The sequence below is a fragment of the Cnephaeus nilssonii genome, assembly GCF_951640355.1.
Source record: "Cnephaeus nilssonii genome assembly, chromosome: 6".
NCBI classification, from domain to species: domain Eukaryota; kingdom Metazoa; phylum Chordata; class Mammalia; order Chiroptera; family Vespertilionidae; genus Cnephaeus; species Cnephaeus nilssonii.
The window spans coordinates 37462604-37534692 of record NC_137077.1 but is presented as its reverse complement, the minus strand read 5'-3'; the positions used below and the strand labels follow the sequence as shown (position 1 = coordinate 37534692).

At 40.8% G+C, this 72089-nt stretch overlaps 1 protein-coding gene across 3 annotated transcripts; it reads right to left on the bottom strand.

The window, feature by feature from the left end:
• Positions 1-18524: 18524 nt before the first annotated feature.
• RESF1 (retroelement silencing factor 1) lies at positions 18525-52679 on the bottom strand. Of its 3 annotated transcripts, XM_079774989.1 has the most exons (7): positions 52613-52679; positions 50573-50660; positions 48059-48118; positions 34675-34736; positions 25804-30789; positions 24649-24732; positions 18525-24520 (listed from the first exon to the last, which is right to left on the bottom strand). In XM_079774989.1, the coding sequence occupies exons 5-7, from the start codon at positions 30725-30727 to the stop codon at positions 21822-21824; spliced, it is 7707 nt and encodes a 2568-aa protein (XP_079631115.1). In that variant the 5' UTR covers positions 30728-30789; positions 34675-34736; positions 48059-48118; positions 50573-50660; positions 52613-52679; the 3' UTR covers positions 18525-21821. The 3 variants fall into 3 exon arrangements, with proteins under 3 accessions (XP_079631115.1, XP_079631116.1, XP_079631117.1); XM_079774990.1 differs by lacking the exon at positions 48059-48118; XM_079774991.1 differs by lacking the exons at positions 48059-48118; positions 50573-50660 and having other exon boundaries at positions 52613-52638.
• Positions 52680-72089: the final 19410 nt, after the last annotated feature.

Below are 72089 nucleotides of genomic sequence, written 5' to 3'. Positions count from 1 at the left end.
AAATGAGCAATTGAGGTAAGATACAAAGCCCCTGCCCACCAAAAACGTAAGCAGACAGATTTTAAAATTAAAAGTTAATTTCCCAATGGTATTTTTCACAGAAATAGAACAAACAATTCTAAATTTGTATGGAACCACAAAAGACCCCCAAATAGCCAAAACAGTTGAGAAAAATGGAAAAAAGCTAGCGGCATCATGCTCCCTGGTGTCAAAGTATATTACAAAGCTGCAATAATCAAAACAACATGGTAATAACATAAAAACACACGTATCAATGGAACAGAATTGAGAGCCCAGAAATAAATCCATGAATTTGACCAAAACCTACAACCAAACAAAAGCTTTACTTGGGAGCCTTTTTAGGTATTGCAAATCTGGAAGACACAGATATAGGTAGAAACCCAACTTTATTCTGAGGGAGAATGAAAGGATCAGAGTTTATAGAGATAGAAAAAAAGGGGTTCCCAGAGGGGGTGCACAAGTTGCTTTGAAAGAGCTATGATCGGTGCTGGCAAACCAACTTACATTATGGTATAAATGACTAACTGCTAGGTATGTCTATTGCTAGGTTAAAAAAAAGGGTTTTTTTTTAACAGAGTTCAGTGACTCAGAGCCAGTTCCAGAAACTGTATTCCCAGCTGGTGTGGACATTGGTTGAACACTGACCTATGAACTAGGAGGCCACAATTTGATTCCCGGTCAAAGTACATGCTCAGGTTGCCAGCTCGATCCCCAGTGGAGGGCGTGCAGTAGGCAGCCAATCCATGATTCTCTCTCATCATTGATGTTTCTCTCTCTCTTTCCCTCTCCCTTCCTCTCTGAAAACAATAAAAATATATTTAAAAAAGAAACTGCATCATAATGTATTGTTGGTTTTAGCCCAGTTTAAAAGTTCAGTTTCACTTGGAAGGAGTGGGTTAACTCAGCTTCCTGAATGCCACCCATTTTAAATTGCTCTCTGGATAATACCAATTCTATTTTGCTGTTTTTCTTTCACATGGTCAATTAATTTATGACGAAAGAGCCAAAATTATACAATGGGGAAAGGACAATCTATTCATAATGGTGCTGGGAAAACCTGACAGCCACATGCAAAAGAATGAAACTGACACTCTATCTTACACCATACACAAGAATTGACACTAAATGGATTAAAGACATGGATATAGCCCTAACCGATTTGGCTCAGTGGATGGAGCATTGGCATGCAGACTGAAGGGTCCAGGTTCGATTCCGGTCAAGGGCATGTACCTTGGTTGCAAGCACATCCCCAGTGGGGAGTGTGCAGGAGGCAGCTGATCGATGTTTCTCATCGATGTTTCTAACTCTCTATCCCTATCCCTTCCTCTCTGTAAAAATCAATAAAATATATATTTTTTTAAATGGATATAAAATATAGACATGGATATAAAACCCAAAACCATAAAACTCCTAGAAGAAAACATAGGAGGTAAGTTCCTGACATCATTCTTCAAGATGAGTTTTTAGATGTGACACCAAAAAATAAAGACAACAAAAACAAATGAAACTACATCACATTAAAAAGCTTCTGCAGCTTAGCTAGTGTGGCTCAGTGGTTGAATGTTGACCTGTGAACCAGGAGGTCACAGTTGGATTCCGATCAGGGCCCCATGCTCAGAGTTGCAGGCTTGATCCCCAGTAGGAGGCATGCAGGAGGCAGCCGATCAATGAGGCCCCAGGAGTGGAGGACCCCACACCCAAGATCCAGGACCCAGAAAGGCTGCCAGGAGTGGAGGGCCTGATGCCCAGAGGCCCAGCTGTGGCTCGCCCTGCAGCAGGATGGACAACTGGAACCCAGACTTCAGAAGGACTGTTCCTTCCAGCATCGCTCTCAGGTGCGAGCACTTTCATGGGGAGGCTGGCAGCAGCAGATCTGAGGTGCAGTGGCCAGGAAAATGACCAGCTGCCTCCACCCAGACAGACCCTTCATGGAATGATCCTCTAGGACAAATGTTCTTACAATAACACTTCTCAGCTGAATAGTCATGTAAGACATTGGTCTTCATAGACATTTGTAAATTTTTCTTTTTGTTACCTAATACATTATGCAAAAATTCCAACATCTTTCTCCTGTGTGTCCCTCCTTTGGTGGCTAGGGAAGGACTAAGTGAGAGTCCCCATAAGTCGCCTGACTTTGGGCACTGGTAAGGCAGTCAGGGGACATAGAGGGTCATCAAACTAGGACCCGCGTTTGGGGCCTCCAAGAGTCCAGCAGAGAGGGCAGCCAGCAGCCCCAGGAACTTAGCCCAGAACCACTTCAGCTCCCTGGCCCCGCCCCTTACCTCTGCGCCCAGATTCTGGACTGGCATGCCAGTTTCCAATCCCCACTCCAAATGAGTGACTTACCAAGGCTCATTCTTATAGCTGATAAAGAACCAAAATTCAACAGAGTAAATTTAAAGATTTAATTGGCTTTATTAAAAGACTCACAAATCAGCCCAGCCTGTGTGGCTCAGTGGTTGAGCATGGATTTATGAACCAGGAGGTCACAGTTAGATTCCTGGTCAGGGCATATGCCCAGGGTGTGGGCTTAATCCCCAGTGTGGGGCATGCAGGGAGCAGCCAATTGATGATTCTCTCTTATTGTTGGTGTTTCTCTTTCTCTCCCTCTCCCCTCCTCTCTGAAATCAATAAAGGCATCTTAAAAATAAAGATTCATGAATCAGGCAGCATCCCGTCTAGCAACTAAAATGGCACTCCCAGGGGTTGCACAAAATGAAAGTTTTTTTTTATAGGGAGAGGCTATGTCAGATGCGAAAGAAAGGATTATTTTTACCCAGACCATCTTCTTTGGAGGAGGAAGAACGGCACGGGTTTTCCTATGCAGATTGTATCTGGGGAGATGAGAGAGATGGAGAGGGTCCATGTGACAGATTACCTACCTGGTGCTTGACTGGAAAAATCCAGTCTGGTTGATTGATACTACATTTCTGGGAGAGACTAAAATTACAGTTAAATCGGGTATAAAATCTAGGTTTGGTATCATGGGCTTTTAGCGGGAGTGGTGCCATTTGGGGCCTATGGTGTTCTCTTTCACATTACCAAATAGAGTAGAGCTATTGTATCTAGCATATCTGGGATTTAAACCAGGCACTGACTTAAACAATGCCCAATAAAATGTAAATGCTCAATAAATGTCAACTATAATTATTCTTATAACCAGAGGCCCAGTGCACAAATTCATGCACAGGTGGGGTCTGGCCAGCCTGCCCCATAGGAGCCAATCGGGACCTGGCTGGCCAGGGGGAGGGGACATGGAAGGTTGGCCAGCCAGCCCCGCCCTTCAGTAGAACTCCTGGTCAAGGGGACAATTTGCATATTAGGCTTTTATTATCTAGGACAGGGGTCCTCAAACTTTTTAAACAGGGGGCCAGTTCACTGTCCCTCAGACCGTTGGAGGGCCGGACTATAGTTTTAAAAAAACTATGAACAAATTCCTATGCATACTGCACATATCTTATTTTGAAGTAAAAAAACAAAACGGCAAAAACACCCGCATGTGGCCCGCGGGCCGTAGTTTGAGGACGCCTGATCTAGGAGGATTGTTCAACTGTGATTTCTCTGGGATCAAAGTAATTCACTGGGATTGAACTCACAGGAGTCTCAACATGTAGACTTTCTCCCTCAGGGGCTATTCCTGTAACCCCTTCACCTGACCTCACTAGTTTCTGGCATCCCACCCTTTCCCAGCTTCCCTTTAGGATTCTATGTGTCACCTTCAGTCCGCAGGACAACACTCCACCCCCTGAGCATCCCAGCTAGGGCTGTGTCTGCTTCACATTTAATCATATTCAAGAATTTGTTCATAAAAAGGCTGTGGGATGTTGCAGTATAAGAAAACCAAAGGCTATTTAAAAGTTATTCTCATTTGTTTCTAATGGCAGGACATAATCAGGTTGGCTACAAGAATTCTTTTTTTATTGGATACATATACCACAAGTGCCTCTGATATTAATTTTTAAAATAACTCCACTTTTAAGCATTTCCTGACAGATATTTAGTTATTCAACAACTGCTCCACATAGTGATACATAATGAATCTTTTATTTCTTAGGGCTTTATATACTTACTAATGTGCCACGTAGGAATAACATTAATGGTTCTTTCATCCATCCATAGAGGAGGCATATCAGGAGAGTGAGGAGCCCAGGAGTCACAGAGCTGGGTCTGAATCCTGGCTCGGTCACTCACTTTAGACAAACAATTTAACCTTTTTAAAACCAAATGTTCACTCAATAGTCTTAAATTTATTCATAAGATAAATATTTATTAAGACAGTCAGCCAGGCCCAGCCAGCATGGCTCAGTGGTTGAACGTCAATCTATGAACCAGGTTGGTCACAGTTCGATTCCAGGTCAGGGAACATGCCTGGGTTGTGGGCGCAATACCCAGTGTGGAATGTACTGGAGGCAGCCAATCAATAATTCTCTCTCACTATTGATGTTTCTATGTCTCTCTCTCCCTTCCTCTCTAAAATCAATAAAAATATGTATTAAAAAAGTCAGCCAGGAATTGGATATACAATGGTGAAGAAAATATATAGTTTAACACTGGAGATAATGATAGTTGCATCTTCAGGTTAAATGTATATTAAATTAGATAATATATACCACGTGTCAGGCAATATATTTATTGGCAGAGCACTTGACAAAATTCTCAAAAAATGAGTAGTACTGACAGATACTTGAGAGTAGCTTTTTAAAAAATTACCCTCTGCTGTTCAATTCAGTAGCCAGGAGCCACATATGGCTATTGAGAATCTGAAATGTTCATCTGAATTAGGATGTCCTGTACAGAACATGTAAAATATACACAGAATTCTGAATCTCAGTATAAAAAAAAAGGGGGGGGGAGTAAATTATCTCACTAATAATTTCTATAAACATATTCACAATATACTTTAAATACCGTATTTTCCGGCGTATAAGATTTTCCTGGGTTAAAAAGTCGTTTTATATGCCGGAAAATACTGTAGTCCAATATATCTAATCCATTATATCTATCCCATCAATATAGTCCAATATACCGTATTTTCCAGCGTATAAAACGACTTTTTAACCCAGGAAAATCTCATACGCCCAGTCGTCTTATACGCCGGAAAGTACGGTATATTGGATTAGATAAAATGTATTATTGAAATTAATTTCACCAGTTTCTTTTTACTCTTCGTAATGTAATTACTAGAAAATTAAAATCACATATTTGCTCACATATCATTTCTGTTACACAGCACTATGCTAGACAACAGGTACTCTGAACACAAATATAACTAAGGCAGGGTCTCGGCACTCAAAAAGCTCCTAATTTATCTGGGAAATGAGGTTAATTGCAATATAACATGACAAGTACTTACAGCAGTATAAAACGTCAGCAAAATCTTAGAAGCAGAGTCACACTTTATGACACCTGAAGAATTTTGGACCACTGGGTATATCAGATAGGAAAACCTGAGCAACTGTTCTGCCCACAGATCTCACGAAGGAACATTTTGGGTACCATCTGAAACATTTTGGGATCTGCTGGATCCAGATGTGTTACACATGTCAATTCCTGTGTTTAGGAAAACATTGAAATGTCTGCTATAACAGCTTCAATTGTTGTTAAGATAATTTCCTACCTTGTTAGTGACACTGACCCATTTACACAAGGAAAAGCATGAGAAGCAGTCAGAAAGGTCCAAGTTTGATTTGTTCATGAAGTTCCCCAGGGGCACAACTATCTTGTAGGATCTGATTTACAGTAGTCTACAGGACTATGATCCTCAATTACTTTAACCACAACCTCTCCAAACCTTTCTGCATAAAATTCCACCAACCTGTGATATATATCTCTGCACATTTGGTTATTTCAGGATCCTTGTAAACAAATTCCTGTTTATCCAAATCCAAACTTCGTTCCATAATTACCAAAAAGAAAACAGCTGTCAAATATCTGCCAATGAACAATCTTGCTGAATGCTTCTTGAAGCTGATTTGGGGTATTATCACAAATGAAGAAAAGGGAGGCAATAAGGGAAAATCATGCTGACCCAGAGAGGAAAAGTTAGAAAATAAATGACAAAGCCATTTGAAATTTTAAGTGCAACGCCAAATACAGGTGGGAGCTAAGGGACATTGTGTGAGTACTGTGTTGGAATGCCTTAGGAGGCATATTTTGGCCAATTTCTAGTCATGGAGAAAGGACAAGTATTGACATTCATCATGTCATGGAAATGTTCCCTGGTAAGAAATGGGCTGTAATTGCACATTTTAGTGCTTGAATCTAACTAGAAATAGTATAATAATTATATTAATTCTTAGGTGTACATTTGTTTAAAAGCTGTTTGAATTCTTTTTCTGTTTATGAGTGTTCTCAGTTATATTGCAAGGGCAATATAACTGCCTGGTTTATTGTGAACAATCACTAATGAGAGATGAATAAGGCTAATTAATAAAGGATGCAATTGAATCTAAGCACAAAAATATAACTATCCATGAACTTTAGCTTCCCATGAGATTCTTTGAGGCACCTAAAAGAAACTGAGTTAAGGTAATTCTCCCCATGCATAACAACTTGATATTATCCTCAGCCCATGTAGCCTTAAGTGTTGGATTCATTTTCTGGTATTTTGATTTCTTAAAAATAAATAAGGAGTTTGGCACTCAGGAATTTATATCACAAGATAGGATCCAGGTTTTGTTATTTTAATTGAATTTATTGGGATGCCATTAGTAAATTGTTTCAAGTGTGCAACTCTATAATGCATCTGTATATTATATTTTGTGTTTACCATCCAAAGTCAAGTCTCCTATCACCATTTGTCCCCACTTTACACTCTTCTGCCTGCCCCATTTCTCTTTCCCTCTGGTAATCACCATACTGTTGTCTGTGCCTATGAGGTGTGGTTTTTTTTTTGTTTTGCTTTTTTTTTTTCTTAATCCCTTCACCTTTTACCCAGCCTCCCAGCACCCTTCCCCTCTGACAGCTGTCAGAGTTTGTTTCTATTTCTTTTTTTCACTAGATTCCACATATAAGTAAAATCATATATCTGTTTTTCTTGGACTGGCTTATTTCACTTAGCATATTCTCCAGGTCCATCCATGCTGTCTCAAAGGTAAGATTTCCTTCATTTTAACTTTGTGTAAATGTACCACAGAATTTTTACCCACTCATCTACTGATGGGCATTTGGGTTGCTTCCAAATCCTGGCTACCATAAATAGCACTGTAATGAACATAAGGGTGCATATACTCTTAAAAAAATTTGAGTTTGAGAGACACAGAGACATCAATTTGTTGGTCCATTTATTTATTTATTTATTTATTTTTTACTTTTTATTTTTTATTTTTTTTCTTTCCAATTTTTTTATTAAGGTATTATATGTGTACATATCTTACCATTGCCCCCCCCACCCCACTCCCATATATGCCCTCACCCCCCAGAGTTTTGCGTCCATTGGTTATGCTTATATGCATGCATACAAGTCCTTTGATTGATCTCTTATCTCCCCCATCTCTCCCTAACCTTCCCCCTGTAATTTGACAGTCTGTTTGATGCTTTACTGTCTCTGTATCTATCTTTTTGTTCAATTTTATAATGTTCTTTATTATCCATAAATGAGTGAGATCATGTGGTATTTTTCTTTCATTGACTGACTTATTTCACTTAACATAATGTTCTCCAATTCCATGTTGGTCCATTTATTAATGTATCATTGACTGTTTCCTTTATGTGCCGCGATTGGAGATCACACACCCAATGTCAGGATATCACTAGTGTTTCGGGTTTCTTCGGCAATAGTCCCAGAAGTCATAATGCAGTTTCATTAACTCCATACTGTTTTCCACAGTGACTGCACCAATCTGCATTCCCTCCAACAGTGCATGAGTGTTTCCTTTTCTACACTTCCTCACCAAGATTTATTGATTTATTGATGATAGCCACATTAACAGATGAGGTGATATCTCATTGTGGTTTTAACTTGAATTTCTCTGATAATTAGTAAAGTTGAGCATCTTTTCATTAGGCCTATTGGCTATCTGTATGTCTATGGAGAAGTTATTAAGAACCTTAGATCATTTTTTAATTGGACTTTTTTTGGAGTTACGTAACTTTTAAAAATAAATTTTGGATTTTAACCACTTATCAAATGTATCATTGGTGAATATGTTTTCACATTTAATGTGTTGTCTTTTTGGAGATGGTTTCCTTTGCTGTGCAAAAACATTTTGGTTTGATGTAGTCACATTTCTTTCGTTTCCCTTGCCTGAGGAGATATACCAGAAAAACATTGCTATGAGAGTCTTTAATTCCTTTTAAGTTTATTCTTGTGTATAAGGTAGTCTTTTTTGCACATATCTGTTCAATTTTCCCAACACGATTTATTGAATAAACTCTTCACCCATTTTGTTACCTTGTTAAATATTAATTTCCCATAAGGGCATGGTTTTATGAGTTCTAAATAATTCAGTTTTTATGCCAGTATTATGCAGTTTTGAGTACTACGGCCTTGTAGTATAGTCTGATATCAGGTAGTATGATTCCTCCAACGTTGTTCTTCTTTTTTAAGATTCTTGTGGCTATTTGGGGTCTTTTGTGGTGCCATATAAAATTTTGGAATATTTTAGTTCTGTGAAATATGCCATTGATATCTTGATAGCAATTGCATTAAATCTATAGAATGCTTTGGTTACTATAAACATTTTAATGATGTTAATTCTATCAATGAACATGGTATGTACTTCCATTTATTGTTTCTTCTGCAATTTCTTCAGTGTTTTATAATTTTCTGAGTATAGGTCTTTTACATCCTTAGTTAAAATTATTGCCAGGTATTGTTTTCTTTTAAATATATATTTTTTATTTTTTACCGAGAGGGAGAGGGAGAGTCAGAAACATCGATGACAGAGAAACATCAATCAGTTGCCCCCTGCACACCCCCCACTGGGGACATGCCCGCAACCAAGGTACATGCCCTTGACCAGACGCGAACCTGGGACCCTTGAGTCCGCAGGCCAACGCCCTATCCACAGAGCCAAACCAGCCAGGGCATTGCCAGGTATTGTTAATACGGAATCCAACCACGACCTCCTGGTTCATATGTGGACACTCAACAAATAAGCCACGCAGGCTGGGCTAAAAAATATAAATATATATATATGTAGATATATTTTAATATATTTATATTGATTTCAGAGAGAAAGGGAGAGGGAAGACATAGAAACATCAATGATGAGAGAGAATCACTGATCAGCGTGCAGCGGGCATGTGCCCTTGACCGGAATCGAACCTGGGATCTTCGTCCACAGGCCAATGCTCTATCCACTAAGGAAACCAGCTAGGGTTAAATAATATATTTTTTTAAATATTAACTATTAAACAATCAAAGAATAATGATAACAGCCAAATCAACATTAAGTACTTCAAAGCAACTCTAAATGGTTATAAAATTTAAGTATTTGAAAGTTAATGTTGACTTTTTGGCAACCATGGAAGACTAATCATATCCATTTAATTACGTTTATTCCTGAAACACCACTTAACCACTCTTAAAAAAAGAGATTTTTTTTTAACAATCTTATCAATTGAATAATTTCCAGAGATATTTATTTCATGAGAGCCCTAGCCCAGTTTGGCTCAGTGTTTAGATTGTCACCCACAGACAGAAGGGTCTTGGGTTCAATTCCTGGTCAAGGACATGTACCTCAGTTACAGGTTCATTCTCTGGCCCAGTCAGAGCTTGTGTGAGAGGGAACCAAGAGATGTGTCTCTCTCACATTAATGTCTCTTCTCTTTCTCTCTCACCCTCCCTTAAAAAAAAAAATCAATGGAAAAATACTGATATCCTTGGGTGAGGATTTATTTTATTTTTTTATTGTTTGAAGTATTACAAATAGTAGTACATATGTCTCCTTTTTTCCCCCCCATTGACCTCCCCCCGGCCTCCCCTACCCCCCAATACATGCCCTCACCTGCCCCCGCCCCGTGTCTTGTATACATTGGTTATGCTTATATGCATGCGTACAAGTCCTTCAGTTGATCTCTTACAGCCCCCCCACAACCTCCCCTGCCCCCAACTGTAGTTTGACAGACTGTTCAATGCTTCTTTGCCTCTGTATCTATTTTTTCCCATTTCTTTCCTTTAAAAAATCTTGCCTCTGCAGACGAGAAATAAACATATAATAACAAAAAATGTTTGAGTCCCAATTTCAATGTCCAATAGTTCCTTATGTGTACATGTCAGCAATGATATCTGGATGATGGACAGATAATGGCAATGCAGGTCCGACCCTCTCTGGTTTGGTCCTAGGCAACCTGCAGCAATGCACAGATGCTGACTGCTAGCATGGCAAGGCATTGTCAGCATCTTCCATCTCTGGAAATAGGCTAATTGAAATAAGTGAATATTCAAGAAAATTTAATTGTACTGGACAAAAAGCTGTTCCTAAAGTAGTAACTAAAATTTCTATTGGTAGTTCATCTCATGGTAAAATTCCTGAACATGCAATGAACCTAAAGCTGTCATATTTTTGTGCAAAAAATTAAAATTTAAAGTTACCAAGACTGCATTATGAAATTTACAAAAGCCTCCATTAACCAAAAAAGGGGGGGATAAGGAAAAATATCCCTTAAGTAAATTATATCTAGAAAATTTTTACTTTACAAAATTAGTTTTCAATTGTAATGCTAACAGCAAGACAACCATGAAAAACACATATGGTGTCTAAATAAGACAAAGGAAAAATAAAAAGGAACCCAAATCAATTATATAGAAAAGATTCCTTTATTAACTTTTGGTTGAGAATATGTTTGTATATTTTCAGAAAACAACTCCAAGACCATGTGGATTCCTGCAACAGAGAGGAATGAATAGGGCTGCTCCAACCACGAAGACAAGAGGAGAAACAGTCCAGAGATGGGTGAGAATTTAAAAATGTACTGAAATGAAGAGAAGGATCCTTCAAAAAAAAAAAACATATTTTACAAACTTCTACCCAGACACACTAAGAAAAAAAGAGGAAACTCAAATGAGTAAGAAATGAAAGTTACAATGAGCACCACAAAAACAGAGAAGAGTATATAACAATACTATGAAAAGCTATATGCCATCTAAATTGGACAACCTAGAAGAAATGGATAAATCTTAGAAGAATACAACCATCCTAAACTAAATCATTAAGAAATGGAAAACCCAAGTTAACCAATCACTAGTTGGGAAATAGAAGCAATAATAAAAATTTAAAAATCTCCCAAAATAACCAAAGTCCAGGGCCAAATGGCTTCACTGGTAAATTATAGCTAACAATCAAAGATATTATACCTAGCCTTTTCATACACTTCTAGAAAACTGAAGAAGAAGGAATAGTTTGCAACTCATTTTACAGGGCCAACAGTACTTTGATATCAACCAAGAAAGTACATCACAAAATAAAACTATAGGCAGGTATCTATAATGACCATAGATGTAAAAATCCTCATCAAAATAGTACCATTATCAAATACAACATTACAATAAAATGATCATACACCAAAATAAATCGAGGAATGTAAGAATGGTTCAATATCTATAAATCATTATGATACAACCCATTTAAAAAGATAAACAGTATAAAATCATCTCTACAGATGAACAAAAAGCATTGACAAAATACAAGATTTATGGGGGGGGGGCCTCAATAAACTGGGTATAAAAGTACCTTTACATAGTAAAGGCTATATATGACAAACTTTCAGCTAACATCATATTCAACAGTAAGAAACTGAAAACTTTGCTTCTAAGAATAGGCTGTGCACTCTAGCTGCTAGCATTCAACACAGTACAGAAGTCCTAGCCAAAACAATTAGGTATAAATAAATAAATTGGCATCCAAATTGCAAGGAAAAAGTAAAATTGCTGCTATTTGCAGATGACCTGATTTTATATATAAAATAATCCTAAAGACTCCCATCTAATAACTAAAATAAACAAATACTGTAAATGTTCAAAGATACAGGATGAATATACAAAATTCTGTTCCATTTCTATTATACTAAGAACAAAATAACCTAAAGAGAAATGAAAAGCTCATTTACAAGTACAACCAACACAATAAAATACCTAGGAGTAAGCTTAACAAAAGACTAAAGAGACACAGGACAGGAAACCATCACTAAATGAAGCACCCACTACTGAATGAGAGAATATATTTGCCAATGATACAGCTGATAATGGGTTAATAGCCAAAAAATTTTTTAAATATTGATTTTTAGAGAAAGAGTAAGGGAGAAACATGGACTTGATGTGCTTTGACTGAAGATCAAACCAGTAATGTTGGCATATTCAGATGATGCTAACCAAGAGTTACCTGGCCAGAGCAATATCCAAAATTTATAAAAATCTCATTCAACTCAACACTAACAAAAACAATCCAGATGCTCAATGTTACTAATAATCAGAGAAATGCAAATTAAAACCATGAGATATTATCTCACCTGTCAGAGTGGCTATCACCAATGAATCCACAAATCACAAGGATGTAAAGAAAAGGGAAGCCTTGCCCAATGTTGGTAGGAATGTAGATGGTGCAGCCATGGTGGAAAACAGCATGAACTTTCCTCAAAAATTTCATTGCAGTACTAATTACAATTGCCAACATTGGGAAGTAGCCCAAATGCCCACCAGTAGATGAGTGGATGAAAAAGCTGTGGTGCCTTGACTGGTGTAGATCAGTGGGTTGGGTAACATTCATTGTGCCAAAATGGTTCAATTCCTGGTAGGATGTGTAGAGAAGGCAGAGGACCCATGTTCCTTTCTCACATCCATGTTTCTCTTTCTCTCTCCCTCGCCTCTAAAAAAATCAATATAAATGGAAAAAACAAAAGGTTATGGCACATTTGCACAATATAATACTACGCTGCTATAAAAAAAGAAGAAAATCTGTCCTTTCGCAACAGCATAGATGGACCTAGAAGTTATCCCAAGTGAAATAAGCCAGTCAGAAAAACACAAATACCATATGATTTCACTTATATCTAGAATCTAACAACGTATACAAACAAAATAGAAACAGACTCATAGATATAGAGAACAGACTGACAATTGTCATGGAGGATGGAGGGGGTTTGAGGGGCTGGGTGAAAAAGGTGAAAAAACTAAGTATAAAGAAAAAAAAAAAAAACCACCAGGCTGGTGTTGGGCACATGCCTGGGTTCTGCTATTGATGCCCAGTAGGGGGCATCCATGAAGCAGCTTATCAATGTTTCTCTTATCCTTGATGTTTCTATCTCTCTGTCCCTTTGTTTCTAAAATCAATAAAAATATTTTTTAAAAAACAGACACAAAAAACAATATGGTGATTACCTGAGGGAAATGGGGGTGGGACCAGGTAGAATAGGGTATATACAGGATAAATGGTGATGGAAGAATACACATAGGATGGTAAACACACAAAACAATTCACAGATGATGTATTATAGAATTTTACACTTGGAACCTATATAATTTTATTAACCAATATAGCCCTAATAAATTCAATTTTTAAAAAGGAAGTAAAGAACCTATACACTGGCCCTAACTGGTTTGGCTCAGTGAATAGAGTGTCAGCCTGCTAACTGAAGGGTCCCAGATTCAATTTTGGTTAAGGGCAGGTATCTTGGTTGTGGGCACAGAGTGTGCAGGAGGCAGCTAATTGACGTTTCTCTCATCAGTGTTTCTAACTCTCTATCCCTCTCCCTTCCTCTCTGTAAAAAAATCGATAATATATTTTTTAAAAATCCAGTACACCGAAAACTATAGGTATTGTTAAAAGTTGAAGACCCACAAAAAAATAAAAAGATATTCTATGCTAATGGATTAGAACAATAAGTATTGTTAAAATATCTATATTAACCATAGTCACCTACAAATTCAATAAAATCTCTATCAATATCGCAATGGCAGTTTTCACTGAAATAGAACGAAAAAATCCTCCAATTTGTACCGAACCACAAAATTCCCTGAATAACCAGTGCAATTCTGAGGAAAAGAAAGCCCTAGGTATCCCACTCCCAGACTTCAATCTCAAACTATATACTACTACCTGCCCTAGCTGGTTTGGCTCAGTGGATAGACTATTGGTCGACTGACTGAAGGGTCCTGAATTTGATCCCTGACAAGGACACATACCTGGGTTGTAGGCTTAATCCCCAGCTGTCATGGTGCATTCGGGAGGCAACCAATCGGTGTGTTTCATTCACATTGATGTTTCTCTGTCTCTGATCCACTCTTCTACTCTAAAAATCAATTGAAGCCTAGCTGGAGTGGCTCACCAGTTGAAAAACAACCCTAGAACCAGGCGGTCACAGGTTCAATTCCTGACAGGCCACTTGCTCAGGTTGCTGGCTCAATCCCCAGTGGGGATGCGTAGAGAAGGCAGCCAATCAATGACGTTCCTCTCTCATCAATGTTTCTATCTCTCTATCCCTCTCTCCCTTCCTCTCTCTGTAAAAATCAATAAAAATGTATTTTTTAAAAAAAATATCAATTGAGCCCTAGCTGGTCTGGCTCAGTGGATAAAGCATTGGTCTGTGGACCAAAGGGTCCCAGGTTCAACTCAGGTCAAGGGCAAATGCCCGGGGGTTGTGGGCTCATTCCTCAGTAGAAGGTGTGCAGAAGGCAGCCAATCAATAATTGTCTCTCATCAATGTTTCTATCTCTCTCCCTCTCCCTTCCTCTCTGAGATCAATAAAAATATATTTTTTAAAAATCAATTGAAAAATATTCTCAGATGAGGGTTAACCAATAATAATAATAATACTATACTACAAAGCTCTAGTAATCAAAATGGTAGGAATGGGCAGAAAAACACACACAGAAGAATGGAAGAGAATTAAGGGACCAGAAATAAACAAATATACATGGAAAACTAATTTTCAATGAAGAAACCAAGAATATAACATGGAGAATACAAAGTCTCGTGAATAATTTGTTGGGAACCTGAAGAGCTACATGCAAACCAATAACACTAACTACCTTAAACTATACACAAAAAAATAACTCAAAGTGAATTAAAGATTTGAATTTAAGACCTGAAACAGTAAAATACATACAAGAGAACATAGACATTGAGCTTATGGGCTCTGGTCTAAGAAGTCCTTTTGTGAACTTAATATACGAAGGCAAATAAAACAAAACAAAAATCGTCTACATAAAAGTATCTGCACAGCAAGAGAAAACAACAAAAAAGGCAACCTAATAACTTGGGAGAAGATGATCTGTAACGGATATTTCCAGGAAGAGACTAAAATCCAAAATATATAAATAACTCATACAACTCCACAACCAAAAACACGTTAAGGCATTTTTTTTAAAGACATACACATGGCTAAAAGACATGGGGAAAGATGTTCACTATCACTTATTAGAGTAATGAGATAACACCTCAAATCTCTTAGAATGGTTATCAAAAAGTCAAGAAATAAGTGTTGGAGAAGATGTAGAGGAAATGTATCCTCATACACTGATGGTGGGAATGGAAATACGGAAAACAGTACAGAGGTTCTTCTAATATCTAACAATAGAACTACCATATGATCCAGCAATTCTTCCTTTGGGTATTTACCTAATATAAAAACACTAATTCATCAAGACATATGAACTCCTATGTTCACTGTAGCATTATTTACAACTAGTAGCCCTGCACAAGAATCAGTGTTCCAGTAGTTCTCTGCAGGGCCTGGTGGCTCCTCGACTGCTGCCCAGAGGCCCATCCGTGGCCAGGCACAGAACGCTTACCTCGTCACCATGGTGAAGAAGCAAGCTTTCTGACAGGCCTTTCATGCTGCTTGCTCTAAGCAGCTGCCCCCTCCCCTCCCGGGACTGGGGGACTCCAGCAGGGCTGAGAGGAGTGGGCTCCAACATCTTTGTAACAGAGTGACAGTTACCTTTGCATAATTACCCTCCTATTAGGATATTTAAGACATAAAATACAACTCATGTATTCATGGATTGGGAAAAAGTGACATGATGTGTGTATACACACAAACACACACACACCAGGTGTACCAGTTACTGTGGATTTTTATTTCAATAGATGGAGTTACACATATGTTGACAGATATGCCATTTCATTTGTATGCTAGTTTGTTGTATTGACAGCAAGCTTCAAAACTTCATGTCAAATTTTCTGAAGGGGTTAACCCCGTAAGATACTTTGATGCTTCAAAATGTCGAATTAAGTGCCAAAAGAGCATTTGCAGGAAGTTTTAATTCATTACTTCATTTTGAAGTGTTGCTGAAAGTTACCATATACTTCGAAAAGCTTATGGTGAACATGCTCCATCTCAAGATACTCGGGAACACTGGTTTAAACACTTTAAAAGTGATGATTTCGATGTGAAAGACAAAGAACGTCCAGGTCAACGGAAAAAGTTTGAAAACCAACAATTACAAGCATTATTGAATGAAGATGTGTGCCAAACTAAAAAACAACTTGCAGAAAGATTAATTGCACTCGTTTGCTTTTTTCTCAGTTCCTTTATTCTACTAAGGATTTAATGCTAACCATGTCGAGTCACACTCGACATCCGAGTGCAAAAGGTTAAACGTTGATCAGCCAACAATTTACAATCATTTTGCAAACAATGGGAAAGATTTTAAAGGAAGGAAAATGGGTTCCACATCTACTGAAGGAAAGACAAGTGGAAAAAGTCATCAGTAAAATGTTGCTTCAAAGCACGAACGTCTTTTTTGCATTTAATTGTGATTGGCAATGAAAAGTGGATTTTGAGAATCCCAAATGCACAAAAAATCATGGGTTGATCCAGGTCAACCAACATCGACTGCAAGGCCAAATCGCTTCAGAAAGAAGACAACGCTCTGCTTTTAGTGGGATCAGGAAGGTGTGGTGAAACCGATAATACTGATCACTACCAATAACAAATAATCAATTTGAACCACGCTTTGATCGTCAAACGACCAGAATGTGCTAAAAGACTCGGCAAAGTAATTTTCATCATCACACACTTCAAAACCAGTTGAAGACCCATTAAAAGATCTTGCCTGGGAAGTATTAAACCACCCGCCATATTCACCAGACCTTGCTCCTTCAGATTACCACTTGTTCCAATCGACGGAACACACATTTTCTGAGCAGCACTTCAAAACGTACGAAGAAAAGGAAAATTGGGTCTCTGAATGGTTTGCCAAAAAACAATAAGTTTATTCAGGTTTTTTAATTTATCCACAAATTACCTAAAAGATGGGGGAAATGTGTAGCTAGCGATGGACATTACTTTAAGTACTTTTGATGTTTCTCTTGTTTTCTTTGTTTGCAAAATCCACATTACTGGTACACCTGGTATATACATGATGGACTACTCAGTCATAATTTTGACAACACGGATGGGTCTTGAGTATTGTTATTTGCCCTAGCCGGTTTTGGCTTAGTGCAGTGATGGGCAACCTTTTGAGCTTGATGTGTCCAACTTCGCAAAAAAACTGAGCATAACTCGGGTAGTGTGTCACTTTGAGGAAAAAACTAACTCCAAGACTCTAGTCGCAAATGTTTCATCCTCAGGAGCAGCAAATGTTTCATCCTCGGCATGCGGCCGCGTGTCATCAGAAATGGCTACGCGTGTCAGTGATGACACGCGTCATAGGTTCGCCATCATTGGCTTAGTGGATAGTTGTCTGAAGGGTCCCAGGTTCAATTCCAGTTAAGGACACATGTCTGGGTTGCGGGCTTGGTCCACAGTTGAGGGCATGCAGGAGGCAGACGATCAGTGATTCTCTCTCATCACTGATGTTTCCATCGCTCTCTCTCCCTCTTCCTCCCTCTCTGAAACCAATGTTTTTGAAAAAGAAACTATGAAATTTACATTAGTAAGCACTGTTACTTTCATAAATTAAAGTTAAAAAAATAAAACACCTTCCTAAAATTTGTCCTATCCCAAAGGTAGGAAATCAAACACAAATCACTCCATTTTGATTTCAATTGTTTTTTAAAAGTTTATTTCAAGTATAAAAAGTAATATTTCAATATTATCAAAAATTCTGTCAGTTTACTAAGTATAAAAGACTTCTGACAATAAAAGTTAACAATTAGGTATAAAATACTTAGGAATATACTGACATTCAGAGAGCACTTTTGAAAACTAAATTCTGCAAGTTTTAGAAACAAAAATATATTTAAAGTCTCAGCTAAAATCACCAAGTCCTTAACTGAAGACTATTTCGCCCTCAGAAAAGGTAAGTTAGCATTTCAAAATAAGATTTGTATAACTCCTTTTAAAGTAATGGTATACTTGGCTCAATAACTTTTAAATTCAATGCCTTATGGTTTCCCTGAAAATAGCATTTACTTTTGTCTGTTACCCACAAATAAGGTTCTCAATGACATATATAACAAGTCGTAACCAACTCTGACTGAGGCATTTTATCACAGCAATTATGTATATTTACAACAAAATATTCTGAACAGGAAATAATAAAAATTTTCTAATGCCAGTTACAAAAGTGTAAGAATTAAAGTCTCAGAATTCTTTTAAAGGACTGCTACCAAGGCTTTTGCTTCTCTTCTCCAGATACATCTTCTTGTAGGTTTGAAATATTGCTTTTGAATCCTTTACTGGGTTTTTTAGGGTCTCAAGTCCATCTGCACTGAAGGTTCTGTTGATGTTTCTTGAATTAGCCAAGACATTGTCATCTACAGAAACAGAAATTTCATTTTACTTTATTATTCTCTTAAAGTTAGTGAGCAAAACAGAGAAATCACAGAATCTTCTCTGGTATAAAAAATTAGGACAAGGAATTAAAAGCTTGATGAACTATGGCTTTTCTCAACTAATCAAATTAAACACAGAACTTCTTTCTTGCCTGTCCTTTGGGTTGTTTTCTACTCTCATTCCTTCTCTCCTGCCTAAGGTAAAGCCGTTCCGCTTTTTCCCTTGCTCAATAAAAATCTCACTTGACATTTGAACACAATTGCATGATCTTCTTAATTGCTATTTAAATGAACAAACACCAGCCAATTCGTTTTAAAATTCTGGCTTAGGCATTCTAAAACATGCTTATACTTTTACTTCAAACAGCTTCAGTGCTGTATTAGCCTCACTACTCCTTTAAATCATGGGGCCAGCGTTTCATGTGCACTTCTTGATGTGCCTCTTTATTTCACTGACGGTTCCCCAGATGCAGAATTCCAATACTTTTCATTCCTGTTCCAGCCATCCCTTTCCACATGAGGTAGGTTTTACATACTGCCTGGGTGGATCTGTCCTCTTATTCTTCTCCACCCTCATTCTTCTCATGAGGACAGTAATGCCTTAGAGGTGTCTGTTGCTTTCCATTAGTCAGTTACTTCCTCTTCTACAATAACCTGGACTAAAAAGTTTTATAAGTTGTTCCAACCACACACAAAACATTGATATCAAAATTAGGTATATAATCCTTTAAAAAGGTTATAGTTCTTTAGGAGTCGTAGCATTTCTCGTCTCACATCACATAGGTTCACAATGTCCAGTTGATCTCTCTCCTCTCACGAAGTATCATCAGAATTGGACAGAGCTCTACAACTTGTATAACTGGGCCTTCCATCATCATTAAAATAGATCACTGCTCCACTCTCCACATACAACGGAGAAATTAGGAGAGCATGTTTCCAACCATTCATTTGTACAGCTATAGATATTCACCGAGCTTCTTCTCTGGTTTGTTTTAGGTGTGTTTTTCCTCCAACATGATTCTAGGTAGCGGTGTTTCAGTTTATTGCTCATCCTGTTTGTGGTTGTTTTTATCCCTGTCATTTACCACCTGTCTGAACATCAATGGTCAACCCGTGCATGTATTCATCTTATGAATATTTTCTTGTTCAGATTTCAAGTATGGCTCTCTCCTTCTCTTTAGAATAATACCAATGTCTGCTCTTTCTATGGCCCTTTCTTGCTTTCATTTACATGCTCATTTCTTTCACTGTTATTTTTGAATTCCAGTGTTCCAATTAAAAAAAAATTTTTTTTTTAAATATCGGGTGCTCTTTTCTGGTTGTTTTCCTGTTCTGATTAATAAGAGTTCACTTCTCCTTTGATTCAATTTGAGCATTTTTCCTATTTGCACATTCAATGTGTATGACTCAATTTCACTGAGTATTTGTGCTTTAAACTGTTTTCTCAACTTATTCCTCTTTTATGAAAATGTGCTCTCCTTTCTTGTTGCTTTCTGGTGAAACTGTTTTTCTGTTTTCAACGGACTACTGTCTTGACATTCAATTAATCTAAACCAAAATAAAACTCCAGAACCCAAGTTTCTAGTTCTTAATGCAAAACCCTAAAAGTCAACTAGATTCATTCAACCAATTAAACTGAATGTTAAAAGCAATGGTTGGTCCTCAGCTCAAATACCTCCCCAGATATAAAAATCAGCATAGTCTCATTATGAAAATAACTCAATTCCACACTTAGGAAAGAGATCACTGCTTCCCTCCCCATATCTACTACTGATAAACACAAACACCGAAATTTTTTTTTTTTCTTCAGGATACAGAGTTTATTCAAAGTTCAGCACAGACTGGCCAAACTGCCTTCAACAACATGAACAGAAAGCCTGGGGAATAGACAAAGCTGTTATAAAATAACTTTAATTCAGTTCTTTCCACATTACAAGTCGTCAGGTAGGCAGTGGAATGTGCCATATTCCCTCCACATTAACAATACTGACCCTGTAAATAGCTGGTATCAAAATACACATCTGTGTCACTATAAAAAACATGATGAACCTCATTTCTGCCATGTATAAAAAATTAACCTTGTTGCCACCCATACATGTAAGCTCAGGGTTCCAGGCATTAAAAAGAGAAGTCTGGTCTGTGCAGAGGGAAGCCCCTAGGACTCATGAATGCAGAACTTCACAAGGTAAAAGACACAGCTGAGACTTGAGGGCTATTGTCCCACCTTAAGAGGCAGACCAAAAAAAACAACAACAACAAAAAACTTTAGTCCAAATTTGCATGAAAAAAAGAAATCATGCAAGTATGAAGAACCCTTGTCCTCCTAGAGGACAGATTAGGTGTAAGGCATCTGTACCCAGAGGTCTCAAGTCTGGGGCTTTCTATAAAGAACCCAGGCTTCTCAGTGACCCACACTGTGTCTCGCTGGAAACTAGATTCTGCCTTGCAACTTAACTCCAAGGAATAAAATAAAAGGTACAGTACAAAAGGTCATATAAGGAGAAAATTTAGATTATACACATACCATTTTTATCAGCTTGCTATATAAAGTTATTCCTTATTTCTTTTATATATAGGTGAAGACTAGAATATTTGGTCAACTGGAAATATTGCTAGGAGCAGAGGTCTACAACTGCATCAAAGGACAATTCAGAAATTTATGATGAAACAAAGCTCCATGCTAAAGCAGCACCATGAACACACCTTCAGGTGTCTCATCACAGGAGGGGCATCTAAGCCAGGGGTGGGGAGAATGACACACTTTATGAAACGGAAGTTTGAAATGTGGAGACATCCTATAGCTGGCAGCCTCTTGCCATATCAGGTACATGATCCCTGAGGGAGGCAGTCCCCAAACCCCTGTGCATTAACACCACCAAGAAAGCTCTGCCTGAGCGGTGCATTTTAAAGCACAAAAAGGCAGAGTGGAGGTTTGGGAACACCCACTGCACAGGCAGCAGAAGGCACAGGAAAGGGGCACCAGGGAGGAGGAGGTATCCTGTGCACCTGGCACCAAAAACCTGAGACTGGCACCCCATCCCCACAAGGTGAGCAACGTGAATTATATTAAAAATACAGGTAAGCTGATTTCTCTTAAAAAAATAATAATCTCTGGTATTTTAAAAGTCATTTCAGCAGCTTTTAAAACGGCTCTTTTCTGGAATGATGAGGTATTTTGGAAAAGGTCACCCATAGGTGGTGGTTATCTCCTAGGTCATAGTAGTGCAGGTCGATGAGCGCCTGGATGGCATCTTCCACTGAACCCATCTTGATCAGCGCCATTCCCCTGTACATCCTGAAGAACTTGATCCTTTTGACAATTCTGCCGTTGCTGGAGAAGAGGGCCTTGAGGTGGTGCGCAGATGTGAAGGGTGGGATGTGGGAGAGGTACAGGTACTCTGAGGGTGGGAAAACATTCTGGAGGTTCTTGGAGCATGCTTTCCCGAAGCGGTGCAGGGGTGAGTTGCTGTAGTCTTTGGTGAGGCCCAGGTCTGCCTGGCCCTCACGGAGCAGATGCACATCTTTGTGAGGGGTGACCGTGATGAGCATAGGCTTTCCATACAGCTTTTGCCCGTTGAGGTGGCTCATGGCCAGCTGGGCCTGGATGCCATCCGCCATTTGCACCAGAGCTCGTGTCTTATTCTTAAAGAAAATCTTCGCCCGCTGCACATTGCCATACACGCCGAAAATAATGAAGAGGCTTTGGATTTTGATTCTGTTAGGGTTGAGGTTGCTGACCAGCAGGACACAATGTGCAGCCCCTGCTTCTGCTGACACCAAAGGGATGGCCACAGGTGCTGGGTCTAGGATGGAAATTTGGCCTGCTTCTGCTGCTGCTGCCCCTGGGATGGCAATCTGGCCTGCTTCTGCTGCCCCTGACACCGATGGGATGGCCACAGGTGCCAGCCCTGGGATGGCAATCTGGCCTGCTTCTGCTGCCCCTGACACCGATGGGATGGCCACAGGTGCTGGGCCTAGGATGGAAATTTGGCCTGCTTCTGCTGCCCCTGACACCGATGGGATGGCCACAGGTGCTGGGCCTAGGATGGAAATTTGGCCTGCTTCTGCTGCTGCTGCCCCTGGGATGGCAATCTGGCCTGCTTCTGCTGCCCCTGACACTGACGCGATTGCCACAGGGGGCAGGGCCTGGAGCTCATTGGGATAACAGTGGCCTGCAGTTTGAGGAATGAAAAGGGTAGACAGGAAACCAGCTCCTGATTTCAGAGGGGCTGACATTATTGGAGCAGCACTTAAGGCTGAGGCCACGGCCTGGTCCTGTGAGGACTGGCTGTCACACCTGGGCAGGTGAGGATAGGTGTAGTCTCGGCTCTTGCTGCTGTTGTACTTCGCATTAAGGATGGAAGAGTTGGAAAAGCTGATGCGAACTGTGCAACCAAAGATGTTCCAACGGTCCAGAAACACCTTTGCAAGCTCGGCGCTCAACGGTTCAGCATACTGCAGCAGTGCCTGGAATGTGTTGTTCTGGGTGAAAGTAATGATTTTCAAAACTTTGCCAAAATGGGAAAAGATCTGGTGAAGCATGTCCAGGGAGAAGGGGTGTAAGAGGTTCTCTATGATAATCCTGAGCACTGGGCTCCGGGCAGTCATCTCCATACCTGCATCCACAGCAGCTGCGCCCACAGGGCCTACATCCTCAGTGCCTGAGCATACAGCACCCGTGCCCAGAGAGCCTGGACTCACAGCTTCTGAGCCCACAGGGCCTGCCCCCACATCCACATCATTCACAGCATCCACAGTGGCCACATTCATAGTACCCACAGGACCTGCATCAATAGTGCCTGCACCCACAGCACCAGCCGAAGAAGCCAGTTTCCTGGACTGAACTGAGTTCAGAGCCTGCAAGGCTGACTGGACCTGTGCCTGGTTGTGTGAGCTGCTGGTATTCAGTTCCTTGAGGTGGGAGAACTGGATGTAGATGGGCTGGCCTCGAAGCATGGGTGTCATGGAGGTATAGTAGTTCACCATAGTGATGGCAGCCTCCTCCGTGTTCATCTCAATGAATGCCTGGTTTTTCCATTTCATCATCAAGAGGTTGGTGACCTTCCCAAAGGGCAGTCCCAGAAAAATGACCTCGTCCTCAGTGACATCCACAGGGAGCTTTCCGATGCAGATCACTCGGGAGGGAACACCTGAACTTCTGTTGTCACCTTTGAACTTCTTACTGTTGCCTTTGCCTTTCATCTTCTTGTCACCTTTCAACTTCAACTTCTTGCTATCAAGTTTTAATTTCAATTTCTCGTCATTTTTCAACTTACTGCCATCACCTTTAAATTTCAACTTCTTGCAGTCAAGTTTCAACTTCAATGTCTCGCTGTCAATTTTAAACTTCTTGTCACCATTCGAGTTCCTGCTATCACCTTTCAATTTCAACTTCTCTCTATCACCTTTCAACTTCAACTTCTTGCTGTCAATTTTCAACTTCTTGTCACCATTCAACTTCTTGCTGTCACCTTTCACCTTCAACTTCTTGCTGTCACCTTTCACCTTCAACTTCTTGCTCTCACCTTTCACCTTCAACTTCTTACTCTCACCTCTCACCTTCAACTTCTTGCTCTCACCTTTCACCTTCAACTTCTTACTCTCACCTCTCACCTTAAACTTCTTGCTGTCACCTTTAAACTTCTTCCTGTCATTTCCATTTGCTACGGAAGCTGAGTTAGGTCCTGTAGTAATGCAGGCAGAGGATAACTCATCAGGTCCGCGCTTTGTACCAGCTGCTTTGTCTAAGACAATGCCATCCATTGCATACAGAAGAGAACCACGGGGGTTGGAGTGGAGGCGCCGGAACCGAACCAACAATGGCTCTGAGTTACAGACTCCTAAATCATTTTTTGAATGAATATGAATAAAAATAAAACTTCACAATAGTATCATAAATATAATCCAGCTTATATATGACAGACTAACAGAGAAATAAAGAAAAATATTAAATAGTATATGATTTTACCTATTTCTTGGTTGGCTTCTGGAATTCTTTTCTCCTCAGGTGCACCTTTTATCCAGTCTTCTTTGGAACTTTTTATTCCTGTAACTATTTAAATATTCATTTTGAGATGTCTAGATATTGTTATTCACCAATGAAGAAATATCAAATTAAGCCTAAAAGGTATTATAGTCACATCACTCTAAAAGGGTTCAAGAGCGCTAGCTGGTTTGGCTCCAGGGATAGAGCATCGGCCATGGACTGAAGGGTTCTGGTTCAATTCCAGTTAAGGGCACATATCTCGGTTGCAGGCTCAAAACCCCAGCCAGAGTCAGGACAGGTGCAGGAGGCAACCAATGTGTCTCTTTCACATAGATTTTTCTCTCTCCTTCTTTACCCCTCACTTCAAATCTCTGTAAAAATCTATGTAAAATATCCTCAGGTGAGAATTTTTTTTAAAAAGGGTGGCACCAGGAAAATTCTTTCTCATATTTTAAGTGCCTAATTTTCTCAAATTTGAAAAACAATTTACTTTAAAAGTTCAACCTTCGCTATGCAATTACTTCCACTTGGTTGAACACCATCGCATCTCAAGGTATTAAAGAGCACATAACAGAAACGTAATTCACATTGCCTCCACCCACTTTCAAGATTCACATTACATCCATGCCTCAGATTCTACGCACCTGATTAACAGCATGAAATTAAATAGTTAAAATAATACCTCTCTGACCCTCTAAGAAAATGTGCCTGTAAGGCACCTTAACAGAGTGTCTGAAAAGCAGAAGAGAAACATTTCCATTCAGATCCTTCCGTTTTTCAATCTGAATTTTTCAGCACAATACTTTTTACATAATATTCACAACTACTAAATAAATGTTTGCATACCACCACAAATGATCAGTCATCTATTTTCTCCTTTCCTCCCAAACTACATTGAAAATTCTATAATTCAGTTAACCAAGTCATGAGAAAAGTCGTATTTGTCACCCTGGGTTTGGTGACATTCTTGCTTCCACATGCCTCCCCTATTATGAGTATATCGGATGTTAACACTTTAACTATAGTGACATCAGTCAACAACTGCTTCAAAGATGGTAAAAGCTATCACTAATAATGATTACATATCTCATAATGTTTAAATCAAAATTTCAAATTCAGAGGACTATCATACTGGACCTTGCATAGGGGCTTGCTCCTTCCTAGGACAAAGCTGCAGATCGTTCTGTTCTTCAGTGGAGTTTGTCTTCTTATTAATCAGGCCATCTGGACATAATTTAAACTCCAGCATGCTTTGTTTTTCTGTGGTATTTTTCTTAGGTAAAGGGCTGTTAGGTTTATTTTCCACTCTCTTCTCTTTATTAACATTTTTCGGTAAACTCTCAAGTTTTGTGAGGCAAATGCTCTCTCGTTCAATACATTTAAATGCAACTCTGTTCAGATATTGTTTCCTTTGCTCCTTTGCTTGAGGAGACAAATGGCTGGGTTCAACTCCATTGTTTATCTTGTTGAAATTTTTATCTAATTTTGTTTTATCAATGAACATTTTATCAGGTTGCTTTCCACCAACTGTTTCTTTAACATTCCCCAAAAGGTATGATTTCGATACCTCAGAATGGTGGATTTTTGTTTTCTTAGCATGGCTTGAACAAATACTTAATGATTCTTCAGAGGTGTGCACACTGCTACTGTGCATCTCATTAGATTTCCCACAACTCCCTACTTTCATAGTAAGTTTACTGGACCTCATGGATTGAGTCTCACATGGTATACTTTTCTCACAGTTCAATTTTGATGCTTTGACACCCATTGCTTCTTTATGCTTCTGTCTTTGCAAATACTGCTCTAGCGTTATAACTTTAACTTTAGGCAAACCATCCTTAGATGAAGAGCCTGATAATTTAACATCAGATACTGTCTTTTCTTTAATTTTGGATCTTTCATGGGGGTTTGACAAAAGAGTACCCGTTTTCAAAGTAACACCTCCATTTTTATTCTGATCTTGTTTTAAATACTTCATCTTCTTTATCTCTGAATTAAGTATGCTCCCTTCACCTAACTTCCTTTTCACTGAAACTTTTTGCTGACTATCACCTGTTTCCAATTTTCTCTCTTCTGGCAATAATTCCTGTACAAATGAACCATTCTTTATATGTGAATCTTTATTTTTATTTGTACAGAAACCTGGCTTTGCTTTAGGTGGACTTGAATTTTGTCCTATGATCTTACTCTGTGAGCTCTCTTCAGAAAACTTTCTTTTATCACTAGAGTGAAAACGTATCTCATGAAATTTCAGTTTTCCTTTCCTTATGTGACCTTGTAAGGAATCTAGTTTTTTAACCCCTTTAGAGAAAGATGGACCGGTTAATTCTTGTTCTGTCCTTAGTGAGCTGTATTTTGGTTTGGATATATCTTTCAGAGTCCTGCCTTGTTCTATTTCAGAAAAATGTTTTTTCCCAATTGGAAAAGTCAGAGCAATCTTTGCATTGTTATTTGCAGAACTCTTAAATACTATGGAATCATCTTTATCAGAGTTACTCTCTCCTTGCTTACAACTGTTGGTCTCCAGAGAACACTGATCTTTCCCGTTTTCGACCTTTGAAGTCAAGGTCTTGATGGAATTACATTGGCACTGGGGAACTCCTTCATAAACATTAGAAAGCCAACCCAATGCACAGCAACGGATATCATCTTTCTCTGAATCCATTACACTATTAGAAGCATCTGTATGTACTGCTGAGTCACACTGGATTTTTTTTGTGACAGGGTTTTCTTTCTCACATTGTGTCAATTTACCTGCCTCACAAGATTGATCATTCTGTTCAGGAAATAATTCTTTCATTTGCTCAGAGTTTAATATTGTAATCTTTATCTGGTCAGTTGCATCTTTGGAGTCACAGCTAGTTTCATCACAAGACTCATCTTTTGAGTTTGGGACTGTTATTTGCTGTACTGGAGAATCTTCATGAATGTTCACAGGCTCAATACCATAGGGAAATTCTTTTGAAAGTTCTGAAAGCTGATTGTGTGGGAAGATGGATGTGTTATCAAGAATCTCATTTACTGCAGGATCCTGGGCAGTGTGATTGCAGGACACATCAATTTCCTGAGAGTTACTTTCCTGATGAGGAGCAACTGATGAACACGTATCTTTAGCTGTGCTTACTTTTTTAGTATAATGCTTCAAATTGTTTTCCGCTGGATTTTCACTAGAGTCAGCATGCTTCAAAAATGATGACTCTGGAGGTTGTGGTGACTTTGATTGATCAGGTATTTTACATGAAACATCTGTGTACTGTAAAAAAATATCTTCTTGTAAACCAAGCTCTTTTTCAGTGATAATGTCTAATTGTACGGTTTCTTTTTTAGTACTAATCACTTGGAGATTAGGTAATTTCTGTGGCTCAATCTTTTCAATAGAAGGTGGGTTGAATATCTTTGCTATTTGATAATTATAAGATGTATCACCTTCAACAAGAGAACATATATTGTCAATCTGCAACAACTCACTACTCTCAGTATCACTGTCTCTTGAGTTAGATGAGGCTTGCTGATCACTCACAGGACAGTGAGTATCTTGTTCAGATTTTATCGGATTTCCTTGACTGGTATTAGGCACACCTTCTGATTTACTGTTAATTGATGCATTTTGCTTTTCCTCCTGAATTAGTGGGAAAATCTTGGTTTTTGTTATACTTGTAACTGGTTCGTTCACTTTCAAAACAGCAGTCACTCTTGTGTTTTCTGCCCATTGATTCTGTAAACTACAAACACTGCCTTCTTTAATAACCGGATAGACTGTTGCAGGTAAAGGATCAGTTGGAATTCCTTTGACAGGCAATGTTTTGATGTCTGAAATTAAGGGTGACACCACAGCAATCTGAAGTTCTGTTCCCTTTACAGTAGTTGCACTTGAAGATTCATAATTTTGCACTACCATTGGTAGAGTTGTAACTTGTGAGCAGTTTTCCTTCTTATTCTGAGAATTTCCAAGTGAAACTGGAGTTTTATCACAGATGTCCCCAGCTTTCAAGAGTCCAACTGCTGTTCTGTGTGTGTTTAACTCATTACACTGTTTTTTTTCTGTAGGTTTGGAAGGTTGTTTTCTCCACAGATTAAGACACGTTGCTAGCACTTCCAAAGAATGACTATCAGCATTCAGAGTAACTCCAGTTGGGGAGGATTTATGGTCAAGGCAAAAAGAATTTTCTGGTATCTTGGCATTTATATTACAACAGCTTGGAGTCTCCATGGTTTTCAAGTTCAGTTGGTTATCAGTGATTTGGGTATTGACATTCATTTCAGAACTTTGTGGTTTAGAATCCTGAATAGTTTTACAACCATCTTTCATTACCCTTTTCTCAATTTCATCTCCATGTTTAAGGAGATTAATAAGTAGCCTATTTTCATTTAGGTATTTTGAAGCATATGACTCAAAGGCCATAGACTGAGTAGCTGAAATTGTTTCAGAATTTGTTTGCACATTTTTTTCAACATTGACTACATTTCCTGATGAAAACTGGTTTTGCTCCATAGCTGGTATCTTGAAAGAAGTGCTATCTTTTAAATTATGTATCTGTTCTGGCACTGGCCCCTTTCCCGAACACACAGAATTTAGTGTAATGGAATTAACCTGGTGAGAATTTCTGAAATTGGTCTCTTGAAGGTTAGAATTCAATGTAGTTTTTTCTATTTCCACTACTGTTGGTGATTTATCCTCTACAGTCTCTGGAGTGGCGGGGGTTACCTGTGGTCCAAATTGGATTTTGCCAGTTTGTTTCAGTGAAAGTTCAGAATTTTGAGTTGATTCACTATTAGCTTTAATACAACCTGATGACATTAAAACATTTTTATCAATTTTAATTTTCCTAGCCAGTTCACAAAATTTTTTTTTCATTTCTATTAATTGTTTAATATCCTTCACTAACTTTTCTTTTGCAAGACTTGTGTCCGGAACTTGACTTGAAGTCAGATTACAAAAATCTACTTTTTCTTCTTGATTACTTTGAGGAAGAATCTGAACATCATCCGCAGAAGATCTAGTGGGGTCATTAAAAGGCTGATTGATATTAGTATTTACTTTCACGTTACAAAAATTTCCAACCATGCTTACATTTTCATTGAGGTTTTGCTGTTGAAAGCCCCTGCAAAAGTCTTTCCTTATTTCAGAAATGTGTGCTTCTTGACTCTGAGGAACGTCACTAGAAGAGTGAGTAGTAACATGCTGAGTATTTTGCAAAGTTTGGCTTACATATCTACAATCATAAGGAGTAGGAAGTCTTTTTTCAGTCTGAAGAACTGCAATTTGATAGGATGGTAGTGGTGCAGTCTGCTTTGACTGTAATGTCAGTGCAGAATTTGAAGGATGACTATTTTTAACTTGTACAGATGTAAGTGGCATAGGATTTTGTTTCTGAAGAGCAGGACTTTGCAAAAAGCCTTGTGATGGATAACTGTATTGCTCTGGATGTGGTCTGTAATCTGCATAAGTCAGTCCATTGGATGTATACTGTTGTGCCCAGTCAGCCTGTCGCTCTGATAAAGATGAGGTAAGTCTCTGGTTTCCTTGATAAGTTACAGGAACTCTTACAGAATTAGAAGGGACCATCTGTCCTTGCCTAGAATAGATTTCTGATGATACAAATTGATTCTGTAGTGCATTTACATTTGGTGGATTAGTTCTAAAACTAGTTGGTTGAGAAACAGCTGTCCCCGTATGAGAAAACATAGAATTACTCACTGGTGAGTTTGCCCACACATTTTGTGCAACTCCTGGAGATATTTGCAAACTGTTATTTAGTTGATTGGATCCTTTTACATTTGCATATGTTTTTCTTTCCACTGAAGCTTGTGAGGCAAAAATTGTCCTACTATGCATATCAGAAGCAGAGATTTGTTGAGGAGCTGTATTTCTGATGTTGAGGGCTGACTGTGAAACTGGATTTGAGTTACTCAGAAACATGCATGCAGGGTGGTTACTTCCAGGAGGGTTTAAAGGTACTTGAAATGGTGTATTTATTATACTTGGCTCCAAAAATGATGGCTGTTTTTTAGGATACATTGGTGGTAAGGTGACACTTTTCGGTTTTGCATTCCAATCCATTGTTGATTGATTAGAAGTAGTAGAAGTAGTAGAAAAAAAACACGTTTTTTGATGTGAGGAATCTGTAAAAAATAAAGGCCTTTTATTATTAAGCTGTTTGCCTGGACAGAACTTCTTTTAAAATTAGTTTACCTGAATACCAATGCTGATTATATCTATCATATTTCCTGAACATTCATATTAGACAAATCCTCATTTTAATTTCCACAAGAGAAATAGCAAAGGAGGATGCAACAATAAACATGGCAAATGTCAATATTTCTAGGATACTTAACTGTAGTGTGTAGGATAATTCATCCTACATACTACAGTTAATACTTGGTTACATTTAAGTGGTGTTTCAAGTATCTCTTTATTCTAAGTAATCCACATTCACTATTTTAAAAAGACAGAAAATGTTACTATCTATCACTACTTTCTATACACCGTGAGTATCAGCTGTTACACCTTCTCTTTCAGAAAATTTTGATAAACACACACCACACACACACACACACACACACACACACACAAACACATAGCCCTTGCTGGTGTGGCTGAGTTGGTTTGAGAGTTCGCCCATGCACTGAAAGGTTCTTGTTACCGTTTCAATTCCTGGTCATAGCATATAGAATCAAGTTGCAGGTTTGATGCCTAGGGATACTTCACAGCTTATTTAATGAGGGGTACAGATGAGAGGCAACCACTTTGTGTTTCTCTCTTCCCCCCTTTCTTTTCTCCCTTCTCTCCTGCCTCTCACTCCCCCCCCCCCTAAAAATCAATAAAAACCTATTAAAAAATAAAACACTAATATATAAATGAAGCCTCCTTTTTTAAAAACAAATGCAATCCTACCAAACTTTGCATTTTGCCTGATTTTCCTTACCATACCAAGGATATCTCTTCATTTCACTAACATATCTACCTCATTGTTTGGATAACATTCTACTTTATGGCTGCACCACCATTTAAACAGTCCTATTGACTAAATACAGGTGTACCCTGTAAATTTATTGCACTTTCCTTTATTGCATTACAAATTGAAGGTAAGAGGCGCCATCGTAACCAAGCTATATGATAGGAGAAAGACAGGTAAAATAAAATTAAACAACCTTGACTTAAACATATTTATAACCAACAACTTCAGAATATACATTCTTTCCCAGTGCACAAGAATTTTTACCAAAATTAATCATATGGCTAGGCCACAAATAAATCTCAAATTTCAAAGGATTAAAAATGACTCAGATTAATTCAGTGGAATTAACCTAGAAATTATGGACCAAAGGTAACTATAAATTGCAAAATAATTGAGAAATTAAGAATGCTTGATACACTTGAGGGAAAAGACAGACAGAATGAATCTGGTGTCTCTTATTCTACTTACAATGACACCAGTCCTTTTGGATTAAGGACTTACCCTGTGACCTCATTTAAATTTTATTACATCCTTAAAAGGCCAACTACAAATACAATCACATTGAATGTGAGGGCTGGGGGTTTGGAAACACAATTTAGTTCTTAACAGTCTCCTATCATCCCAATGTTCACGTAAGACCTGAAGACTGGGGGAGGAGGGAGTGCGAGGGGTTGGAAGAAGTTAATAGAGGTAAAAGGAGAACCTAAGTAATACTTTCAAAAATAAAAAATTTTAGGAAAAGAAAAAAAAAAGGCCAGAAGATTTATAGCATTAAACAGACTAAAACAAAGAAACTGAGAAATAATCCAAACATCAAAAGAACCGAGAATAAATTGAACCACAGAAATGAAATAAAGACAGTAAAATAAACAAAAAAGTACAGAGATTCAAACTCAAGCTGATTCTCTAAAAAAACAATAAATAAATCATTAAGCTTCAGCTCTCTGACAAAAAGACACAACACTATATCAGGGAAGAAGGATATCACTAAACCATGCGACATTAAAATTATAAATATTTACTGTAAGTAACTATATTCCAATACATACAAATTAGGTGAAAAGAAGTCATTCCTTTAAAAACACACCTCACCAGCTGACATAATACCATCTCTTTTAACATTTGTATTTATTGGAGCATTCTAACAATAATTTATAGAATCATTAATCCAATATAACCTCTTTGAAAGGAAAAAAAGGGGGGGCTATTTTACAGCTCATTTAATAAGTCTGGGATACCAAAAGCTGAAAAGGAAAATTAACAAGCCAATCTCCATCAAAAAGACAACTGTAAAAATCCTAAGCAAAATGTTAGCTAACCATATGGGGTAACATATGAAAGAATAACACCATTATGATTAAATCGGGTTTTAGGAACACAAGATTTGCCATTTAAATATTAACCAAAGTAATTACATTACAATAATTTTTTAAAAAATGGATCACTTCAATAGATGCAAAGAACTTGATTTTAACCTCTAGACCAGTGATTTTAACCTTTTTCATATCACAATGTACAAACTAATTACTACAATTCCCAGGCACACTAAAAAATATATTTTTTGCAGATCTGACAAAAATAAAGATTTAAGTGTAAGGATAAGCCATATTCAAACATTTGAAGACAACTAGGGAGATTAATTATCTCATAATTTACCTATAAACTAGAGGCCTGGTGCATGAAATTAATGCATGGGGCGAGGGGGGGGTGCCTCCCAGCCTGGCCTGGGCCCTCCCACAGTGCAGGAGCCCCGTGATCAATCGGCCACCCATCTGGAGCTCTTCAATGGATTGCACCAAAGAGGTAGGCCAGAGCCTACCACGTAGAGAAGTGGGAACCACCTCTACACCACACACTCAGTATCAAGCCCCTGCCCACCTATACGCATCCAGCCCCACCCACCCAAGCACACCCCACTGTGCACACAGCCTCCTGGTGATGGCTCATTTTGGCGTGAGGGCATCTCGACCACATAAGCTTTTATTAATAGGATTCAATGCAATCCAAGTAAAATCCTCAGGAGATTTTGGTGGAAATTTATAAGCTGATTCTAAAATTTACATGGAAATGCAAAAAAAAAGACAATAACAAAGACAAACTTTTATATGTATAGATGTGAATTGGAACAAGATCAGATGACAGAATAGGTTATAGTTTATTCACTAAACTCAAGAAAAATAAGATTCATGGTCTGAACAAAATATAAGGAGAAAAATCTATGTATTCCTTACATGTGTTCTCCTAGATAAGGTCCTTAATAAGATAACTGATTGACCAGGTAGAAGTTTAATTCAAAATTAAAAGCAACACTTCTAAAAGTTATTGATACCTAATAAATTCTCCCATCTTTGAATTTGGGGGTAGTCTGTAATGAATTGAATTGTGTGTACCCCTAGATACATGACTGAAGGCCTAAACCCCATTGTGATTGCATTTGGAGATAGGGCGTTTAGGATAGTCTTTAATGTTAAATGAGATTGTTAGGGTAAGTCCCTAACCCAACAGGGCCAGTGTCCTTATAAGAGAAAACACTAAGTGTATGCAGATAAAGGAAAGTTGACATGAGGTCACATAGGGAAGGTGACTATCCACAAGCCAAGGAGAGAAACCTCAGGAGAAACCAAACACCTGATTTTATGCATCAAGGCTCTAGAACTGAGCCATCCTGGTTGTGATTATTTTGTTAGAGCAGACTAATACAGATCATATGGGTATGAAGAGAAATGACCCTTATGAATAATTTGGCATATTTTATCCCTTCTCTCTCCTTGAGGAGACAGAAGACACTTAAGGTCTGCAAAAGGATCCCTGAAATTAGAGGGAACAAGTTCTGTTTTCTGACTTTTTTTATTGCAGTCTGTACTTTTGAAGACAATGTACTTACTCTTATACCGTTTACATGGAAATGCAAAAAATAGACTTCATCAGAGATAGATTTCCAGTCTATTGTTTTAATTTCTCTTGGAAAAAAGAAATCATTTTGCCAGAAAATCTCCACCTTGCCTGCATCCCTTATCAAACCCTCAGCTGTTACAACAGTGGCACTCACCTGAAAAACTCCAGCTAGACTGAACATATGAATCTCCTCTACACAGGAGCAGCCCAAGTTTTCTGAGAAAACAAAAAAGAAATCACTTAAGCCAGCAGACTAATTTTACTTCATGAACATAAAGATCAAACTCAACATTGGCCCTAACCGGTTTGGCTCAATGGGTACAGCGTTGGCCTGTGGACACAATGTCCCAGGTTCAATTCCAGTTAAGGGAACATGCCCGGGTTGTGGGTTGGATCCCCAGTAAGAGGTGTGCAGGAGGCAGCCAGTCAATGACTTTCATCATTGATGTTTCTATCTCTCTCTTCTTCTCCCTTCATGATAGCAATAAAAATGCTTAAAAAAAAAAACAACTCAACATTGCCCAGTAATTCTACCTCATTATATTAAAATTTTATTTACATTGAAAATAATTTTATCCCTAGCTGGTTTGGCTCAGTGGATAGTGTGTTGACCTGAGGACTGAAGGGTCCTGAGTTCGAATCCAGGCAAGGGCACATGTTGGGGTTGCAGGCTCAAACCCCAGTAGGGGGGTGTGCAGAAGGCAGCCAATCAATGATTCTCATCTTTAATGTTTCTATCTCTCTCCATTTAAAAATCCTATGTAACAAAGAGGGGAACATGCTAATTGACCCTCTCGCCATCACAAAAATGGCAGTGCCCACAGCCAATAAGGAGGGAATATGCTAATTGACTGTCCCACCCTCAAAGATGGCGGTTCCCACAGCCAATAAGGAGGGACTATGCTAATTGACCGTCACGCCCTCAAAGATGGTGGTGCCCACAGCCACAAGATGGCTGCGCCCAGTCCCCTCAGCCCCCAGGCGGGCCCAGCTGCTCCCCACGCCTGCCTCTGGAGTCCCCCAGTCCCCTCAGCCCCCAGGGCCGGCACAAGATGCAGGCAAGCCTCGGTTGGCAGCTGCCCAGCCACCCAGGGCCGCCCGAGGCTCAGGTAACCAGGGCTGGCTGAGGCTTGTGCTGCCGACAGTGGCAGCAGCAGAGGTTTGATGGGGCATCATTTTCCCCCGATTGCTGGGTCGCCTCCCACCATGAGGGCTCCCGGACTGTAAGGGGGGCAGGCCGGGCTGAGGGACTGTCCCCTCCAGTGCATGAATTTCCATGCACCGGGCCTCTAGTTTAAAAATAAAAAGCTCAACAATATGCTGTCTCCAATAGACAGACTTTAGATCCAAAGATACAAGTAGGTTGAAAGTAAATGGGGAGAATGACTTAATTATCAGATAAAATGGTAATAAAAAAATGTTATTAGAGATTAAGAGACATTTTATAACCATACAAGGGTCAAGACACCCAGAAAATATCGCAATTATAAATAAATATGCACCTAATAGCATTAAAATATAAGAAGCAAAAAATATAAACAAGGGAGTAGTAATTCAGAGTCTAAGACTTCCATTCCCCCCTTTCAACAAATTGGCAGAAAAAAAATCAAGAAAAATAGTTTAAAACACATTATACACTCCTAAATTCACCTTTCCCTTTTCTTCTCTCCACTCCCCTCATGCCACTACCTGTGGTACCATTAACTTCCCCATTCCCAAGCTCCAAGTGACCTTCCTTTGCCTCTATAACTTGTTTCCTAATCCCATTTATTCCAGGAATTACTTTTTCTACCTGTGATTTTATAAATAAATGTTCTTATTAAAAAAAAAAAAACAGTAAAAATAAAACAATACAGTGAATTGTAAGTCAGTGACCTATTGGTGGCATGTAGGTTTAAGGCTCTATCCTCTCTAGTAGTTACTGTGGGCTAGATCCAATAGTTCAAGAACTCTTGTCAACTGGTAAAAGGCTCAGCCAGCAACCCAGAAATGGAAACAGGTGCCACCAAAACATCAAAACACTGGAATCTTATATTCTGTTGCAGGGAATTCTCCTGGGAACATCCTTGCTTTGACTTAGCTATAGGTAAATTAGTGAACCCTAAATGATAATCCTAGATATTGTTTGTACAAATTTGGCTCTATTTGTGATGTAATATCATTATAATTGTTTTTCTTAAAGGTCTTTAAATTTTTCACTTTAAAAAATCCTGGCCGAAGCCAGTTTTGTTCAGTGGATAGAGCGTCGGTCTGCGGACTGAAGGGTCCCAGGTTCGATTCCGGTCTAGGGTATGTACATTGGTTGGGGGCACATCCGGGGGGGGGGGGGGGGTGTGCAGGAGGCAGCAGATCAATGTTTCTCTCTCATAGATGTTTCTGGCTCTCTATCCCTCTCCCTTCCTCTCTGTAAAAAATCAGTAAAAAATATATATTTTTTAAAATCCCGCATGCTTGAAATAGACAAAGTCTATCTTTAGGTCTGACAGTTTCAGGATTTCAAACTTGTATATTATTACTGTTACTTCCTATGAGAAAACTGGCAATAAAGCTAGTCACTAAAAGCCAAACTAGAAGAAGTTGTGAATCTAGCTAGTGTGGTTTAGAGATTGAGCATCAAATATATAAACTAGGAGGTCACAGTTCAATTCCCAGTCAGGGCACATGCCTGGGTTGGGGGCTCAATCCCCAGTAGGGGGCATGCAGGAAACAGCCAAACAATGATTCTCTTTCATCATTGATGTTTCTCTCTCCCTCTCCCTTCCTAAAACCCACAAAGATATACATACATGCGTGCGCGTGCACACACACACACACACACAAACACACATATATATATATTGTCTTTAGAAGTTGTGAATACCAAAGTGGGAACTCCAAAATACAAATTAATTTGTGAAGCAGGGAAAAAAAGGAAGTGAATAGCTGCTATAAATGAAGACTTAAATCTACTAAAATCTAATATATGCAGATGTCCCATTTGCTCCAAAAATCCACTTCTCGGAATATATTCCCAAGAAAACAGGATATACTAGGTGTACCCATCACTAATGTGGATTTTTCAATAGAACTGATATGTATGCTATTTTGTTGTATTGGCAACAAACTTCAATTTTCTGAAGGTATTAGCATCATAAATACTTTATGCTTAAAAATATCCAATTTCGTGACAAAAAAAGAGCATTTGCGGTAAGTTTTAATTCATTACTTTATTTTGAAGAAAAAATTATATGGGAAGCTTATGGTGAATATATGCTCCATCTCAAGATACTTGTGAATGCTGGTTTAAACCTTTAAAGGTGATGATTTCAATGTAAAAGAAAGAATGTCGAGATCAACGAAAAAGTTTGAAGACCAATTATAAGCATTATTGGATGAAGATGCATGTCAAACTCAAAACAACTTGCAGAAAGATTAAAAGTTGCTCAGCCAACAATTTCCAATCACCTACAAGCAATGGGAAAGATTTTAAAGAAAGGAGAATGGGCCATAGCTGGTAAGGGTTCTAGGTTCGATTACAGTCAAGGGCACATGCCTGGGTTGTGGGCTCGATTCACAGTGTGGGATGTACAGGAGGCAGCCAATCAATGATTCTCTCTCATCATTCTCATCATTGATGTTTGTCTCTCTCCCTCTCCTTTCCTCTCTGAAATCAATAAAAATATTTCTTTAAAAATAATAAAGGAAAGTGTGTGCCACATCAACTGAACGAAAGACAAATGGAAAACCGAAAATTCATCAGTAAAATGTCGCTTCAACAGCACAAAAAAGAAAGTCTTTTTTGCATCAAATTGTGACTGGCGATGAAAAGTGGATTTATCTTGAGAATCCCAAACGCACAAAATCATGGGTTGATCCAGGTTAACCATCAACATCAACTGCAAGACCAAATCACTTTGGAAAGAAGACAATGCTCTGCATTGCATTTGGTGGGATCAGGAAGGTGTGGTATATTATAAGCTAAAACCATGTGAAACCGTTAATACTAATCGCTACCAACAATAATCAATTTGAACCACGCTTTGATCGTGAAATGACCAGAATGTGCCAGAAGACACAGCAAAGTAATTTTGCTTCATGATGACTCACCATCATATTATAAGCTAAAACCATGTGAAACCGTTAATACTAATCGCTACCAACAATAATCAATTTGAACCACGCTTTGATCGTGAAATGACCAGAATGTGCCAGAAGACACAGCAAAGTAATTTTGCTTCATGATGACTCACCATCACACACTTCAAAACCAGTTAAAGACACATTAAAAGATCTTGCCTGGGAAGTATTAACACACCTGCTGTATTCAGCAGACCTTGCTCCTTCCGATTACCACTTGTTCCAATTGATGGCACACACACTTTCTGAGCAGCACTTCAAAACGTACAAAGAAGTGGAAAATTTGGTCTCTGAATGGTTTGCATCAAAACAAGAAAAGTTTTTTGGGATGCTATCCATAAATTATCTGAAAGATGGGGGAAATGTGTAGCAAGCAATGGACATTACTTTAAATAAAGCACTTTTGATGTTTCTCTTGAAATTATCATGTTTTCTTTTATTACAAAATCCACATTAACCAATACACCTAGTATGCACCCCTATGTTCACAGCAGCACAATTCACCATAGCTAAGATTTGGAAACAGCCTGAGTGCCCATCAGCAGATGTGTGGATTAGAAAACTGTGGTACATCTACACAACGGAATATTACGCTGCTGTAAAAAGGAATTCTTACCATTTGCAACAGCATGGATGGAAATAGAGAGCATTATGCTAAGTGAAATAAGCCAGTCAGAGCAAAATAAGTATCATATTATCTCATTCATTTGTGGAATGAACATACTGTCCAACCTATGAGGGAAGGTTGAGGGGGGCGGGGGGTTAAGGGGGTAAGAGATCAACCAAAGGGCTTGTATGCATGCATATGAGCATAACCAATGGACATAGACCAGTGATGGCGAACCTATGATACGCGTGTCAGCACTGACACGCGTAGCCATTTCTGATGACACGCGGCCGCATGCTGAGGATGAAACATGTGCTGCTCCTGAGGATGAAACATTTGCGACTAGAGTCTTGGAGTTAGTTTTTTCCTCAAAGTGACACACTACCCGAGTTATGCGAAGTTTTTTGGCGAAGTTTGACACACCAAGCTCAAAAGGTTGCCCATCACTGACATAGAGAGTAGGGGGTGAGGGAATGTGCTGGGGGTGGAGCAGCTGGGAGAGGTCAATGGGGGAAAAAGATTCATGTAATACTTTAAAGAAAGAATTTGAATAAATAAATAAGAGACTTATGCCCTAGATTTGGCTCAGTGGATCAAGTGTCAGGGACTGCAGACCAAAAGTTCCAGGCTTGATTCCAGTCAAGGGTAAGTATCTTGGTTGCAGGCTCCTCCCTGGCCCTGGGACAGGACCCTGGTTGGGGATTGTGCAGGAGGCAACCAACTGATATGTTTCTCTCACATCAATGTTTCTTTCTCTCAGTCTTTCCCTCTCTCTTCCACTCTCCTTTAAAAAAAAAGGAAAAATATCCTCGGGCGAGGATTAACAACAACAAAAAAGGTATGTGAAATATATTTTTCACTTTAAAATACTTTATATCCGTGCAAAGCAAAGGATGTGGTTTAATTGAAAAACTGTCAGCCCAGCAGCTTCCTTTATTTTTAGGTCATCCTCATTACAAAAATTACAAAGCAAAAATAAGTTATAGGCAAGGTGGAAGGCATAAAAAAAAGACTGAGCCAAAATCGGTTTGACTCAGTGGATAGAGCGTTGGCCTATGGACTTAACCCTTTGCACTCGCTTGCTTTTTTCTCGATTTCCTTTATTCTAATGCTAACCATGTCGAGTCTTGACATTCGAGTGCAAAAGGTTAAGGGTCCCAGGTTCGATTCTGGTCAGGAGCATGTACATTGGTTGTGAGCACATCCCTAGTGGGAGATGTGCGGGAGGCAGCTGACCGATGTTTCTCTCTCATCTATGTTTCTGGCTCTCTATCCCTCTCCCTTCCTCTCTGTAAAAAATCAAAAAAATGTATTTTTAAAAAAAGAGAGAGACTGAATCGGGGTAACACAAAGATGGATATTTATACAATATCTAGCAAGCTTCAATGAATATTTATTGAATGAATAAACATCTGTAGTGGCTCAAAACCAAATTTAAGATAAGTCCTTATTTTAATTTATAGATGGGAAACAGTCCTGCCTCTCCCTTCTTCACATCTATGCCAATCGTGATTTCATGTGTATTTCAATACCTTCTTTAAAAAACATATGTATACACACGCACATATACACATGATATAAGACTTCTCAACTGAAAACCCACAGAAAATCTGTTTTGGCATTTAAAAAAATTTTTTTTATCTATTTCAAAGAGAAAGAGGGAAAGATAGAAACATCAATTATGAAGGAGAATCACTGATTGGCTCCTGCACGCCCCACATTGGGGGACCAGCCAGCAACCCCAGCAAATATGCCCTGACCAAGAATCATAACGTGACCTCCTGATTTATAGGTCAATGCTCAACCACTGAGTCATGCAGGCTGAACTGTTTTGGCATTTTTAATTGATATTTTCCATTATGTCTAACTTCCACAAGCCAAAGTTTATTTGGAGAGTGCCTACTGATATGCTTAAATTAAGGAAAACCAGCTTTTTCATTGAAAAACTGATTTGCATTGGGAAAAAGCTATATTAAAAAACCTCTAATAAAATAAGTTCACTAAAACCACAAACACCAACATTCTAAGTGTAAGAGCCACTTTTCAGGAATTCCGAAAGTATTGTGACTTACTGAACCTGTTGTAGCTCTGGGTTTTTGTATCCTCAATCATCAGAGAAGTTAGGTTACCAGTCCTTGAAATAGGCTTTGAAGACTAAAGACTACAGTATTCTAAATTTTACAATATTTATAAATACAACACTATTATTTATAAAACAACTTCATTAATACTAATAGCTAACATTTGAGAATTTACTATATGCAAAGAACTTTCCTGAATGCTCTAAATACATTATCACATTTAATTGTCACAATAAATGAAGTTAAGCAGTCTTCCCTAAGCAGTATCACCATGCTCAGCAGGGCTAGAAGTCCTACAATCACCGCTGTAAAGCTGGTGGTTCTCCATACTGCCACATAGAAAGGAGAAAGACCAAAGGGATTCACATGACATTTATTACTTACTCAAACAGGAAAACCAGTAGCGGTGTTCCAGTCCTAGAAGGTCATACTGAGGGGCTCATGAGAACACAGGCTCTGCAGGAGCCATCTGTAGCCATTGTATAGCCTTGAACTACACGCCCCAGGGTAAGGGTGGTAAAATCCTGTGCTCAACTGAAAGTAGGCAGGCACACAAGAAACAACACTGTGGCTACTTCTCACAAGGCTGCGTATCAACATTTGTTCTGGGAGGACTTGCAGGGTCCCCTGCCAACATGTGGATCAGACAGAGTTGAACCACGCAGCCCATGGGAAGGCAAAGGTCATCAGAGCACCATGGTGAAGCCGTTTGCCTACCTCTAGTCTCCCATCTTGCATGTATCCATCTACTCTCTTCAGACTCTCAGGCCACTCAATCAAATACTCTAATTTCATACTTTCTCCTAGGCAACACCAGGCTGAGTGACTAGACTTCGACTCTGAACAGGAAGACCAGGCCTTTCTTGGAGGTCAGGCCACAACCAGACTCCCTGCTAGCTAAGTATGTCCCATATACCATGCCCAGGTTCACCAGTAAGAGCCACATGAAAAACAGGAGTGGCAAGTAAACTCCTCTTTTTCCTGATTAAGTAATCCAGGTATCCAAATCATTATATCCATGACTGGCTAGCAGAGCAATGCAACTACCATTCTGCAAGAAAGTTCCCACTTTAGGTAACCCTTGAAAACAACAAAGGGGTTAGGAGCGCTGGCTCCTTCCCCACCCTCCAACCCCTACAACTGAACATCCAAGTGTAACTTTTGACTCCACAACTTTAACTACTGTTGACTAAAATGCCTTACTAATAACAACACACTTTGTATGTCATATGTATGATATACTGTATTCTTACAAAGTTATACTACTGTATTTGTTGAAAAGTAAATCCTTGTATAAATGGATCTTCACCATTTAAACCCAGGTTGTTCAAGGGTCAATTTTCTTGTTGTGTTATTTCTTAAAGTGGGAATTAAAGATAAGAGAATACACATGCAGTGTCAGTTAACCTTCCTTGGAGTTCTGCCTAGTAACTCATTTTAGGTACCAAAAAAAAAAAAGATCCATTATGGTCTTAAACATCTAAAAATCTCTCTGACAACTGCAAGTAAAGGATTCATGTTTAGCAGCCAAGTATAAGCTATGTAAGGATGCAGTATTCTGTTAGGGTACAAACTGTATTAGGAATATTAAGTATCACTTACTAAAATGAGCTAATTTTGTGCCTCCTGACATAAAGATTATTTCCATAAAAGTGACCATGTCCCATATAACAGGCTGAAATGCCACTGAAGAGAAATCTGATAGAACTGTTATTCCCTGTTAGTTAACCCCTCATTATAGATCACATTCCAGTTGTCCAGGTTCTGTTGAGAGGGTAGCAAGAACCACAATACAGTTATTTTATTGGGATGGATAAATAGCCAGACTTCATAAAACTGAACATTGAGATTAATGATGCAAGAGGACCTCAAGTACCAGAAGAGACCTATTGGACAGAATATACTTACTTGTCAGCAGGATCAAGTAAGGGATGACAGATCCAGCAATCAGTTAAATTCAGAGCCATAATTATTGCCTAGTTAATACATACAAGAGTGTTCTGCTGTCCCTTAATCAGGAACCACAGAAAATCATGACTAATAGGATAAGGTATTCAGGGATTCTCCCAAAGACACAAACCCCAAGGACATTCACTCCCAAAGTCAGCATCTGCTGAAAGTTTCTAAGTGTCCTTGGGTTAAGATCTCCCATTGGCCAGCAGTTATGTTGAGGATGGTGGCAACAACCTTGGGTAAATTAGATTAATGGTTGAGACTCTCACCCTCCCCTCTCCTGGGTCTATTGTCTTCCTTCCCTAACAAACAGGGGAACTATGCAAGTTTTGCTGGGTGAGAAGGGATGGCAATCACTCTGTGAAACTGACTGATCACATGCTCTAAGTCACACTAGCCACAACATACTTTGTCCAATGACATGGTCATGTAGGGAAAAAAAAGGTGAAAGCTGGTAAGAATAGTGTGGCAGTGAATCTTTAGGACCATAATGAAGCAGTCACCTACCTGAGATGATTTTTCTATCACTCAATAAACACCTTTCAACTACTTTAACCAAAACTTACATGTGGCATTAAAGAGATTTGCAAAAATACAAAACAATGCTACTCTTTTCTCTATTATTTTTGGAAAATATTTATATAATAAACATGTAAGGTTTTATTGTACTTTTAAATAATTTTTAAAATTTCCTCCGTTTTCGTTTCTAATGTAGTGAATATTGTTGTAACCTACATAAACAAATGTTCTTTGGAATCCTGAAGAGTTTTCTTCTTGAGTCCATGTGCCCCTGCAGTTTGCAGCTGCAGGAAAAGTATGCCCATGCAATTCTCATGCGGCAAAAAGCTGGAAGCAGACACCTTACACCTCTATGGAATTTGCCTGTGCATATTTTTTCTTTCCTGTTGGGTCTATATTATATCTTTGCTGTCTGATTAGTATTGTCAAAAAGAATCAAAAGGCTAACTGTTAAGCCACTTGCCTCCAAGACAGCAAATCAAGTCTTAATTGCAGTTTCAGCCCCAGGGGGAAATAATCACAAATTAGTGAGATAATCTATTGAAAATACCAAAGTCAGGTGACCTTGTCTGAAACAATCCTTCCTTCTTTAATTTTCTTGCCCCAACTTGGGGGGGGGGGGGGGTTAGAGGTGATCACTGGAGTAAAGAGGGGGACTTATGTATTACTGTCAATAAGGAATTATTTTTTAATTTTTTCTTGCCTCAACCAGTTTCCTATAAAACCCTTCCATTTCCACTTATTTTTATATAATTTTTCAATTATGTTGACATGTAATACTATATTAATTTTCTACCGCTTCCTGCAGTACCTCTGTATTTACTAGAGGGATCGTTCAATAAAGCCAATCAGATCTTCATATTTATTGGGCTAAATTTTAATAATACAAAACTACAGTATATAAGACCATGTGGTTCGGACATAGAAGAGACATTAATCAATGGAATAGAAACCAAATAAAAACTTCACATTTGCCGAAACCGGTTTGGCTCAGTGGATAGAGCGTCAACCTCGGACTGAGGTCAAGGGCATGTACCTTGGTTTCAGGCACATCCCCAGTAGGGGAGTGTGCAGGAGGCAGCTGATTGATGTTTCTCTCTCATTGATGTTTCTAACTCTCTATCCCTCTCTTCCTCTCTGTAAAAAATCAATAAAATATGTTTAAAAAAAAAACAAAAAACCTTCACATTTATGGTCACCAGTAAGAAACTAGAATTCAGAATACACAAATTCTTACAATTCAACAACTCAAATTTTAAGTCCATAAAAGTTTTGTCTCACAGGTGTGGCTCTTCAAACCATGAACCAGGAGGTCATGTCCGTGGACCCATAAAATAAGGTCACAGTTCGATTCAAGGTCAGGGCACAAGCCCAGGTTTTGGGCTCGATCCTCAGTAGGGGCATGCAGGAGGCAGCCAATAAATGATTCTCATCATTGATGTTTCTATTTCTCCCTCTCCTTTCCTCTCTGAAATCAATAAAAACGTATTTTAAAGAACATAAAGTCTATAAAGGTTTTGGATAGCCCCTTTCTCCAAAACAAGATACACAAATAGCTAATAAGATGACTGTCATTAATCATCAGGGAAATACAATAAAAACCCACAATAGGGTACCACTTCTTGCTCACTATGATGGCTATAATTAAAAACACAAGTGTTGATATGGATGTGGGCAAACTGGATGGAACTCATGCTTTGATACTGAGAATATAAGTGGCTCACCTCCTTTGAATAACAGTCTGGCAGTTTCTCAAAAGGTCAAATGGAAAAATTATCCTCAGGGGAAGATCCTATCTAATAAAAGGGTAATATGCAAATTAACCATCACTCCGTCACAAAGATGGCAGCACCCATAGCCACTAGATGGCAGTGCCCAGTCCTCTCAGCCCCGCCAGAGTCCCCCAGTCCCAGGGTGGCGGCCGCTGAGAGCGGGCAGTGTGAGCGGCCTGGCGGAATGCTTGCTTTGTTGCCGCAGCGACGAGGCAAGCGTTCCATGCCCAGCCGCGGATGGGCCTCTGGCCAGGCTGGGGTGCAGAACACTTGCTTTGTCACCTCGGCAACGAGGCAAGCGTTCCACGCCTGGCCACAGATGGGCCTCTGGGCAGCGGGCGCGGAGTGGCCAGGCCCTGCAGAGAGCTACTGGCGCACGGATTCGTGCGCAGAGCTACTAGTTTAATAATTAAAAACTAAAAACGTTTATATCAAACCTCATCCAGCATGGCCAATGGTGAACCTGAGGAGGGGCAGTGAAGGATTAAAGAAAACAAGAGAATATAGTTGGAGCCAAGTGGATCACTGTGCCTGGATGAGGACACAGTTACCACCCCCCTGACCCCTGACCCCTGACCCCCCACCCCCGCCTGTAAGCCAAATTATTTTATAGTCAGATCACACAAACCAAAACAAGGGAGTGGTCAAGATATTTACAACGTTCTTCCCAGTTTCAAATCTGCTTCTTTCCTATTACTGCAATTCTCTGAACTCTTTATCAAGCTTTGTTTTGGCAGCACTTGCTGTACCTCCCACAGCCCTCAGCTACCTAGGACTACAAGGTCGTACTATAAGGTCAACCTTACATACAACCATAGCCTTTGGTTATAATTGTGCTGGGAGGGCTTTGCCCTCCAAGCTGGGACTTGTATGTGGCTTTACCACAAGAGACCTTGCCCTCTCGTTAGTCCAAGGCTTGATCCTGTCCAAACGCTGTAGCTGCTCTCCACATATATAAATTTTATTTATTTGAAAATGAAAACTTTCAAATGTTATCATGTGACAGAGCAATTTCACTCCTAGGTATACATACCCAAGGCCCAAAAATGTCTATACCAGTGGTTCTCAACCTTCTTAATGCCGCGACCCTTTAATACAGTTCATGTTCTGGTGACCCCTAACCATAAAATTATTTTCGTTGCTACTTCATAACTGTAATTTTGTTACTGTTATGAATCGTAATGTAAATATCTGATATGCAGGATGTCTTAGGCGACCCCTGTGAAAGGGTCATTCGACCCCCAAAGGGGTTGAGAACTGCTGGTCTATACTAACACTTATACTTTAATACTCACAGCAGCATTACTCATAGTAGCCAAAATGTAGAAACAACACAAATGTCTATTAACATGAAAGGATAAGAACAAAATTTGGCATATCTACACAATATAGCATTCTTTAGCAATAAAAAGGAATGTACATATGTGTCAACATGGATAAACCTTGAAAATACTGTTCTAGATCAGAGAACAAAAGACCACAAGATTTCACCTGTATGATACTCATATATGTGAATATACTTAAAACCACTGTACACTGTAAATGGGTTAATTGAATATGAATGTGGTATATGAATTTTATCTCTAAGCTACTTTACAAAAACAAAAATACATACAGCATTTTCCTGTTACTAGCAATACAGACACATGACCCAATGAGAGCCAATGGAATTTGAATTTTTGGTGGAGCAAGCAGACATTGGGCATGATCAGTGCAAGTTGAAACTGGTTGGATATGTGAACAAAAGCAGGTAGTAAACGTAACAAGCTCAGTGACCAACATAACCTCACAGGGTGATCATCATAAATTCCTAACCACTATATGGATAGCCCATGGACAGACAATAGTTTGGTGAAGACCTGGGGGGGAGTGGAAGGGAAAGGGGTCAATGGGGGGAGAAAGAGGACAGAGTACTTCCAACAATAAAGTTAAATTTAAAAACAAAAAGAATTTCTAACCGGGCAGGCCATGGTGGGTAGTTACCCCAGGCCTAAGACTTCCTCAGTAAAAGGTGTACCTTTCCCTTAAGCAAGCCCCTGTCCATTGTTCTTGTGCACCTAGGACAACACACCTTTGAAATGCCAGAGTAATTTTGCCAGTCCCCTACCTGAGGTACAACCTGAAGGGAGCACAAGATCTTATTGCCTGTATACCATCCCTATTTATTGTAAAATGTTAACATCCTGTACCCAGCAATCTCTCCATTTACTTTTTATCCAGTGATTTCCACCCCGTTGCTTTCTCCAGCCTCTGTAATCAACAGCCAATTAATTTCATGTAAATCCTTTTTCCTTTGTTGATTACAAATGCATAAAAACAAATGCATAATTAACATTCTCCAGAGCATTTTCTTAGTCTGTTGAGGTCTTGCTTCCATGCATGTCCTCTGTTAGGCTCAAATAAACTTATAAAATTTTTCTATAGGTTTGGACACTCATTGACAGATAAATGCCTAGAGATGCTGGGACCACACATTGAAGGGAATTGTACCTGAGAATGAAGTCATTGCTGAAGCCAAGCACAATTCAGAGATGCAGGATCAAGCCATACCTGAAGGTCAAATTACATAACCTTTAATTATGTAATCCAATAAATTTTCTTTTGGGGCTTAAAAAAACACAGTAATCTACTGATGGTTTCTATCTCTTAAACTTTAAGAGTACAATAATTCCTTATAACAGTTTGCAACTTTAACCACAAGTAAAAAACTTTATTGGCAAATAAAGTCTTGTAATTTGAGAACCATAGTGACTCATTAAATCTCTGCAATCATTATTAACTATTAACAAATGTCTCACTTGCTTTTCAATTTACAAGCACTCTTAGGATATTAAGAATAGTTGCATAGCTACCTCCCAACAAAACATTTAGAATTCTTCAAGGTCCACATAATTACTTCTTTCTTTACAAGGCTTATTGCAAAGTAAATGTTTTAAAACTTCTGTAATGTGCTTTACTGATTTCTGAGAGAGGAAGAAGTGGGAGGATAGAAACATCAATGAGAATCCTTGATTGGGTGCCTCCTGCACACCTGCCACTGGGGATCAAGCCAGCACCCTGAAGATGTGCCCTGACCGGAAATCAAACCCATGACAACCACTGAGCCACATAGCCAGGCACAAAGTAAATTTTAACTTGCATTTCTATAAACAGGGTTGGTAAATTATTATCTCTAGCTCATATTGAATGTTTTCTATGTCTCTTTCACACAGTATGCCTCCAGTGGGGGATAAGGGGTCTAGAAAAAACCTAGATAGACAAAGATTTGAAATTCACCTTTATAAAAGGCTTTTAAAACAACAGGTTAGATGAATTCTCTAAATATTTGTTACTATTGTGTCCAAGACCATTAACAACATGAGGTGGGAGCTTTCAGCACTTCAGGGAATACAGAAAATATAGAAAAGTAAAATTTTGGAGCAAATTTGCCCTTCGTGGAGAATTTAATGGAGGCATTCATGATTTCAAAAAAGCCTACAGGTAAAAACTAGAGTTGTGTCTGGTACTTCCTTATAAGAACAGAACCTACAATAGGATCTATAGTGAAAACTCCATACAAAGCCGGTTAAGTTCATGTAGAGCTGGAATTAGTAACCTGAATTTTGTATAATATCTAGTATATTGTCTTAGGTCATAAAATGTATTTCCTCAAAAATGACAACAGCTAAAATTTATTAAGCCATTACCATGTGTCAGGAGCTGTGTTATAATACAGTGCATTTGGAACAGGTCCTGACACAACAATCCAAGAGGTAGTTACTACTGTTATCCTCATTTTACAGATCAGATAACTGAGACAAAGCAGTTAAATATCTCCCCAAGGTTGTACTGAGAGTAAAAGTAGTAGAGCCAAGATCTGAAGCTGTGATCGCAAACACTGTGGTCTTAATCATCCCTCTTACATTTTATAAGATGAAAGCCCAGGAGATGATCACTGGCTTTATTGGTTGGTATCTCACAGAATGGCTCACCCAAAGTTGTGCTGGTGTTCAACACCATGTGCCAGAAATAATAAAAGCAACCAAATAAGAAACAGAGCAGCACATCAAAATTAAAATGCCAAAGGTTTAATACAAAGAAAGAATCTTAAAACAGCAAGGAGGAGACCTGGCCAGATTGGCTCAATGGATCAGCCTTTGGAATGAAGTGTCCCAGGTTTGATTCCGGTTAAGGGGCACATACCTGGGTTTCGGGCTTGATCCCCAGGAGGGGGCATGCAGGAGGCAGCCAATCAATGATTCTCTCTCATCATCATTGATGTGCTATCTCTTTCTCCCTCTTCTTTCCTCTTTGAAATCAATAAAAATACATTTTAAAAAAAAAAACAGCAAGGGAGCTTAGTTACCTGCAATTGAGCGCCCATATGACTGCCAGCTGATTTCTCAACAAAAACTTTGCAGGCCAGAGGGGAGTGGCAAGAACTATTCAGAGATGAATATCAAGGACCTAGAAGCAAGATTACTATACCCAGCAAAGCTATCATTTAGAATTTCAAGTCAGATAGGAGCTTCACAAACAAGGAAAAGCTAACGTAGTTTATCATCACCAAGCAGTATTACATGAACCATTGAAGGGTCTTCTTTAAGATGAAAAAAGAAAAATTTGAACAAGAGGCTGGACATGGACTTATGAACCAGGAGGTCAAGGCACATACCTGGGTTGCAGGCTGGATCCCCAGTGGGAGGTATGCAAGAGGCAGCCGGATCAATGATTCTTGTATTATCATTGATGTTTCTCTCTCACTCTCCCTTCTCCCTCTCCCTCTCCCTTTTCCTCTTTGAAATCAACAAAAAATACGTTGGAAAAAAAAAAAAATCTCTTCCATATCTTGCCAAGATGAATTATGGTACTCACTGTCCATGCTAAGCTAATCACATTATTTCTAAGCTTTGTCATCAAATCCATTGTGTACTGTAGTTTAATTTTTAGCCAATGCAGATTCATTTAATTAATAATTTTGTTCCATAGCAGATATATTAGGCTACCTAAAAGTGGCATACTTACCTTTAAATGTAGCTCTTTCATTATAGTATGTGTTCCCATTTCTCTCCAAACATGTCAGTGTCCCTCCACAATGTTTACTTCTTTGATCCTGGGACATCAAGAAACTACTATATAATTACTTACTATAAAATTTATATATCACCTTTACTTACATTACATTTACAATAAAAATACATGCCAATCTGTTCACTTGATGACACTGCTGGGCAAAGCTGTTACTTAAAAGTTGCAAGAAAAGCATACTAATTTTCTTGAATTTTTGAAGTGTGCAAAGAAAAACACTAGGTCAAGGCCCCACAGGTGTGGCTCAATGGTTGAGCATAGACCCATGAAACAGGATCAGGACAACTGATCATTGATTCTCATCACTGATGTTTCTGAATGTCCCTCCCTCTCCCTCCGTCTCCGAAAAATCAATAAAAATGTATTTTTTAAAAACACACACACACACACAACACTAGGTCTGGCCTAAATTGCCGTTCACTACTCAAGTTAGAATTCATGTACCTTTCCCGCCAGGTCTACTACTGTCCTTTCATTCCCAAACAAAAGTCCTTTGGCCGGCTGGCTCAGTTAGTTGGTGTGTCCTCCATTACACCAAAGGTTCTGGGTTCATTCCTGGTCAAGGCACCTTCCTAGGTTACCGGTTCCATTCCCGGCTGGGGTGTGCGAGGCAACCAAAGGATGTGACATACACATCGATGTCTCCCTCTCTGTAAAATCAATAAAAATATATCCTAGCCAAAACCGGTTTGGCTCAGTGGATGGAGCGTCGGCCTGTGGACTCAAGGGTCCCAGGTTCGATTCCGGTCAAGGGCATGTACCTTGGTTGCGGGCACATCCCCAGTAGGGGGTGTGCAAGAGGCAGCTGATCGATGTTTCTCTCTCATCGATGTTTCTAACTCTCTATCCCTCTCTCTTCCTCTCTGTAAAAAAATCAATAAAATATATATATATATATATATATATATATATATATATATATATATCTCCTAGAGTGAAGTTTAAAAAAAAAAAGTTCCTTACCTTAACAATTTTCTTTATTAGATTAGTAAAAGAACCCAACAGTACGGGGGGGGGGGGGGGGGGGCGGGGGGACAAAAAACACATCAGTAACCGAAACCTAAACACTCGTGCATGTTAATACCACAGATTTAAACTTACTGCTATCATTAAGGTCTGCAACCCGGCCAATTAAAATGCACTCTAAGCTCCTGCAACATCACCTGTGCTCTTTACCGTGAAGACAAGGATTACAAATAAACTGTTTTCACTTGAAGCAATTCCCCGAAAGCTGGCTGCTGCACCCGGGACCCTCGGGGCTTGTGCCGAGGGCGTCCGCGTCCCTCGAGACGGCCTCCCGCTACACCCGGGGGGCACTCGTGCTCTGAAAAATGCCTCTAGGTCGGAGCGAACTATCGCCGAGCAACGAAAACATCCCCGGCACCGGCGCGTTCGCGGGCCACTTGGGGAGTTCAAGTGGGTCGTTTGTTTCGGGAGGAACAGCCCCATCATGGGGGTGGGGCGGAAGGGAACGGCCAATAAATAACTAAGCGCAAAACAAAGATTTTTTTCCCCCCCACCCCAGCGACAGAAAGTAAGTAAGAACAGAAGCTGCTCTTACACCTCCCCACCTAACCAGCCTCCCTGCAGTAGTTGGACAAAGTGCGTCCTCGCGGGGGCTGCCGGCGACCTCCAACGGCGAGGCGGCGCCCTCGGGCTCCCGCGAGGCCAGCCTGGCCGCCCCAGCCGCTCGGGCACCGCGAGCAGGTCGGCGGGCCGGGCGGGCTGGGCGGGCGGGCGGCCGGGCCCGGGCGGCGGCCCGCGGGGCGCGCGAGCCGACGGGGAACCTCCCAACCGGGAGCCGCCCCAGCACCCTCAGCCCGCGCGGCTCCGTCACGGCCTCTGAACAAAAGCGCCCGGCGGACGGGCGCGCGCCCTGTGTCTGCCCGCGGGCACCTGAGCTCCCGGTGCCCACCGCCCGGCCAGAGACGCGAGAAGGTGAGCGAGGGACGGCCGGCTGCGCGGTCCCACACTTACCGACCAGCACAGACCCCAGCCGGGGTGAGAGAAGAGACGCGCCGGCCTCCCGGGTGCCAGAGTTTTTAATCAACTCGGCCCGCCTCCAGGGGCGGGGCCAGGGGCCAGGCCGGGGCTCCCGGAACTGCTGGGCTCCGCCCCGAAGGGGGAACCGAGGCCCCTGCGAGGCCGGCGCCTCCGCGGTCCTAGTGCCGCCCGGCTACGCAGCCGCCGCGGCCAGCCCCGCCCTCCCGTGGATCACGCGGAAGTTTGCAAAGCATATTCGCGCTTCCAGTGGTGTAAACGTCTCCAGCCAGGGTCCTCTCCCTTTAATTTGAATCAGAATCGCCCGTGGCGGCATGTTAAAAAGGGATTAAAGAGCACCACCTGTGGAATCACCAATTCATTAGGTCTACTGTTGCTGCTGGTCTCAGAACCAGTGAGTCAGTTATGAGGTCTGCAAAGTTTCTATAAAGCATGTGAAAGAAAGTGCACCAAGTAAAGCCTAAGGAGTTGTATTGGTTGGTTGGTTGGTTGTTTTTAGCCTATTGCAGTAGGAAGAACGTCCATTAATGCAGCGGAACCTTCTAAAAAAAAAAAAGGAAATATCTTTATTTTTTTTTCCTCTTTTTTTTTAGACCTTTTTTTATAGACCTTTTTTTATAGGAGGGTTTTTATAGGAGGAAGTAAACAAGGGGATCCTGTCTGAGTGACTTAAGAATGAGAAGCGGCAGAGGTGTATAGTTCTTGTCATAGGGAGAGCAAGATATTCCTTTGCTCTTGAGGTTCAATTCTTGGCTCTGCTACTCACTAGACATACAACGCTGGAAAAATCATTTAACCTGTCTCTGCCCAGTTTTCCCATCTGTAAAACAAACGTAACGCTAATACTTACCTAATAGGATCGTTGAGATAGTTATATAAATTAATACCCAATAGAGCAGATCAGATAGGAGGTTTTCCAGAAGCTAAGCCACAAGGATCAGCAAGCAGAAATGAACCCAGGGGAGAGGGAGTTTTGTTGCCAGAAAGTCTGATAGAAACCCCACACCTCTACAGCTTCAAGAAGGTTTAATGCCCAGGAAGCTTCAAGTCTATTTGGAATAAAATTGATGACCTCTCTGTGGTGCATCCTTGTCTGTGTTTGCACTTTCTCCTGTCTCCTTTACATAAATAAAGCCTGTCTGATTTCCCAAAAGTGTTTGTGTTATAATAATGTAATCTTTCTAATGTACGAAATAATTATTGTGTGAAATGTTTGTTGTATGGAAATCTTCGATATTTTGAAATTTTTAAAATTAATGAGCACTTTACTATCTTGATGGAAAAGCTCTGAGCCCTTAAAGTGTAAACGCTTTGCTCCCAGCATAAGGTACACCGTCTGGCCTACACTGATAAGGACGCAAGTTGTTTATCATGGTCTATATAATTTTGAGAGCGTCTTTAGTTGAGGTCTCCCGTCCGATAAGAGGAGGAGAAGATTCCACGTCGCTTGGAGAGACAAGTCCTTGATTGCTCTGCTGTGTGAACCTGAACTAATTGCGGCCGCCTGTTTGTCTTTGTTTTCGTTGTCTGTCCTTCAGTGTGCATCGCCGGGTGGCCTTTGCCAGAGCCTAGGACCCACTAGGAATAGGTAAATAAACCCTGTGTGATTGCATACTAATTCTGTCTTGTGTATCATGTGTTCCGGTTCGGCTCAGCTGTCTAGACATTGAAGTACCAGGGGATGGCCGTTATTGCTGACCCCTGGTCACCTGTGTTTATCCCACTAAATCTAGACAGATAATCAATTAATTGAGGCATAATTGAGACAGTTTGATCTTTTCACCAAGCCTAACATACAACTGAGATTTGTCACAAGTATCACATGATCTTACTCATGTGTGGAATCTAATGAACAGAATAAACTGATGAACAAAATAGATCCAGAGACAGAAGCATGGAACAGACTGTGGAATCTCAGAGGGAAGGTGGGGGAGGGTGGGTGTGGGGGAAGAGATCAACCAAACAACTGGTATGCATTTATGGATAACTCATGGACACAGACAATAGCGTGGTGAAGGTGGGGGTGGGGCTAAAAGAAGTCAACGGGAAAAATAAGGGGACATATGTAATACTTGCAGCAATAAAGATTTAGAAAAAAAAAGATTTGTGAATGGAAAGAGAGCTATGTAATAAATCTGATACATTCAGTGACTGAAAGTAATCTCAAAGCATGATCTGATCATAAATTCCTAACTGGGCAGGTCATTGTGGATAGTCATCCCCCAGGTCTATAAAAGGTTTCTCTTTTCCTTAAGCAAGCCCTGCCCATTGTTCTTATGCAACTAGGTTAACACAGCTTTGAAATGCCAAAAATGATCTTCTTTTCCAGGCCTTAGGGCAGTGATGGGCAACCTTTTGAGCTTGGTGTGTCAAACTTTGCCAAAAAACTGAGCATAACTCGGGTAGTGTGTCACTTTGAGGAAAAAACATTATTTCACAAATGTTTCATCCTCAGGAGCAGCAAATGTTTCATCCTCGGCATGCGGCCGCCTCAGCGGCCGTGTGTCATCAGAAATGGCTACGTGTGTCAGTGCTGACACGCGTGTCATAGGTTCGCCATCACTGCCTTAGGGCAACCATCCTTAAGGATACATGATTTTGTAAACTATCCTATCATCCAATCACAAAGATTTCCCTCCATGCTTTCTCCCACCTTCTTATAATCTTACTTACAGTCCCTCCTTAATTTCGAATGCATAAAAAGAACAGCAAAACTGTCATTCTCCAGAGCACTTGAGATTTTGCTTTCCAACATGTCAGTTGTTTGTCTCAAATAAACTCTTATAAAAATTCTCTACAGGTTCCGACATTCTTGTATCAAAAACTCATCAATATTGCAGCCCTCAGGAGTCGCCAGGAAGGAGACTTTCGAAGGGAAGGCACATTATCCAGCACCTGAAAGTAAGCTTAATCAAGGGCTGGGCTTTGCATAGTCTTCTCTTCTGATATTTACAACTCTGTCAAACAAAGAACTTCGTTATCCATCTAGTCTGGCTGGGGGAAGATTCCCCTAAAAGATTAGATAGCTCTCCTACCCGGTGTGACTCAGTAGTTGAGCATTGATCCATGAATCAGGAGGTTCATGATTCTCTGTCATCATTGATGTTTTTATCTATGTCCCCTGTGGAAATCATAGATCCTCTCCTTACGCTTCCCAACATTCAAATTGCTTTACAGGTGCTATCTTAATCTTACAAGAGTAGAGTATATGGGGTGTTATCCAAGGCATCCCTTGAGATAAACTTAACCAGGCAGGTGTTCGGACATTAAGTAGTAGCTAGCGAAGAGACGACTCTAAGCAAGCAGGACCAAGGGTAGGCATCATCACCTGACCTTATATTAATACTAGAGGCCCGATGCACAGAATTCATGCAAGAAGCTCAGCCCTCACAGCCCTGGATGCCTCGGCCCTCACAGCCCCAGCTTCACCTGGACAGTCATTCTGCTGTTCAGTCTAATTAGCATATTAGCTCTTTATTATATAGGATAGTTAAGACTGCTGGAGGAATTATGCCACACAAATATATGCAGTTGTAAATCACACAGCACTTTATTACTCACAAATTCCTGGTGCCGTGGGTACAGCCTTAACGGGGTCCCCAAAGCGTGGCTTCCTCTGGAGGCAGCTGCGGGGCCATCTGGAGGCTGGCAAAATCTGGTGGGTTTCCACGGCTTTTACTGTTACAGAGAACCGGAATAAATCAAGCAATGCTCGGAGAGTTTGGAGTTACATTTATTACGCGTGGGTCAGAGGAAAACGTCTCTCAAATTCTGGGCCCCAACATGGAGGAACTTTCCCTATTTATATGTTTTTACCTTCTTTGTCTCCCAAATATGGGGTGTTTCCGGCCCCCTTTGCAAGTTCTTAAAGAGCCCCTGTGTGCTGGGGCCTTGAGACCTCAACCAAAGGCCTGGCCTGGTGCCAGCACTGATAACTTCGTCCGGGGAAGGTGTAATGGCCTCTCTGAAGTGGGAGTAGTCTTATTTTCCTTATTATTTAAGCAAGCAAGCATTTACAGAAGCCAAATAGCAGGGTTAAAATTTCAAACAGCAGTTTTTATATAAGATGGATGCTTCATTACCACCCAAGATCTTGAGAAGACTCTCCTGACTCAACCTCGTCTCTGACAGGTCACGGAGTTGAATCGAGGCTCGATGGGGGGTATTTGCCGTCTTCTGCTGTTTGGCGTGGAGCAGGACACAGAGCAAGTGTGGATGGCCAATCGATCAGTCGTCTCTGGTTTGGGTCCCCATTATATAGCCAGGTTGTTTACCCAAGGCAGTCCGGCAGTTCAGGTGATTATCAATTGGGGTGCAAGACAAGTTTCTATCAACGTGCCACAGGTATGCACTTAAAAACATGTTTCAACCAAAGTAAGTTCAAAACAAGTCCTTATCTATGGGGTACACACTTCTAAGTTACTTCAGAAACATGTTTTTCCAAAAATGTTCAAAACATCACACAGGTGTTTATCACACTAAGTTTCACACAAATATTTTTCTACTATATCAAAGAGCATAATACTTAGCTCAAATTGTTAACTCTGAAACTTATAAAACATGATTAGAAAAGTGTGTAACATCATTAGCATGTCTATAGTAAGAAATTGTGAAAAAAAAATATAAATGGAGCCCTAACCAGTTTGTCTCAGTGGATGGAGCGTCGGCCTGCGGACTCAAGGGTCCCAGGTTCGATTCTGGTCAAGGAAGGGCATGTACCTTGGTTGCAGGCACATCCCCAGTGGCGAGTGTGTAGGAGGCAGCTGATCGATGTTTCTAACTCTCTATCCCTCTCCTTTCCTCTCTGTGAAAAATCAATAAAATAAAAAATTTTTTTAAAAGAATATAAATGGAGATGCTTCAAAATGGAGTCGGGAACTGTCAGCCCAGAGGAGTTGCCTTGCATGTCTTCTTCCTTTGGAATGTTTAAAATGGGCAAATTTTCTTCTATTCATGTAATTGTTTGCCCCGGCCAGCGGGGTCTTCTAACGAGGGTACCGAGGCGGCGCACCTAAGAGAATGAGAGACAGACAAGGGACGAAGAAGAATGGAGGCAAGACAAAAGGGTTTCTGATCAAGCCTCCAATTTTATTTTTCACAGCGTTCCTTATATGTGGTTCCTAGTAGGGGTGGGGGCTGGACGGGCTATGTGGGCTTATGTGATTGGCTAAGGTATATCAGGTAAAGGTGGTGACTATAGATAGGGTATGTGGCGGTTGAAGGGCGGCTACAGAAGGAATGCTTTGTCCTCAGGCAAGAGGAAGTGGGCCTGTGGTTGGGACCTAGTTTCCGTGAGTTTCTGTTTCAGTAACTTACTGAAGTAAGGTCAGAGTTAATCCTTTGACCAACTCTTGGCTCCTGACAATTGTTCCCCTTCCCTTTCTCATAAGTAACTCCTGCCTTCACCTCCTAGTCAGAAGACTGGGTTTCCACCTAAATCAGTGCTTTTCAAATAGCTACTTTTGGATTCAAATAAATGCTTTGTTGCCTCGAACTTTGACCTTTTATTTTTAGGCTAGCATAATTATGTTGATTTATAAAAGGTGCCTATTAGTCATTTCAGTTGTAAATAAGGTCATTGGTTTTCTTTTTCTTTTCTTGGTTATCCCCTGTATTCTGTTTCCCCTTCCTGTTAGTATTCTTTAGCTGGATCCAAGGCCTCTTACCTGGAGAATACATTCCCCAAGCCTCCCTTGCAGCTAAGACTTGTTCCAGTTCTCAAAACAACACAGGAGCAGAAATATTGTATGCACATGTGCCTAAGGGAATGCCTTACCCTGAAATTCCTTTATCTTTCTTCATTTGTTTGGATCTGGAATGTAGTCATGGCAGTAACCTAATTTGAGCCATGCAAAGGAATATAATCCCTGAGATCATTTTTCTTTTTAATTTTTTAAAATGTATCGATTTGAGAGAGAGAGGGAGGGTGAGAGAAAGAGAAAAATTGATTTGTTGTTCCACTTATTTAGTATGCATTCATCAATTGTTTCTTGTGTGGACGAAAGGGGCCACATGCTAACCTGACAAGCTCAGGGGAGGCCTGCATGGCAGTCTTGCAAACTCAGAGACCTAAAGTAACCACAAAGGATGGTCTGAAATTAAACTTTAACTAAACGCAGTTGTGGTGGGTAGTTACCTCTAGGCCAGTATCTTCACTGACAAGGTCAACCTTTACCTTAACTGAGCCTATCTGTCTTTTTGCATCTATGATAACATATCCTTGAAATGTCTGGGTAACTTGTAACTTCCCTTTTTCCAGACTCCTTGGGGTCCTTCACTGTTATTATTATCATGTTAATTGTTGACTGTTGACTATCCTGCACCCACCTAAGTATGTGTCTATCATTCTACTTTTTATCCAATCCCAGAAGTCCTCCTACCTCCCCCGCTTTGCTTTCTCCCACTTCTAATCTATCACCAATGGATTTCATGTAACCTACCTATGTCTCCTCCTTTAATTGCAATGTATAAAAATAGATGAAAACCTGACATTCTCTCGAGCATTATCTCAATCCGTTGAGGTTCTGCTTCTCGGCAATAGTGGACAGTTTGGCTCAAATAAACTTACAAAAATTCTCTACAGGTTTTAGTGTTTTTACATTAACACTTGTATATTCCCTGGCCAGGGCTATTTTCATTTTTCTAATGCCATAAATCTCTTCGGCAGTTTGGTGGAGCCAATAGACACCTTCTTAGAATTATGCTTTGGAATGTTTACAATCCTATCTAATAATAGAGTAATATGCAAATTAGGTGTCACTCCGCGACAAAATGGTGGTCCCCATACCCGCAAGATGGCGGCGCCCAGTCCCCTCAGCCCTGCTGCTGGAGAGTCTGGCCTGTCCCACCAGTAAACAGAGCACTGAGAGCAGGGCATGGTTGCTTCCTTAGTGCTGTGGCAGCGGGAAGCCGCCAGGCCCTGCACACACGGAGCCGGCGGAGGAGCAGGGCATGGCGTCTTCCCGATGGTCACCACGGCGATCGGGAAGATGCCAGGCCCTGCACACACTGAGCCGGTGGAGGAGCAGGGCCTGTCGCCATGGCAATCGGGAAGACACCAGGCCCTGTGCACATGGAGCCGGCGGAGGAGCAGGGCATGGCGTCTTCCCGATGATCGCCGAGGCGATCAGGAAGACTCCAGTGCCAGCAGAGCAGGGCATGGCGGCTTCCTGATCTCGGCAGCTGGGAAGCCGCCAGGCCCTGCAAAGCCGGGCATGGCGGCTTCCTTAGTGGGGCAGTGGCAGGGAAGTCCCCAGACATGGCAGACAGAGCCCAGACAGCAGGGCTTGGGGGCTTCCTTAGTGGGCAGTGGGAACACCCAGACAGAGCCATGGCAGACAGAGCCTGGACAACAGGGCATGGGGCTTCCTTAGTGTGTCTGTGTCTGGGAAGCCCCCAGGCCCGGCAGACAGAGCACACTGCAGGGCATTGGGGCTTCCTTCACATGGCACATGGCGGCAGCAGGCAGAGAGCGACAGCAGGGGATGGGGGCTTCATCTCCATGGCTGCAGGGAAACCTCCAGGCCCCTCAGAGAGCAGAGAACCATGGGGAGTGGGCCTAAGCCATCAGTAGGATATCCTCTGAGAGCTCCTGGATTGTAGAGGGTGCAGGTTGGGCTGAGGGACCCCCGTGCACGAATTTCGTGCACCAGGCCTCTAGTAAAACACATAAGATTACAAAGGAAATTAATTCAATGTGAAAATTATCCCAAAAATTTAATAAATTATTTCTTAAAACAGTAAGTAAGATCTAGTAGCAGATCTAACAACTGTGATTTTGAAACTGATGGACATAAATGATAGTTCTAGTTAATCTTCATTAACTATCTATAATAATAAAGGAGCAATATGCTAATTAGACCAGATGACCTTCCGGAAGATTTTCCAGACAAAGCCAGGGCTGCGAGGGAAGCCCAGGTCCCGGGTGCCTGCTGGCGGCCGGAGGGAAGCCCAGGTCCTGGGTGCCAGAGGGAAGCCGGTACTGGCAGCTGGGGGAAGGAAGGCCTACACTTGCATGAATTTCATGCATTGGGTCTCTAGTGATAATATAAGAATACCTGTGATTATTATGGTGAAAATTTTATTATTAATACTGCTATGTTACTGTCCCTTTGTTGCCAACACTCATAATTGAAGGAACTAGTTCATTCCAAACTGGCTGGGTAGCTCAAGGTTGCTTGGAGCATCATCTGAATTCACCAGGGTTTCGGGTTCAATCAAAACAGGGCACATATGGTGTTGCTAAGTGGTTAGAGCACATTGAAAGGTTCAATTCCCCGTCAAGAGCACATACCTGGGTTGCAGGCTTCAGCCCCGCCAGCAGGGCATGCAGGAGGCAACCGATCAACGTGTCTTTCTCACATAGATATTTTTCTCTCTCTCCCTCCCTTCTTCCCTCTCTCAAAAATAAATAAAAATAATCTTTAAAAAGATTTAAAAAGCAGAAGAGGGAGATACAAAAGGAGGCCAGAGAGATGTAGGAAGGCAAGTCTGAGAAGGACTCAACTCACATGGAAGCAGGAGAAGGAAATGAATTCTGCCAACAACCTGAATGAGCTTGGGAAATAATTAGTGTGTTGTTTAAGGAGCTCAGTTCATGGTAATTTATTATGTCATAATAATACTTTTCCTCCCACACGCAAAGCTCTTCTAGCTGGGCTAACAATCAAATTAACAGAGACAGATTAATGGGAGAAAATCAAAATTGTAATACATGCCCGTGGGGAATTCTTCTAAGCATGAAAATTCCAAAGACAGAGAGGCAACATTGGATATATATATGATATTTTGGACAAAGGAGAAAAGGGGAGGGGGGAGAGGTTTTAGATTTCAGAAGTGAAAATGGGCAATTGACAGGTAGAGGAAAAGTGGAGCGAACATTGCAGGCAAGTCCTTGCTAGGCAACCCAAAAACAATGGGACACAGGCAGTGAGCAGATAACAGGCCCCTCCTAAAGCCCCTCCAATTTACTATGCGTATATTCAAATTAGGCTGAGGTGAACATCCTAAGATTTCCTTTCTGAAGCAGATTTTTCCGTCTGAACCTCTTGAGCAAGAAAGGGGAGATAGTCAAAGGTCCTTTCCACGTTTTTTTTTTTTGTTTCTGAATAATCAGCTTAAAATCAATATCCCCAAAGGAGTTTCATGGTAGTAAGACTTTGCTCCCCTTCAGTAGCAATAGAAAACTATTAAAGTAGTGGGCTCCAGGCTATAACACCTGCCCAAAGGAATGTTTAAGGAACAAAATTGAAGGAAACTAGATGCTGAAAGATCTGTAAAGAAGATCTCCTCCAGCCTGGACCAGCTAGACTATTTCTGAGAGAGAAGTACAGTTCTATCTTTTTAAAATATATATATTTTTATTGATTTCAGAGAGTAAGGGAGAGAAAGATAGAAACATCAATGATGAAAGAGAATCATTGATCGGCTGCCTCCTGCACACCCCACACTGGGGATGGAGCCTGTAACCCAGGATGCCCTGACCAGGAGTAGAACCATTACCTCCTATTCCATAAATCGACGCTTAACCACTGAACCACATTGTCCGAGCTTCATTTCCATCTTTTAAAAGTTGATTAAAAATCTGAATATGAAAGTATTACTTGATGTAAAGTGTAGAATGAGAAAAGGGACACAGGACCAAGTCTTGAAAACTCCTATTGTAACCGTATAATTCCTATGTCCCAATGAAAAATGGACCTTGAAAGAACTGACTCCATTCTGTCCCCTTGCTCTCTATCTGAACCATAGGCATTCCATTTTATTCCCATCAATTTTGTTAGGACTGCCTTTCAGGCACAGATGGTCCATTGACCTGTTAATTCCAGGATATAAGTAAACCAGGTAAGTAACTATGCTATTTCTAGCTTCTGTAAATATGCTTGCTTGAATAATGGGAAAATAAAGTTGGGGGGGGGGGGGGGCTGGAAATCTGAGCCTGTGCAGTATGCACATATGCATAATCCATGGGCACAGACAATAGGGTGCTGAAGGCCTGGGGCAGGGGTGGGATAGGGGCTGGAGAGGGTCAATGGGTGGAAAAGGGGAACAATTGTAATATTTTCAACAATAAGAAATTATTAAAAAAAAACACACACATAAAAAGAGCTTGTGCACATGGGAATCAACCAGAAAAAGGTTGAGCTCCCGAAGGGTTCTTGTGATGGCTTATATAGGGATCTTGGGGTTGGTATAGGGCTTGGGCGTGAGGATGAGGTCAGTTGTCCCAAGATCATCATCTGGCAGTGGTTGATCCCTGCCTGAGTAGTCAAGAAGTTTTCCAGCCCTGACCGGTTTGGCTCAGTGGATGGAGCATCGGCCTGCGGACTGAAGGGTCCCAGGTTCGATTCTGGTCAAGGGCATGTACCTTGGTTGCGGGCACATCCCCAGTAGGGGGTGTGCAAGAGGCAGCTGATCGATGTTTCTCTCTCATTGATGTTTCTAACTCTCTATCCCGCTCCCTTCCTCTCTGTGAAAAATTAATATATACCTGAGGCCCGGTGCACGAAATTCGTGCACAGAGGGGGGTTGTCCCTCAGCCCAGCCTGTACCCTCTCCAATCTGGGACTCCTGGAGGGATGTCCGACTGCCCATTTAGGCCCGATCAGGATCGGGCCTAAACGGGCAGTCGGACATCCCTCTCACAATCCAGGACTGCTGGCTCCCAACTGCTTGCCTGCCTGCCTTCCTGATTGCCCTAACCACTTCTGCCTGCCAGCCTGATCACCCCCTAACCACTCTGCTGCCAGCCTGTTTGCCCCCAACTTCCCTCCTCTGCCGGCCTGGTTACCCCTAACTGCCCTCTCCTGCAGGGTTGATCACCTCCAACTGCCCTCCCTTGCAGGCCTGGTCCTTCTCAACTGCCCTCCCTTGCAGGCCGGGTGCCTCCCAACTGCCCTCTCCTGCTGGCCATCTTGTGGTGGCCATCTTGTGTCCACATGGGTGCAGGATCTTTGACCACATGGGGGCAGACATATTGTGTGTTGCAGTGATGATCAATCTGCATATTACTCTTTTATTAGATAGAATAGAGGCCTGGTACAGGGGTGGGGGCCAGCTGGTTTACCCTGAAGGGTGTCCCTGATCAGGGTGGGGTTCCCTTGGGGTGTGGGGTGGCCTGAGCAAGGGGCCTGAGCGAGGCCCACAGCCATTTGTGTTGGGGTTATAATTGAAACTTTGTTGCCTTAAGCGAGGGGCCTGTGGTGGTTTGCAGGCAGGCCACACCCCCTGGCAACACAAGCGGAGGCCCTGGTATCTGGAATTTATTTTCCTTCTACAATTGAAACTTTGTAGACTGGAGTGGAGCCAAGCCTGGGGCTCCCTCCGAGGCCCGCAGCCATTTATGTTGGGGTTATAATTGAAACTTTGCCGCCTTAAGCGGGTGGGCCCGGCCAGGGTGTGCGGAAAGCTTTGCTTCCCCTGTTGCCGGCAGCAACCCTGGCCTGCTCTCTCAAGCTTCATTCTGCTGCCATTTGTTTGAATTTTTTACCTTCTATAATTGAAACTTTGTAGCTTGAGTGGAGGCTTAGGCCTGGCCAGGGCAGGCGGAAAGCTGGGCTTCCTCTGTTACCTAGGAAACCTTGCTCTCTGTGGCTGTAGCCATCTTGGTTTGGGTTAATTTGCATACTCACTCTGATTGGATGGTGGGCGTGGCTCGTGGGTATGTTGGAGGTGTGGTCAATTTGCATATTTGTCTATTATTAGGTAGGATATATTTTTTAAAAAGATGTTTTCCAATGGACCACCCAAAGGGCCTGTAAAATGTTTGTGCAAACATTCTGATTACCTTTTAATTGACAAAATAACTATTTTCCAGAACATGATGTTAAGAAAGACATTATCATCATACATTCTTTTCTTTAAGGATGTGGTAAGGTTTATTTAACTATGGAATTTTACTGAAAACAATTAGTCCAACCTCAAAGATGGAGTTCTTTTGGTCAAGATTGAGTCCAAATGTTACCCCTAGACTATCTCACTGTTAAAGATGAAAATAAGAGTAAACTGGAAACCACCCTTTGGATTTGACAAGAAGAGCATAATTGGAGACCTGCACTTGGAAAATCAAAGGACCAAAAGTAACTGCAGAACCAGCTCAAAAGGGTCCTCTTCTGTTTAACAAGATATTGAGTAGCTTTTTAGAAACAACAGACCAAAACACACATTTGGCCTCCAGTTGAACCCAACCAAACTGATACCGAATTTTTGGACTGGAACCCGGATTGTTTGTCCGCCGGAATTGAAGAATGAATCCATGGACAGAAAGTGGTATAGCAAAGATGGAGATTTATTGAAGAACAAGTACAGACTCCCACGTGGGGAGAGGGAAGAGTCTCACTTAAGTCCTCTTTCCATGGTTTATATAGGCTGCAGATCCTGGTGCCTTCATATCCCGTCTGATTGGTCACTATTCCCCTTCCAGTTGGTTACTAAAGTAACTCCTGGGCTCAAAGATTGAACCTCACCTGGGACTAGTGAGGTTCTCCTCCCTCCTTCCCGCTGGGCTTTCTTCTTTTCCATCTGAATGAAGGGCTTCCTTCTCTTTATTTTGTAAATATAGACCTCACTTGGCTACTTCCAGTTCCCCTGTCTTATGGAGATGTAACTGCACCTGGCTTCCTTGTGTTACTGAAATGTACCTTCTCCCAGTCTGTGGTTCTGTTTTTTTTTTTCCATGGACCCCAATTCTAAAAAATCCCTAAGCCTGCCTATATCCCCCTAAAATTCCTGCTTCAAAAGTCTTGCCCCTCTCCGGTTCCCCCTTCAAAGAACCAAAAGACCAGGACATAACCAGAACTTGAACACTGGAACCCCTTCAGAAGTGAGGGGAGGGGGTCCATTGTCTAGAAAGATCCAGTGTCGATGCCCTTTATCATAAAAGGCCAAGTTGCAAATTCCTCTAATTAAAACCTACCCCACCAGCACTTTGCATACCTGTCCCCCTAAACCCTTAACAACCTTTAACCTAGTCTATTGATCAAGATGGAATTGAGGCATCATTAGGTCTCCCACTTCTCAGTTGGTGCCTTCTCAATCAATAAATTTTTTCAAACTCTGATGTTTTGAGTTCTGGCCTTTTATTGAAACATCCATCTTATATAAAAACTGCTGTTTGAAATTTTAATCCTGCTATTTGTCTTCTGTAAATGCTTGCTTGCTTAAATAATAAGGAAAATAAGACTACTCCCACTTCAGAGAGGCCATTAAACTTTCCCCGGACAAAATTATCAGTGCTGGCACCAGGCCAGACCTTTGGTTGAGGTCTCAAGGCCCCAGCACATAGGGGCTCTTTAGGAACTTGCAAAAGGGGCCGGAAACACCCCATAATTGGGAGACAAAGAAGGTAAAAACATATAAATAGGCAAAGTTCCTCCATGTTGGGGCCCAGAATTTGAGAGACATTTTCCTCTGGGCCCACGCGTAATAATAATAATATTAAATGCAACTCCATCCCTCTAAGTGTTGCTTGGTTCTTCTCTGGTTTTCTGTAACATTATCATCAGGAAAAAGAAATTGGGTTTAGTAATGAGACAAGCTAGTAAGCCAGGACAACCAGAATAGGAAAACTGAGACAGATAGTTAAATGGCCAAGCAGTTTACAGCCATCTAATAAATCACAAAATTCTATCTTCCCTAAACCAAGAACACTTAAGAGTAAATGGTTTAGGCCTGGACAGGTCACTTAATTGGCTAGTGCAGCATCCTTGTACACCAAGGTTGTGGGTTTGATCCCATTCAGGGCACATACAAGAATCAACCAATGAATGCATAGATAAGAAGAACAGCAAGTTCATGTCTCTCTCTCTCTCTCTCCCTCCCTTTCTCTCTCTCAAAATCAATAAGTGGCCCAGCTGGCATGGCTCAGTGGCTGAGCGTCGACCTATGAGGTTTGATTCCTGGTCAGGGCATATCCCCAGGTTGTGGGCTCCATCCCCAGTGTGGGATGTGCAGGAGGCAGCTGATCAATGATTCTCTCTCATCATTGTTGTTTCTAACTCTCTTTCCCTCTCCCTTCCTCTCTGAAATCAATAAAAATATTTTTGAAATAATATTAATACTAATAACAAATAAAAATCAATAAGTAAATTTAAAAATTTTTAAGTTTTCTTTTTATTACTGATTTTAGAGAGAGGAAGGGAAAGAGAGAAAGAAGCATCAATTGTCTGCCTCCCACACATGCCCTGACAGGGGATTGAACCTGTAGCATGGTTATATGCCCTGATCAGGATTCAAACCTGCCACCTTTTGGTGTTTGTGAGGAGCTTCAAACAACCAGCACAATGGCCAGGGCAATAAATAAATAAATTTTTGAATGGTAAATGGTTTATACTTCTTCCCAATCAGAGAATAAAGAGCTTGAATCACTCTACTCAGGGAGCTAGAAAGCAGAAATTCAATTAGTGCTGAAATAGGAATTTTAGGGGAATATAGGCAGGTTTGGGGAATTTTTTAGAATTGGGATTTATGGGAAAAAACACAGGGCTACAGACTGGGAGAAGTTACATTTCCATAAGACAAGGAAACTGGGAATAGCAAAAAGGTCTGTATTTACAAAATAAAGAAGAAGGAAGAAAGCCCAGAGGGAATAGGATGACAATGAGGGAGGAGGGCCTCCTGAGTTACTATTGTAACCAATTCAAAAGGGAATATTGACCAATCAGAAGGGATATCAGGACACAGGCAATTTCCTTTATAAACTATGGAAACAGGAAGTCAAAGGGACTCTTTCCCCCTCCCCAAGTGGGAGTCTGTGCTGTGAAATTCTTTCCCCTTCCCCATATGGGAGTCTGTACTTGTTCTTCAGTAAATCTCTACCTTTGCTATACCATCTTCTGTCTGTGGATTCATTCTTCGACTCCTACAGACAAAGCATCCAGGGAACCATCCTGCCCAGGGGAACACTGCATGTTTCAATCCAAATATCATGTATCAGTGCCATTTGCCAACCATGACAAAGGACAGGAAAAGTTAAGGGAATAAATCTCATTTTGGCATATCAGCATAAAACTGATGAATATTCTACTGAGATCCTCTCCTAAGACCTCACCTAAATTCCCAGCCTTTAAAACCCCTCAAACTTAAGGTCCCAGCATGCACTCCACCTCCCAGGAGCATTCCCTACCCCTTCTTTCCCCTCTTCCTTCCTCCTGCCCCAAGGCATGCATCTCCTGAACTCCAAGGGACCCCCATGAAACTTGCAACCAGGGGAGCAATAGGCAGCAGCAGCTCCTCTGAGCTAATCAAGGCCCCCTTTTCTTTGACTTCCCAGTCATTTAAAGTCACCTAGCCTAGACTTTCCTGTTGCTTCCTATGCTTAGCCTTTCCTTGTTCAACTGTCCCCAGCTTTACTAAATGTATTCTCATACTCACCTGGACTCTTGCTGTGAAATTTTTCCTGCATGAAGTCAAGAGCCCATACACTATCCGCCAGCCCTAGGCAGACCCACTCAGGGCCAGGTTCCCTGTCTAGTAACAGTAACACCAAGAACAGCAAAAAAGAATATAGTAGGTCCTCGGTTTAAGTCAAAGATCCATTCCTACAGCGCAACGTAATGCGATTTTTGCCATAAGTCGGAACTCACCTTCATAAGCACCTATGTCACTCACATGGAACACATACACAGCAGTAATGAAGTGAAACAGTAAGAAAAATTTAAAAGAAAGATAACAATTCCTGACCTTTACTTGTGGTAAATAAATAATAAAAAACATAAAGCACATACGTACATACATCAAAATGACAGATTTTTTTTTTAAATAAATAAATGGGAGATGGTGATGTAACTATGAAACAACGTACATCGAGTCTGACGTAACCCAAGGACTGCCTGTGCTGAAGAAAAGTTGAAGGAATTTCACAACCTAATTTCAAGACTTATATAACAAACAGGAAATCTTGAATTGGTGTAAGGATAAACCAGCTATATACTAATCAATGTATACTTCTGTACTTTTCTCCATGCTCATTTAACCATATATTAATAAATATAGAAGTATTTTAGTCACTGTTTCATTAAATAGCATATGGTACATACTCTCCTGATTCTTGATATATTCAACAGACCATAACAATCTCTCCAGGTCACAGTGACAGCTCTAAGACATTTTTCATAATCACTTAAAATTCATCCTTATCCTATTGAAATTCACTTTGTTTCCAATTTTGGCCACTTGTGAACAATCCCAAAGTATTGGAAAGATTCCCAAGAGGGAGATTGCTGGATTGAACTATAACTTCAACATAACAAATATTGCCAGAATACTTCCTTTCATTAACACCCATAAAGTTAATCTTTCCCCATCATTGACAATGGGCACCAACTTCTCAATCTATGTCATCTCATTGTTGTGTTTATTTAACAGGAAAAAGATCTGGTAAATTGAAGAAAGCAAATTCAAGGCCAATTTGGAAAACAGGAAACAAAAAGCTGAGCCATTGACCACAGGGTTCAATCATCAAAAAGGAAAATTGTCAGGAGCCAAGAGTCAATCACAAATTAATTCTAACATTGTTTCAGTGAGCTAATGAAGCAGAATCTCACGGAAACTTGGTCCTCACCATAGGCTTACTTCCTCAGGCCTGAGGACAAAGCATTCTTCACATAGCTGCCCTTTATCTATAGTCAGCACCCTTTACGACCTTAGCCAAATTATCTAAGTCCATACGACCCGCTCAGCCCCCACCCCTCCTAGGCATCTCCCCTTCTAGAAACCACATATAAGGAACACTGTAAGAATAAAATCTGGAGGCTTGATCAGAAACCCATTTGACTTGCCTCCGTTCTTCGCGTCCCTTGTCTGTATCTCATTCTCTTAGGTGCGCCGCCTCGGTACCCCTTTTAGAAGACCCCGCTGGCCAGGGCAGAAAATAGCTCGGCCATTGTGGCTCGATGACTGAGCATCGACCCATGAACCAAGAGGTCACCAGTTGGCCGAAACCGGTTTGGCTCAGTGGATAAAGCGTCGGCCTGCGGACTCAGGGGTCCCGGGTTCGATTCCGGTCAGGGGCGTGTGCCTTGGTTGCGGGCGCATCCCCAGTGGGGGGTGTACAGGAGGCAGCTGATCAATGTTTCTCTCTCATTGATGTTTCTAGCTCTCTATCCCTCTCTCTTCCTCTCTGTGAAAAATCAATAATATATATATATATATATATAAAGAGGTCACCAGTTGGATTCTCCGTCAGGGCACATGCCTGTGGCTTTGTCCCCTGTGGGGCCTGTGCAAGAGGCAGCTGCTCTATGATGTTTCTCTCTCATCAATGTTTCTATCTTCCTATTCTTCTCTCTGTCTCTCTGTCTCTAAAAATATATACATAGCCCTAACCGGTTTGGCTCAGTGGATAGAGCGTCAGCCTGTGGACTGAAGGGTCCCAGGTTCAATTCCGGTCAAGGGCATGTACCTTGGTTGCAGGCACATCCCCAGTAAGGAGTGTGTAGGAGGCAGCTGATAGATGTTTCTCTCTCATCGATGTTTCTAACTCTCTATCCCTCTCCTTCTCCCTTCCTCTCTGTAAAAAATCAATAAAATATATTTAATAAATAAATAAAAATATATACATAAATACGTAAAAAATGGAAAATAGCCCAGCAATTCAGGTGCTTAGAGCTTTGAAGGTGTTTTGTTTTGTTTTGTTTTGTTTGGCGGGGGGGGGGGGGGGGGGGGGGGGGCTATGAGTATAACACCTTGGCACATGAGTATAACCCCTACTTATCATCCTCCTAAATTCCTCTCAACTAAACCATAGCTCATCCACAAGAATTACTGCTCTCTTTCCCAACCACCTATCTTTGACCAACCATTCTGCAAATCAGCCAAAGTTCACCTGACTCCTCCTGCTAAGATGCCATCCTTTCACAGGTTAGATTGCTCATTTGAAGCCTTCTCATACCCAGCATTCTTGAATAAAGTTTTATGCTAACATAACAGTGCTCTGGTCCATTTTCTAAAACTGTGGTGCCTCCATTTCAATCAGAACTGGACCCTCTGCTGCTCAGCCCCCAGCCACATCAAGAAGAGAACATTACCCAAGACCCCTTGACGTATCACTTCAAACTGCAGGGACAGGCTGGCTGAGTAAGCCCTGTTCCTGATCTGTTCTTCATGTTGAAACTGTTCAAATAGGTAATTAGACACAAGCAGGGCAGGGGCAGGATGAATGGATCAGACTTGAATAAAACAGAGAGGTAGGGAGTAAAATACAATCATCACAGACAGAAACAGGGAGAAAAGTGCAAATACAGTTAAAATGACTTACAGCACCAAAAAGGCCTTTTTTGTTTGTTTGTTTGGTTGGTTGGTTGGTTTGGTGGCCTGACCAGGAATTGAACCCATGACCTTTTGGTTCATTAGATGACATTCAACCAACTAAGCCACACTGGCCCGGGCAAAAGGGCAAATCTTACAAGAGACCTGTAGACAAAGAAAATTCTAGGAAACCCAACAAGCCAAGCAGGCAAACTAAATTCTAGGAAGCCTACCAGCTAAAGGACTAATGCTACAAAAGGATTAAGACAGAATGTGGGAGGGGCAAGGATCAGATAAAAAACCAGAAGCTACACCCACTCTGGGCACTGGAACCTCACGAGAGCTGCCTATCTGAGCCTCCTCCAATATACTTTCTTTCTTTTCTTTTCTTCTTATTAAATTTTATTGGGGTGACATTGGTCAACATGAACATATAGGCTTCATGTGTGGATTTCTAAGTTACAAAATCTGTCCGCCACCCCAAGTCAAGTCTTCTCTTGTCGATTCATATTAGATCCCTCATCGTCCCCCACTGCCCCAGATGTACTTTCGCTTATAATAAAACTTTGCTGCTTACTGCTGTCTTGTTGAATTCTTTCCTCCGAGAGGCAACAACCTAATTTTGCTGATCCCCAGCACTGCTGGTGAAAGGCCACCTAAACCTCTACTCTTTCTTACTGTCCATGGTGTAACCCTCTTCATTTGATTTGTTGTCACTACTCAGGGTCTCACAGAGGAGCTGGGCTTATAGTCCCAAGATGCTTTTCTGGCCTACTTATTTCTTATTTGTTCTTGTCATTTGAACATGGCTCAACATTGTGGGGACAAATAGCACTAAACATTGGAAGCTCTGGCAGGATCTTACCAATGACACATTAGAACTTCAGTGACCATTTTGGGGAAAATTGAATATGAATAAGATGATACATTTGCTTGGCTCCTTAGGTTCAAATGGTTAAGGTTCCAAATATTCAATGGTCAGCATTTTTAAAAAATATATTTCTTTATTGATTTCAGAGAGAAAGGGAGAAGGAGAGAGAGATAGAAACATCAATGATGAGAGGGAATCATTGATTGGCTGCCCCCCCCCCCCCCACACTGGGGATCGAGCCCGAAACCCAGGCATGTGCCCTTAGCTGGAATCCAACCTGGAACCCTTCAGTCCGCAGGCTGACGCTCTATCCACTGAGCCAAGCAGACTAAGGCGATG

Excerpts from the sequence above, each read along its gene's own strand:
- RESF1 (XM_079774989.1), bottom strand. The coding sequence starts at position 30,727 with ATGGATTGGAATGCAAAACCGAAAAGTGTCACCTTACCACCAATGTAT. Across the intron at positions 24,733-25,803 it reads GGAGCAAGCCCCTATGCAAG|TTACAGGAATAAAAAGTTCC; the intron begins GTCCAGTATGAT and ends ATATTTAAATAG. Across the intron at positions 24,521-24,648 it reads AGAAGCCAACCAAGAAATAG|GAGTCTGTAACTCAGAGCCA; the intron begins GTAAAATCATAT and ends AAAATGATTTAG.